The sequence below is a fragment of the Euprymna scolopes genome, chromosome 45, assembly GCF_053919585.1.
Source record: "Euprymna scolopes isolate OS-2025 chromosome 45, ASM5391958v1, whole genome shotgun sequence".
Lineage (NCBI taxonomy): Eukaryota > Metazoa > Mollusca > Cephalopoda > Sepiida > Sepiolidae > Euprymna > Euprymna scolopes.
The window spans coordinates 33,416,625-33,480,234 of record NC_136526.1 but is presented as its reverse complement, the minus strand read 5'-3'; the positions used below and the strand labels follow the sequence as shown (position 1 = coordinate 33,480,234).

General features: G+C 36.7%; 2 protein-coding genes and 1 long non-coding RNA gene across 3 annotated transcripts; 2 read left to right on the top strand and 1 right to left on the bottom strand.

Annotated features, from left to right (window-relative positions):
* Positions 1–5,395: 5,395 nt before the first annotated feature.
* LOC145269394 (uncharacterized) lies at positions 5,396–18,431 on the top strand. Its single transcript, XR_013865026.1, has 3 exons — positions 5,396–5,481; positions 9,985–10,085; positions 15,516–18,431. It is a non-coding gene; the product is annotated as an uncharacterized LOC145269394 (long non-coding RNA).
* Positions 18,432–36,262: 17,831 nt separating this feature from the next.
* On the bottom strand, positions 36,263–37,354 carry LOC145269393 (uncharacterized). Its single transcript, XM_080125079.1, has one exon. The coding sequence runs from the start codon at positions 37,352–37,354 to the stop codon at positions 36,263–36,265; it is 1,092 nt and encodes a 363-aa protein (XP_079981205.1).
* An 11,916-nt stretch (positions 37,355–49,270) lies between these two features.
* Positions 49,271–49,894, top strand: LOC145269159 (uncharacterized). Its single transcript, XM_080124766.1, has one exon. It carries the CDS (start codon positions 49,271–49,273, stop codon positions 49,892–49,894), a length of 624 nt encoding a protein of 207 aa, XP_079980892.1.
* Positions 49,895–63,610: the final 13,716 nt, after the last annotated feature.

Here is a 63,610-nt window from a genome sequence, read left to right as displayed (position 1 = left end):
CATATCTTACCGTTGTTGGGTCCATTCTGAGTAACCGTTCGCGTCTGTCTAGGTACCTTGCTAGTTGGATTCCGCGCAGAACCGGTGTTTACTGGTTATTGAATTGCTTTACGTTGCTGCAACATTATACATCTACAGAGGGCGCAGTACTTTTAAAGGATTTTCCTTATACATATACAGAGGGCGCAGTAATTTTAAAGGACTTTCCTTACACATTTTCTACAAGCTATCTCGGCTATTTGGCCTCTAGGACTATGACCGAGTCGAAATTCGACTTAAAGCTCATACCCGAGTTTGATGGGTCCACGTCCATTGTCGACTGGGTTGAAAGGGTCGAGCTGACGTGCGACCTTTGTGAGGTAAAAAGGGTACACACTGTGATTCCCCTGAGATTGGCTGGGGGTGCCTTGAGTGTATATCAGCAACTTAGTGCTGCCGAAAAGGGAGATGTCTCCTCAATTAAAGCTGCGCTGTACAAGGCATTCGCCATGGATCCTTGTACGGCCTATGAAAAATTTGCTTCCTGAAAACTTCTACCGGAGGAAAGCGTGGACGTTTTCTTTGCCGAGTTAAAGAAACTTGCAGTCCTATTCGGTGGAGGGGTGTCGGAGCAGACGCTCGCGTACACGTTTGTGGCGGGCCTTCCCACTCGGGTGAAGCAGCTACTGAGAGCCTCAACCAGTGTTTCAACAACGCCAATGGAACACTTGATGGAACGTGCTCGAGCCATCATCAAAGATGAGGAGGACCTGGGGGAACCAGTTGTGATGGCGACACAGACAGGCCAGATTGGCGCTTGGGAGATTCCGAATCAGAACCCTGCAAGCAATTGGAAATGTTTTCGCTGCGGCCGACGCGGACATTTTGCAAGAAATTGCACCAACAGGGGGCGTGTGTGCTGTTTTAATTGTGGCGGTTTGGGGCATCTAGCCCAAAACTGTACGGGAAACGTATCAGAGGAGAGGACGTCAGCGCCGCCCTGCTCCCCGAGGAAAATTTGAACAAGGCGCAACCAGTGATGACCGTCTACGTAAACAGGATACCCTGCTCAGCACTTCTCGACTCAGGCTGTTCGCATACTATAGTGAGCGCCAGGCTGTGTCCAAGTTGGACTAAGAGAAAGATCAAAGTCACCACGATAGGAGGCGAGACCCAGACATGCTGTGGAGCTGGAACTGTCGAGATCTACACAGACACCGGTGCAGCCACTAAGATCAATGTGCTCGTGACCCAAGGAAATCTCCTGGGGTTTGACCTGTTGCTCGGATACAATGCCATCAAGGCGCTGGGGGAGTCGCAATTCATCGGGATGGAAAAGTGCGATTCTTGGAGGCCCCAGTGTGTGCAGCGCTCCACATTGATCGGCCGGATTTTACAGTGGACTACGCCTCTCGCAAGAGGGCCTGGATTGCATCTTGGAAGTGGACCGAGGGAAGGGCACCAACTAAACTCAAGAATGGGGTTGCAGAGTACCCTATACCCAGTGAGGCCCGAGCAGAATATGAAAGGGAACTAAAGGCGTGGATCCAAGATGGCTGGTTAATCCCCTACCCTGAGGACAAGCTTGGGCCTCCCAAGGGTCTAATACCCTTGATGGCAGTAGTCCAGCATAACGAGTCGAAAGTACGGCCGGTGCTGGACTATAGGGAGCTTAACAAGCATATTGAAGCCTACACAGCTGATGCTAACGTATGCGCCAGCAAGTTGACGGAATGGCGTCAGAAAGGCACTAATGTCTCGATATTGGATTTGCGAAAAGCCTATTTACAGGTGCGAGTTGATGAGACGTTGTGGCCGTTCCAGACAGTTTGGTTCCAGGGGCAGAGGTACTGCCTTACACGCCTCGGCTTTGGCCTAAATGTGGCACCACAGATTATGAAGACTATTGTCAACACAGTATTGTCCCAAGAAAAGCCCATGAGGGACTCAACGTCAGCTTACATTGATGACGTATACATCAATGAAGATGTACAGTCTGCATCGTGTGTCAAAGAAAAATTGGCTCAGTTTGGTCTGGAATGCAAGAATCCCAAATGTTTGAGGGAAGGAGCACGTGTATTGGGATTGGATGTTTATGAAGCAGATGGCACCCTACAATGGAGGTGTTGCAGTGAAATTCCAAGCATCCCCAACATCGTTACAAGGCGGAACGTTTATTCTTGGTGTGGAAAACTTGTTGGTCACTTACCGGTCTGTGGCTGGCCCCGCGCAGCTGTTGGTGTAATTAAACGCAGAGCAAATTTAACAACCACGGGTTGGGATGACATATCCGATGGTGTCCTACTAACTGATGATTTAAGAGACACTGGAGAGAGTGAACAAGAAGGACCCTGCCTGTGGGCGGTGGTGTGTTAACGGAGAGAGCTGGTTGATGCCAGTTCTTTGGCGTTGGGAGTATCGTTGGAGCAAGGAGGAAATGTGTTCGAAGATGCATGTTGGTTGCGGCCCGTAACAGATTCTCAGCATATCAACCTGGCAGAGCTGGACGCCGTTGTAAAGGGGATAAATCTGGCCCTGCACTGGCAGTCTAAAAAGTTGACCTTGTACACAGATTCTCTCTGTGTCTACCACTGGGTGTCTGACACACTTTCAGGATGGACACGAATCCGTACCAAGGCAGCAAGCGAAATGTTAATACGGAGAAGGCTAGACACGCTAAAAAACCTGGTATCTGAGTATGGGCTATCACTGAGCGTCACTCTGGTACCATCACATTGTAATCGTGCTGACCAACTGACACGAGTACCTCACAAATGGTATGAAACTGCGAAGATGGGAATGGAGATTACTGCTCGATCTTGTGCAGTTGCAATCGACCCATGTCAAATACAAAAAATTCATGCACAGGGCGGACATCCGGGTATCAAGAGCACCCTTTATTTTGTGAGGCGTGTATACCCAGCAGTGACCAAGATGGAGGTCAGACAGATCATCAGAAATTGTGAGGCTTGCCAGTCTATTGATCCTGCACCAGAACGATGGCAGAAGGGTCGATTGGAAGTTGAGAGTGTGTGGCAGCGGCTGGCCATGGATATTACCCATTACAGTAGCAAGCCCTTTCTAACCCTCATTGATTGCGGGCCTACGAGATTTGCAGTGTGGCGGCAGATGACCAGACAGGATTCAGCAAATGTTGTTCGCCACCTATCATCCATTTTTTCTGAGCGAGGTGCGCCGGAAGAGCTCCTGACTGCAGTGTTTTGTAGCCAGAAAGTCTGACAGTTGTTAGATGAGTGGGGCGTGCGACTACGGTTGCGATGTGCACATGTGCCATCCGGAAATGGCATTGCTGAAAGAAGCCAGCGCAGCATCAAGAGAATTGCTGCCAGGAAGCGATGTACTATTACGGAAGCCACATATTGGTACAACATTACGCCAAAGGACAGGACGTTTTCTTTAACCGCACATGCGAATGCTATTTACACGTACCGAGTCAGAGTGAAGGGAATCAACACTACGCAGCCAGCCGACAAGGGAACATGTAACAGATATGAAGTGGGAGATCTAGTGTCGGTGCGGCCCCCAGGAAATCGGTGCACCGACAAGTTTAAGCAAGGACAAATATCTGGAGTGATTAGCCAGCAGTCTGTTTTGGTTGATGGAATCCCACAACATGTGCGAGATCTTCGCCCAGCTACTGAGGTGCGTCACGCAACTACAGAAGAAAGCAGTGAAGCATCCAGTGATGAGCTGCCGATACACGGATTCAGTGAGTCCCCTCCAGAGACTGATAGCAATACTTCATCTGATGAGGCGGAACCAGATCCAGAGCCCGAATCTGAAACAGTGAATGTACCTCTTCACAGAAGCACACGCACTAAAAGGCCACCCCCCACAGTGCTCTCTATGTGATTATCAGATCAGGGGGGAGTGTAATATGCATCCAGGAGACAAGCACCCGCGTGTTTGTGTGTTGTGTGGGTGCGTAAGAGAGACGGACGAACAGGAAAGACTTACCTCGGGACTGGCTCGCCGTCGCCAACCGAAAATAGATAAAGAAAGATCAAGATGGCAGCCGCCGTCTTTTGTAAAGGATGATATCTCGCAAAGTCACATGAATTCTCGCAATATGCAAATTTAGCCTGCCTGCAACGGCCATAAAAGCGGGTGATTGAAAGACGTTGGGAGAGTGATGATTGACTTGGTCGGGAATCATGTTGCTGTTGCTTCTCATGCCATGTGAGCATATCTTACCGTCATTGGGTCCGTTCTGAGTAAGCATTCACATCCGTCTAGGTACCTTGCTAGTTGGATTCCATGCAGAACCGGTCTTTACTGGTTATTGAATTGCTTTACGTTGCTGCAACATTATACATCTACAGAGGGTGCAGTACTTTTAAAGGATTTTCCTTATACATATACAGAGGGTGCAGTAATTTTAAAGGACTTTCTTACACATTTTCTACAGTTGTTGTACATTTTATTTATTCCTAAAGTTCTGCATAAATGATCTTCCATAAAAATTGAACCAAACTATAGCAAACACACGAAAGGATTACGTCACTACTTATTGTGTATAATGATTACGTTCTACACAACGGGTTGGGGTACTTAATTAAATGCAATATTTTTTATAAAAAAATTGTACGTAATAAAATAAATTGTAATAATTAACATTCGTAGACTTTGTTTCAAATACATTTTGTTTATTTAGCTTTGTTTTACTTTGGCGCCCCCGTTGTTTCTGCGAGACTGTGAATATGGCGGTGTATGCGAAAAAATCGTCCCCAGCAATTTTTTTTAAGTTAAACGGCAATATAAAATGTTAAAATAAAATAATTTTTAAGGCGAAATAACTCCTCATGTCATAATATTTGACAAAAACACATTTTTACTGCCGACACAGAATTATTTTTTACAATAGATAATCAGTACGCTTATTTTGGACATTACCAAAAATGCATGAGTAAAAAAAAAAAAAAAATTTAAGTACTTTTTAAAAATATTTTATTATATAACGAAATAAACATGTATTTTAACAAAAAAGATCTTTTTTTTTATTATATATATATATATATATATATATATATATATATATATATATATATATATATATATATGTATGAAAAATTCACTAAATAAACATTTATTTGAAAATGTTATTATTTCTATGAAATACATTCACTGTTTTACATTTAACATTCTTTATTTCTGTTAAAATGTGTCTGTAAATAAACATTTAAATAATATGTAATTGACTATCGTCGTCTATTTCTGATTATGTTAACATGCTTGATCGCCAATATTTTTTAACAATTAAACAATATTTTGTCATTTAACACAATACGAAAAAAAAAAAATGAAATCGGTATAAATGAAAATAATTATTTTAATTTTCTGCGAAGTTGCTTTTCTGGTCGCCATCTTAAAATATTGACTTCCACTCGTCGAACTTGTTTCGTTTAAATTAACTCATCTTATAATCGTTTGTGTTGTTGTTGTTGTTGTTGTTGTTGTTAAGAACAGATTGCAAAATAAAAAGTAAGTATTTATTAATTTAATTGATTTCGAAGCTCTTTTTTTTATTTTTTATTACATTATGATTCCCTTTTACAATAGGGGCGCGTTCAAATCATTGTGATTCCCATTGTTTTAATAAATTCCATGATTGCATAATCGACGAAAGGTAATATATGAATCTTTGGTATTTTTTAGATTAGGTCCACCTCCGCAATTTTCTTTTACATGACGACTGTTTCTTTTAAATGACAAATAGTTTCCAAGTATGCTGAATACGGAAATCGCATTGAAATTTTGCAGAAATAGGTAGTTATCGAGATTTAAAAAGTTGTATTATGCATTGTATTCTTTGGCGGCCATCATTTTTACGCGCATGCGCGCTCCATAAACAAATCTACGCGCGTAACAAAGATGGCCGGCAAAGAATACAATGCATAATACAACTTTTTATATCTCGATAACTAATTATTTCTGTAAAATTTCAAGGCGATTTTCATATTCAGCATGGCCGAAAACCTTAAAAGTCGTCATCTGAAAATTTACCGAATCTTTTTAATCAGACTTTTTATTGTTTAATTGAGGTTTCTTTTCTTTTTGTTTCGGGTGCCTTGAAAGTTATTTTTCTATTGCAAACGTCGCAATTACCTAACATATTATTACGTACTCTAAGTTTATGTCTAATGGCTGAAAATACACGAGGGGAAAAAAAAGGAAAGGCTTTTGATACGATTCAGTTGAAACGCCGCTACTAAAAACATTGTAAGAAAATATTTAATTTTTGAATGAAAATATGGGAAAAGGTCAGAAGTTTGGGGGAATTTTTGACACCCCTAACACGAAACTGCGAATAAACTATGAAAAACTCGTAATTTCTCTTTTTAAAAATGGGTTGCTTATTTTCTTTATGGAATATACTTCCAAAATAAGCTATTAAAGTTGTTTGAAAAATAATAGAAATATTATTTTTTATTTAAAAAAAACAAAAACAAACAAACAGTGTTTACAAAATACCGGCGCGTCTTCCTGCAGCCATTTTTTTTTTTTTTACGTAATGAAATCAATTGAATTTTACGAGTTAAATATTTTTCAATTTTTAAACTTTAAAAATCTATCCAAATTTTTCTTTTGGTTAAATTTTTACGATATTTTCAGTGAGAATGTGAAATTTTATGCTGTTTCCAATAAACCAAATATAATAGTAGATAAACATTTTTTTTTAATTCATCTCCCCATTTTGAAATGTCTATTTTAATAATTAATTTACTTACTAAGGTTTTATATATCACAAATTGAAGATAAAAGATCAATAAATAAAATATTCTAATTTAAAACAAAAATAAATGAAGTTTTTTTTTTAAATTACCTGTAAAGTCCAAAGTGTAAAATCTTAATAAAAAAAAACACGTTGATTTTTTTTTTAAAGTGGAAGCATATGTTATGCCTAGATTGTCAAGTGCATATTGGACGCTGACGACAATTTTTTCTATTTCATGCAATGTTTTCTTTTTTTTAGATATAAAAAAATTCACTGGATAAAGTAGAAATAAAATATATTAAATGAAAAATTCATGTATTTCTTTAAGAGAATTTTAAAAAAATCGGTCGAGTGGGTTTTTTTTTATAAAGGCAAAAACTTATAAGTGCATGGGTTCATGTTTTATCTGTGGAGACCTCAAAATACTCAAAAGTGGTTTACAGCACGCAATAGAAAGAGACATTAATTGTGACCCTTGTAAGCCACCGGAAGATAAAGGCAAAGAAAATCAGAAATTTGTCTCCTTTTATTTGAACAGTGAAGCATCTGAGTTTGCGTTTTTTTAATCTTTGTTTAAAAAGTATTTTATTTAAAAAGGACATTGAATATAAGTATAAATATGGATAAATTTTTAACAATGAACAATGGAAGTATCCATTGAATAATATTTTTTATAGGTAAGTGATTTTTTCGAATTTATATATATTTTGTATAATCGAAGTAAGTAAAATATTGTTGATTTTCTTTAAATTTTTTTTAAAGAAAACCGATTTAAAAAAAAACAAATATTGCATAATTTGCTATTAAACTGTTATTTTTTTTACTTTGGTATTTTCTCCTTTAATTGAAAAAAAAGCATTAGGGGTTGAATTACATTGTTCAAGTTGTTATAAGCTTTGAAAGATAGTAAGTTAAATTATTCAAGTTCTAATCACACATTTTTAATGGTGGCTTCTGATACACGTAGCCAATTGACTGATCATGCTGAGAGGATCTTATTTTGTCTTGGAATATGTGGTTTAAAATGTTACCAAATACAAGATGTAAAAAATTAGTACAAACCTGTTCTTGGACAGCCGGAAAGAATGAAAAATAATGACCACTGTTCTCTCTAAAAGTTTATCAAGTTTGTCACCTGATATGCAGTTGAGATGCTTTCACTAGGAATAAAAAAGCCTGAGTTTTGAGGGACTGGGAAGTTTAAATTTTGACGTTGAAGAAGCAAGTGTTGTGAGCAGTGTTGAAGTTGAGAGTTTAGACAGCAGAATGTCGAACGTTGGTTTTGAATTTTTGACCGGAGATTAATGAGTGGTCGGATTTAATTTATTGACATCAGAAGCAAAAGTAGGACAAGTAACACTTAAAAAACGACCTTGTCTCTAATTCTGCCCTCGTGGGAGGTAAGTAAATAGAAACAATCACAGAATATAATAAACATATTTTTATCTTAGTAGAAATATATTATTTTATGTAAACAAAATAACCATTTTCTAAAGTTCTATTTTAAATACTAAAAATGCATTAATTTATTTTATTTTTATGAAGATGAAAGATTGTAGATGTTATCAATGTTAGAAATGTATTTTTAAAAATATTTCTCATTTTACAAAAGACACTAAAGTCCTGTTAATATGGAAGACGTTATTCTACAATTCATTGTAAAGATCCACTCAAAAAAATGCCCCTTTTCATATCTTCTCATATAGGCTTGAGGGAAAGATAACTTCCCTGTATAATTGGTTTGTAACTTCTACAACTATTCCAACACATTAGTGGATAACACTTTTCCCACTACATACTCTATACTCTGACCACAGGATTAATTATTATGGTAATTTTAATTTTGTGTGCATCAGAGAACTTGTGCATTTTTTCTTTATGCATTTGTGGTGACAAGTTTCTTGGCGCTCTTTTTCTGTGATATGAAAGTTGTATTAATGATGAAGGACTGTCTGTGTGTGTATATCGTCCAAAATCTCTACTTCCTCTATGGTATCATCAATTTCCATTTCTTCTTCATCAGGCTCACCAGTCAACCTCACATACCTTTTATGGTTAAATGTAAATATGTCTCTTGAATAATAAAGCAACGACAAAAGAACAGCTTTACCTAATTATATTTAATCGATTATAGCATTTTCACATCTTGGATTGCTAATTAAATGTAAATTTATTGCTTTAAAAATACAACAAATATACGGAAAGTAAATACAAAAGTTCTCGGCACTCTAAAATCAAGCCTTAACAGCCAGCCTGCCACTGGGTTTGGCCCATGAGCACCTTGGTGTTATGAACTGCCGTCTTCAAGGCTAGATAAAAAAAGAGACTTTCAACCTTGCAGTGCAAGTGTGTAATGCATGGGTGCTGGGTGGGCCAAACTCTCATGATCTGCAATGCTATCTTACTCTGTCTATCTTTGTTGAAAGAAACATGTACTGGCAAGCGTTTCCAGAAGAAAGCATGTAGCAGAGGGAGAGATGTCTAGCACTGTAGTACTTACCAACAAAACAAACGCCCACATGTTTGTGCCTTGTGTAGGCATGCGCGACAAGAAAACTTGGGTTTTTATAAGCAGAAGTCTCAAGGTTGTCAGGAATATCCAGGCGCATGTGCAAGAGGAGGGATTGAGAGAGTGGTATAAAAGGCAGGTCGAGTGAGAAGGTGGTTGTTGTTGTCATTGGACGTTACAGTGACGCGTGCGTTAGCAGTTGATTAAGAAGTTGTTGTTTTTTGTGTCAAGTCGCGCACTTCGGTGAAAGTCATATAAGTCGTGCACCTCGATGAAGGTGAAGGTCATAAGCACCACTTGCAAAACAAGCGCTTAAACTGTTTCTGATATTGTGTCTTTATTCCATTGCCATCATATTATGTTCTAAATAAATCATTTATTTACATTTTTTTCAATTGAGCAGTAATTGATCCCATTGTATTTTAATTTCTGTATGTAACAGTCAAGAAATCAGTATAATCGTCATCAAATACTTTCCATTATCTGCTCGTTTTTTACTTTTGTTTAAAGACATTCAGTATTTTATTCTTCAATTTAAAAGAAGAAATCTAACCCTTATTTCAAATTATTAGATTTTTTATATTATTCTAACTTCAGATTTAAAGTTACATTTTTGTAAAAACTTGAGATTTACTTTTTTGGTATTAAAAATATAAAAAAAATTAAAATTTTTTGAATACATTTTGTTACAATGAGAAATCAGAAGGTCTCACGTCTTTTTATTATATTCAATCAAAATAATTTTATTTATTTTTTACAGATTTGTTTTAATTGAACTGGCAATATCTAATTCTCAAGTATTGTTTTGAGACTTTTAAAGAAAAAAGATGGCTTAATGTTACAATATTTTTTGAATAACAGGTAAAAATATTTCATTCTTATTTCTTTACTGATTATTTTAACTGTGTGAATTTGTTTTATTTTTTGAATTGTAGATTTTTCTAAGGTCATTTTATTTAAACGCAATGAAGTTTTATGAATAGTATGATCAGAAATAAATAATATTTTTGAAAATAAAAGGATAAAATTCTAATGTTTTAATAAAGTAAAAATAAAGAATAATCTTAAATAAAATATATTTGTACTACAAATATATTTTATTGTTTTGAGTTGTCACATTGCACTGGATTTTACAAAATACGTTATTTGTTATGCCATGATATATCCTTTTAAAATAGTTTAAAATAAACAATAATTAAGAATTTGTAATAGAAAATATTTTTAAACGTTTATGGACTTTAAAACCCTTGAAAAACAAGCGAAGTAAAAAGGCTGCAACATTTGAAAATTGTCTAAAAAATGACAGAGTATTACTCCACATGTTAATTCAAAATCTGAGTTTACTTTATTCTTGAAGTTAAAATACAAAAGTAAACTACTATAGATACAATGATTTTATTGTCATTTTTAGATGAGGCAGAAACTTTTATTTACTTAATGTGTTTTTAATGTATGCTTTAAAATATAAAGACTAATTTATTCATGAGGAGAGTAACTACGTTTAGAAGGACAAATTGAGGAGGAGATAATATTGAGTTTTTGGCAGCCAAGGAAAAACATCGAATATAAGAGTTGTACAAATTACAGCATCAAAAAGAGTGTGGTCAATGTTTTGTTTAGTTTACAAACTATCTCGGTAATAAAACGTGTGTTCAGCAATTCAAATATAGACTTTTTTGCAAATTAGAGTTGCCATGTCAGTTATTAATTATGATTTCCTCAAGTATTCAGAAAGAGAAAAGTAGAGAAATTTGCACCATTGTCAATGAAGATAAGCAGAGACGTAAAACATTTATAAGATTTAAAAAAACATCAACGATGAAAACTTGAAAGACAAGTAAAAAAAGAGGAAATATTTTAGAATTACCTTCTTAAAAACGACAAAAGCAATGTGCGACAATATTCCATTTGTTAATTAAACAAAAATAACCTTTCCTTTCCTTTTAAAGAAAAAATACAAAACTAAACTACCATAGATATAATGATTTTATGTATTGTAAGAAAATGATCACATGGTTCATAGGGACGTGTTGAGATGATGCAACAAAGTTTCTGATTTATAAAAATATTTTAACATAAGTACAATTTTCCATAGTTAATGTCTATTTTATATATTCGTTTAAATTTAAAGTCGCTATTTTGCATATGAGAAAAGTAGCTCCATTAAGAAGGACAAATAAGAGGACAGCGAGTCGAGAGTTACAGCATCAATGAAAAGGAGTGCTGCCAATTATTTATTCAGGTAGATCGCTATTAGCAATGGTAGCAGTGATAAAGGTTTCTTAGAATTTTTAATTGAAAGTAATTTCCTCTTAGCAATAAATCTTATGTATTTTTAGTCTAATTCCACTAAAAGCTGGGGATAATCTTCTAAGGATTTGGCCATTATCTTTGATATGTGTGCATTTTGTTTCCCCACATGTCGAGAATACAGCGTAGTGTAACAAGTAAATATGCAGACACACAAGCTTTCTTAATATTTTTGAAGCTTCTCTTGTTTAATGTGTAATGTTGTTATAATTCTTCAGATTTGTAATTGTCGTTTGTGTAGTATGCCATTAGATACTTGGAGAGAAGGGGATGATATACATTGTTTTGAGAGAAAATAAAGCTTCCTTCTGAGAATAATGTTAGGAATGTCTTATTTAAAAAGTAGAAAACTATCCAACCTCAAAACCCCTGATTAGAGCAGTGAATTGAAAGCCTAATAAGTGTTCAGAAATATTAGTTTCATATGTGACACTTTTATATATGTTGTAGAAATATTACAATATTTATATCTTGATTTGTCTTGTTATAATCTCTGCTTATAATAGTTCTCATAATTTGCAGAATCTCGTTCCAAATTGATGTTTGATGAGCACTTTAAGGTAAGGAGATCAAAGATATTTGATCAACCTCAGCTGCTTTTTTTATTTTTTGGTGTTAAAATCAGTATTAAAACTGTATGCATTAACAGTAATGATGAGCTCCTATTAGTCTATAACTCAGCAGTCATCAGTGTGACTAGCCATTTTGGAAGTTCAGGGTTTGGTTTAAATTAAAAAAACAATTCAACAATTCTGTATCGTATTATTGAATTAGTTTTGGAATTATTTTGGAAATGAGTAAATTGTATAATTTTTTATTCAATTATTTGAACTATTATCCTCATCTTCTAGTTGCTTTCTAGGACGTTTCGGCCAATTATTCCTCTGGCCTTCATCAGGTTAACCATGATGAGATAGGAATGTCGAATTCTCCAACTACATATATGCCTCAATTGCTGCCTTCAATAGCTGTTGTCAACTCACCACGGTTTGGTCAACTAATCCTCTACAAACCGGTAATTATTCCAGGTCAGCATTGTTCTACAGGTAGCGGTTTCGATCCCACCCAAAATCGGTCAGAGGATTCAACATTTCTATCCCATCGTGGGTAACCTAACAAAGGCCACAGGGAAAAAAAATCTGTATCGCTTTAATTGAATTGTTCTTGGCCATTATAGATAATTGTCCAGCTTACTTGTGCCACTAGATACTTAGAGAGGAGGGGATGATATATATTGAGTGTTTTGAGAGAAAATACAGCTTCTTTCTGGGAATAATATTAGGGACATACTTTTTTAAACATAGAAAACTATCCAGTCTGAAAACCCCTGATTAGAGCAGCTAATTGAAAGCCTAATAAGTGTTCAGAAATATTTGTTTCATATGTGACACTTTTATATATTTTATAGACATATTACTATATTGATATCTTGATTTGTCTCTTTATAATCTATGCTTATAATAGTTCTTATAATTTGCAGAATCTCGTTCACAACGAATCCCACCGTTGATAAGTAATACCTATTGCCATGCTAAACTATTATATGATAGGTGCAAATTGATGTTTGATGAGCATTTTAAGGTAAGGGGATCAAAGATATTTTATCAATATCAGCTGCTTTTTTATTTTTTTGTGTTAAAATCATATTTGAACTGTATGCATTAACAGTAAGGATGAACTTTTATTAGTCTATTACAGAACAAACTTTTCATTTGTTTTGTTGACAACAGCCATGATATGCTTATAATAGTCCCATCCTTGCTAAACTATGGTAAGGGTCCAAATTGATCTTCGATGAGCACTTTTATTTTATTTTTTAGTATTAAAATCAGTATTAAAACTGATGAGCTCCTATTAGTCTATAACATAGCAATTTTTTTTCTTTCTTCTGCTGATGACAGCTATCAGTGTGACTAGCCATTTTCGAAGTTCAGAGTTTGGTCTATAGTAAAAAAACAAAACAAAGAAACAATTCAACAATTATGTATCGCTTTAATTAACTGTTCTCGTTGGTTATATCTAATTGTTCAGCTGATGCTTTGGATCTTGAAATTGTTTTTTCACTAAATTGTTTCTAACTGTTACGGACTTTCACCTAACAATTTAATGGAGAAAAGACATTTTCTAACCACTCCATACTTTCACCTAACGATTTAATAATAATAAAAAGAAAAGACACTTTTCTAACTGTTACGGACTTTCACCTAACAATTTAATGAAGAAAAGACACTTTTCCAACTGTTACGGACTTTCACCTAACAGTTGATTGAAAAGGATAAGATATCCAAGAATCTGTTAATTTGGAAGCCTGTCCAAAACATAATTATTTTCATGTATTATTTCCTTTTGTTTAATTATGTTTTCTCCTTTTAACTATTTGTTTTGTTTTTGTTTCAGATTTTTTACCTAATTAATAAAACGTTTTCAACGTACCAGTTGTTTTCGTTATGTTGATTTGAGTTTATCTGTCTGATCAACGCACGCTTTCTAAAGTTGACTGCTATACGGTATTGTAGGTACCTGAAAGCAAGATTCTGAGGAATAACTGCCGCGAGTTCCAGAACAGTAAAAAATCTTGAATTTCACTGCTTCTAATGCATCTAAGTAAGCCTTTCAGAATAGTTGATGTAGAGGCAAAACATCCTATATTTATTACAGATACAATAACCATTATACATGACAGAAATGTGCTTATGCCAATAGGCTTTGTCTGTTAAAATTAGTTGCAATAAGCACAATATATCTATCATCAAAAACTTGTAGCATTTAATTTGTACGTTAATGATAGAAAAACTAAGTCACCAGTATTGAGAAAATCTATTTTTACTGGCATTAAGTTAACATTAAAGCATTTACTTCATCAATTACTTAAATGATATAAAAGCAATAAATTACAAATAATTAAATCTGAATATTGCATTACACAAAAACTCATTTTCATAAAAAAATTTTATTTCCTCAACCAAAGTAATATTTAATCTAATATATAAATGACTATATGTCTGTCTGTCCATCTATCTCAAACTAAAAGGAACAGAATGGCACTATGGGCTTCAAATCATCAGATTTTTTATGGACCGTTCTTTTATTGAGCTTTAGCCAGTTACAATTGTTTTCAAGAGGTTAAAAATTGGTCAAAATTGAAAAAAATTGTTAAACAGTTTGTACATTAATCCTTGTTTATTTTTTATTTTTAATCAGTTTGTATGCATGTCATGTTTGTATAGTGGTAACGTTACCAGTTTTGAAAGCTACAGTTTCGGTTTTGATTCTAGCTGACAGCACCTAAATACATTTTTTTACTTTTACAATCACGACTCTCTAATAATATAAAAAAAATGTGGGCAAATTAAATTATCATATTTAAACGTATTTTACACCCAAGCAAACCCCCCCAGTAAATGATAATCAACTTTATACATGTATAAATTTTAATAAAATTAATAAGGTCATAAAAATACATATATTATAACATATGCTTCATTAATATTTTATTAAAGAACCCAAAAACATTTCTTATTTAGTCATAAAATATTATTTTTGGATTTTATTTCTATATTCTTCTATTTCTTAAAATATATAAACATTTTTACATGACATTGTTAAACCAAACGCCTTCGAAAAATCGCTGAAACATTGTTTTATAAAGATCATCAATATAATATTGATGCTTCTAAAAAAACATTTCTAAACTATAAAATTCTCTTATAAAACAAAACCAATTTATTAAATTTTGAAAATCATTAATAAAAGTTTTGTGATATTTAATTTAATATTTTCTATAAAAAGCAATCAATTTTAGTAAATATGGCAACAAATATATTATTTTGAATTTAATGAAAAATAGATTTGCGAACTTCTTAAAATTTGTGCTCACTTTATAATTTAACATACAGACAGCAAGATGTCTATCTTTAATTTATCTTTTAAACCATGTACAAAATTAAATTATTTTGTGAAATGTGTCTTTTTATTTTGCAGAATATCCAGCAGTCAATACAATGAAAATTGAACAAAGTTTAAAGCCGAAAAACAAGAGAAATCGTATACTTCTGAACTATATAAGGTTTTTATAAAATCAAATTTTATGAAAATCTATTGAAAAAAAAATCCTGACATCTGGATATGTATTTCTTCTGTTCTTAGAGTTTTTAAATATGGTACTAGTTGAAATAATTATCACAAGTGCATATGACTAATGGACTCATTGACACTTTCATAAATGCAGTGAATGGTAGAATAATAAATATCATGTTGCAATTAAATAATAAGCTGAGTCGATTTGTTAGAACTAACCGTTAAAATGCACAGGAAATGATTTGTATTAAACCGAATTATAATAATCTTTATACATTGCTAATATATAAGCTTTAAGTTCATCTTATAAAATGCATAAACATTCATTGGATTTATCATATATGTTCAGTATTCATTAGTCTGTATTGATTTGATGTGTATTCTTGGTTTTATATTGAGCTGGGCAAAGAGGAGCATATATTTCACACACACACACACATATACATATATATATATATATATATATATATATATATATATATATAATATATATATACAGGGTGACCCCCCCCCCAAAAAAAAAAAAAAAAAAGCTAGGTGGGGGCCATCTAGAACATATGCTGTAGAACGGAGAAAAAAAGGCCAAAGACCCTAGTGTTTAGATGTGATGTTTTGAATATAATAAACTAGTTATGACCAAAATTTCATTTTATTCGGACAAAACACTAAGAAACGGGGCCTAATTAAAGTTGGGGCCCGTTTTTTGTTTGGGTCATCCTGTGTTCTTCCTAATTGAAAAACATGTTTTCATTGAAATATTATTAAAGGTATAAACATTTACTGTATTTATCATATATTCAAAATTCATTAATCTGTATTGATTTGTGAAATGTATTTATGAATATATAAAAGCAAACATTTTACTGACAACTGTTTATTTCTTCTACTCTTAGGCTTAATAAATAAAACACTCATTAAAATAATTATCACAAATGCATACAACTAATCTACTTTTGGGTGCATATGATTAATAATATACTCACGAGCCTTTTAATAAATGCTGCATTTCAGTCATTCAAATTATTGAACTGAAACATACTGCTAATAGGAGAAATTTTTTATTAGATCCTCATTATGGGCTGTAAAAATGATCAGTTTTGTAATATTATCAATTAAAATATACAGAAAATTATATATATTAAACTACAGTTTTAGATACCTACATACATTCCACTATTTATGGAAAGTGTAAATATCTTATAAGATGGATAAACAGTCACTGATTTATCATTTATTTTCTGGTTTGATCGACCTGTAAATGTGAAGTTCATAGACCTAATAATTTGTGCACACAATTTTACATATAAATTATATTTAAAATATATTTTTTTTTATTTAAACAAGAAAAAATATAAATTCGTTCTAATCGATTCTTTTTATTCTAAAATAGAAACATTTAAAAATATAAGGACGCAAATTCTACTAAAAAAATCATAAATATTTAAACTTTAAAAATGAACACTAAATCAGATACTGAAGGGAAACCTTATTCTTGTGAAGTATGTGGTTCTTCTTTTAAACGTAAACAATATTTGGCTATTCATATGCGAACACATACTGGAGGAAAAACATATTCTTGTGATGAATGTGGCTCTTCTTTTACAAGTAAACACTATTTGGCCATCCATATGCGAACACATACTGGAGAGAAACCATATGCTTGTGAAGTATGTGGCTCCTCTTTTACAAGTAAACAATATTTGACAATTCATATGCGAACACATACCGGAGAGAAACCATATTCTTGTGATATATGTGGCTTCTCATTTTCAATGAAAAACAGCTTGGTCTTTCATATGCGAACACATACTGGAGAGAAACCATATTCTTGTGAAGAATGTGGCTCTTCTTTCACAATAAAACACAATTTGGTCATTCACAAGCGAAAACATACTGGAGAGAAACCATATTCTTGCGAAATATGTGGCTCTTCTTATACGCAAAGGCAACATATGTTCCGACATATGCGAACACATACCGGAGAGAAACCATATTCTTGTAAAATATGTGGCTCTTCTTATACACAGAAACAGTATTTGTTGCAACATATGCGAACACATACTGTGAAGAAACCATATTCTTGTGAAATATGTGGCTATTCTTTTGCAAAGAAACAACATATGTCGCAACATATCCTAAGACATACTGGAGAGAAACCATATTCTTGTGAAATATGTGACTCTTCTTTTACAACAAAAAAAAATATATTGAAACATATGACAACACACTGGAAAAAAGACATACTTTTGCAAAGTATGTAGCGTTTTTACAAGGAAAAAGCTTATGTCATGACTACGGCTGTGACAACAGAATATTTTGTTCATTGTTTTGACTCCAGTATATGTCCGACATAGACACAGTTAATTAATCGAAAACCTCATCACTCTATATAAAAGCATATAAGATATTCATGGGTACATACTCGAGAGTCAAAACAATGAAAAGAATATGCTGTTGTCCTAGCCCTAGTGATGACATTGTTGTTAACTTTGCCGTGTTTTTATAAGAAAGCCAATATGCTGCATGCAAATATTTATTGTAAACAAAATCATTTTTTTAAAATAAACATTTTACCTCTTACAGGCAGGCATTCTGTATATACTCTATTATACGTTATAAAAGCATATAAGATATTCATGGGTACATACTCGAGAGCCAAAACAATGAAAAGAATATGCTGTTTTCCTAGCCCTAGTTCTGACATTCTTGTTAATTATCTTTGTCGTGTGTTTATAAGAAATCCAATATGCTGCATACAAATACTTATTGTAAACAAAATCATATTTTTTTAATAAACATATTTATTACAAAGCTTTTATCTCTTTCAGACATGCATTCTGTGGTTCTTTTTATCAAATGAATCTGATATTCTGAAGCTACAAAGCAATCATATATTATTTTAGTAACTTTTTTTTTTTTACATTTTCACCCCAAACTAGGCACATTGCCACTTTGGTGTAGGACGCTACTATCAGGGGTAACATCTATTGGGGTACTATGGGGAGGTTTGGGCAGCAAGATCTCTGTTCATGATGAAGTTTTACGTAATATACGATTTTTCAGATTTGAGATAAAGTTATTCCATGTATCTTTTATTTCACACGCTATTTTTTCTTTGAGAAATTAACTATAAGCTGTAATCTTTTAAACATGTGAACTCGATCCGTTCAACTATACAGTTCACGGTAGAAAAAGAACATAACAATAAATTATCATTCGTAGATGTGCTGATTACTCGCACAGGTCAGGGGTTCATGTCTAAAGGTTACAATCAGGATTTGGTTTTGGGGTTCGGGAAGGATTGAGTCACTCTCCCAACAGCACATTTCTGCCCTCTTCTTTTTCAATCGACCACACCTCGCCTCTCGCCACTAATGTCACACTGGACAATCTGAACGTCAGCAACACGAAATACTTTTCAAGAGAAGATGTTCACGACTCTTTTCTTTTTGTCCCTTCCAGGGAATTTTTCCCAGCTTTTATATCCTCCTATCTAGAAAAAAAAGGAAGAGACAGGGGGAAAAATAGCTTCTCCCATCATGCCTTGCTTTCCCAAGATGCCCTTCGTGTATATAAATGAGCTAACCATCCTTTCCTTCTTCTTTCCCAAAGAGCGATGCAGATACGCCCGGTACGTCTTTTTTCTCTTTTTTTTTTCCTTTCGCATATACCCCCCCCCTGATCTTCGAGATCAATGATACTTCATAATCCTTCATCCAAGCAGGCCTCCTCCTCTCACGTTGAGGCCTCTGGGGGACAACTTCTTGGGGGTTGACGTTTTCAGGTTCACTACAGACATTCTCATCCAGTTGTAAAGAACCACAATGTGGAGCTAAGTCGAACCGGGGTGCATCGTTAGTTTTTTGGTGGATCTCGACCTCCTCCTCTTCACTGTCATCACTGCACACTGGCAGGGTTACACGACGCAGGTCTAGGATATGCCGAGGAGCGCCATTCACCGTCATATTATTCTTCAACTGCGTTCCCGTTATGATCCCCTTCCCACAGCAAGTAGTACATTTTGCATTGGGGGGGGCTTCACCCACACCTCCTCACCCACTTTAATGGTAGCTTCTTCACCCTCAATTCCTACCGTTTTGTTGCACGGATACCCCACTTATATGCAAAGATGACTCTGTGAGGCACAATTGTCTCATCTTGTCTGGTTTTCGGTGAGATGTTGTATCAAAACACCGCCTCCATGGGTGAAATGTTGCTTTTTTTCGCAGCAGCCTTGATGGTGCGATGATTCCTCTCGACTATCTCATTGGCACTCGGTCGATACGCTGCCCTAAAAAATTGCCTTACTCCCCACCTATCACACACCTCTTTAAAGGCTTCTGATCGGAAAGCAGAGCCATTGTCCATTAACAGTTCTTCAACCGACCCTCTCTCCAAAAATATTTCTTCGATGACCCCTCCAATCGCCCATGCACTTCTGCCTTGACCTCTCTCCATATAGTAAACTTCCTTGGTCCACAGTCGACCATCGATAGATACACTTTATGGCGATAAATGTCCTGTCCGCAATGTGTAACTCTCCTGCCTCTCCTGCTTCGTGTCTGGATGGTCCAGGGTCTGTTGATTGGCACTCCTGACAGTGCTCCACTACCTCCCTAACCTCCTCCTAGGTGGTTTCCGGGTAAACCTCTCTTGCCAGGAATAATGTCCGTTCTTGACCAACGTGGTCCATTTAATGTAACTTTTTAACTTCCTCCCCTGCACAGCACACACGAGGAAACTTCCTTTCCCTCTTGCATTCAGGCTTTCTTTACCTGTGTCATCGAATCCACCTTGTTCTTTTCTGATGGGACCAGCACTACAGATACCCTCAACTTGAATTCCGCTATCAAATCTACAAGAGCTCCGAGCCTGCGCTTGATCAGCATTTCTGCAGCATCTCTGGTTCTAACTCTCTTATCGCCAGTCACTGCCGACCTGATCCATGAAACTACCGTTGCTGAATCGAATTTGATTTCAAGTGTTTCCAATCCCCACTTCAGTGTGGCAGGCTACGTGTCTGTTTAATTCTCTGAAATCCAGTACCGGTCTAACTTTGTTCTTGGTGGGTTGAACAGCCGCCAGTAATGGTACCACTCCCTCCTTTTTCTTCCCCTGTCCACGGTTTTAGAATTCCCTCTTCTATCCACCTCTCCACTTCTTCTTCGAATCCTTTTCTGATTTCTCCTCGCAGTATTTTCTCATAGCAGCTTACTTTGTTTCATAGTTCCTGAGGCCCGGAGATCCATTTTCATTCCACCGTCCACCTCTCACCGTCAAACCTCGTCAGGAAATCCTGGTCCTCAATGCAACCAGCCTCTGGTTTTTGCGTTCTGATGTTTCTATCACCTTCAACTCCTGCCATTCCTACTGCGCCGAGGCGTCCGAAATTTCCTTGTCCCCGCCTCAACGTAGCGCCCCCAGTTTGTTGATCACACTTACACCTAAAACCACATCAACATCACCACCGACCAAATGATTCAACACCAAGGCTCGCAGTACAATAAGCACACCTTGCAACAGTACTTCCGCTGTTGTCTCTCTTAGGCATTTCACCTCTCTGCCATCCACGGTCTTAATACTACTGGCTCTGCTCCATGATCTAGCGACATTCTTCGCTACCAATGTCGTGGCGCAGCATGTGTCAACAAGGGCCATGGCTCTCTTACCATTGACTACTACCGGTAACTAAAGCAGCGTTTCATTGTGTGCCATTTCCACATAGAAGGGGGAACCATTGGCTTCATTCATTTCCCTGGTCCCGTGAAGTGACGCAATAGTGGCTAATGTGCCCCACTCATCCACATCGGTAGCAGGTGACCCCCGGTGTCGAGTCTTTGCAGTCCTTGAGCAGGTGAGGACCCTTCACCGGAAGCACTTGATGGCAGGTCTCCCCTCCTGTCGCATCGCTGCCTGTTTCTTGTCATTCAAGTGGGGCTACATGCACTTATTTCCATTTACAGCTGCAGTCACGATTGGGCCTTTGACATTCTTGACTAGGAATTTGGCATGGACCAAGAGATCGTCCACTTCCATTGTATTGATCTCAGTCTCTACCACCAATAGCAATGGCCAAGAACACATTGCTTGAAAGTACTTCTTTTAAACTCCTCGGCCTAACGTTTACAGGGAATATGAACTGGAATAGATACATTGAGAGCATTGCCAGGGCTGCTGCAAGGAAGGTTAGCTCCCTCTACCGTGCTAGAAAACTACTTACGCCTGACAGTATCCTATACCTCTATAAGGCAACCATTCGCCCATGTATGGAGTACTGTTGTCACATCTGGGCTGGTGCATCTGCTGCTTGTCTCTCGCTCCTGGACAGGGTTCAAACGAGAGTCGCCAACCTGATAGGTCCTGAACTGTCATCTAGGCTTCAGCCTCTGTCCCATCGACGAGATTTTGCATCCCTCTGCCTGTTCTACAAATACTTTAATGGTGAATGCTTTGACGAACTGCAAACACTTGTACCTCCCCGACGTAACTACCCCCGACAAACCCGACAAGCTACTAAGTCTCATCCCTTTACAGTAGAGATCCCTAGGTGCAAGAAAGCCTTTTGCGCCAAGAGTTTCTTCCCCAGAACTGCGGGTCTTTGGAACTCCCTTCCGGGATTCTGCTTTCCCAACTGCAATGATATGCAGAAGCTCAAGTGTAATGTTAACAAACATCTTTCTACTCATCTCCCTTCATAATGACCCCGCTAATTAAGTCCCTAATAGTAGCCCCCTGCTTCAAAGTGGCACTGTGCCTTGTTTGGGGTGAAAATTGAATAATAAAAAAAAGATTGGCTGAGAAAATGAGGTTAAACCCCCAGCATCTACATACATGCAATGCTCGTTCAGGGTTTAGTAACGGCCAGAGATTGGAATATATGATAGAGCAAATAAGCAACGGATTAGTTAGTAATCTTAATGGAATTTCAATGGCTAATGCAGTAACAACTTTAATAGATTTCTTTTGCTTATAATGAATAACACAGATAGAACAGTCGCATTAAAAAGGGGTTGTCCAATAGCTAAGTGTAGTCTAGCTAGTAGCATTACTGATATTACCATGCCAGATAAACAAAATAATAAGATCTCTGATGAGAACTTGAAAGGAATAACTGTACCTGAAAAATTCAAGTTAGAGATCGATAGGTTGCTAAAGCAGAATAGGAATTTGTTCGGTACAGAGGATAAGGACTTGGACAGAACTGATACAGTAGAGACATGCATTGATACTAGAATGCATGAGCCCATACATCAGCAAAGTAAAATGGTAGAGTCAGCAATAAATTAGCATTAAATGCATGAGCCCATACATCAGCAAAGTAAAATGGTAGAGTCAGCAATAAATTAAATGAGGCAGGCAGGAATAATTGAAAGGTCGAACAGCCCGTGGAGATTCCCAATAGTATCAGTAGAAAAGAAAGTTTGTAGCAAGAGATTTTGTGTAGACTTTAGAGCATTGAATAAGGTCAGTAAGATGTATGCGCGAGCCTTACCAGTTGACGGTATATTAGCCTCGCTTGCGTCAGCAAAATACTTCTCGAAATTAGCTTTAAAATCAGGTTTCTGGCAGGTTAAATTGAATAAGAACGATAAAGAGAAAGCAGCGTTCAGCTGTTACTGGCTTTTATTTCATTTTAATGTGATGCCGTTCGGACTTCCAGGAATTAATGTCTATAGTTTTACAGGAACGAGAAGAGTTTGCATTTCCGTATTTGGATAACATACTAATATTCTTCAATAAAAAGGAAGACGATTTAAAACACATAGATTAGGTGTTAGGGAGTTTTCCCAAATACAACCTCAGATTAAAAGCCACTGTGGGGTATATGGTTAAAAAGAAAAAAAACGTACCGGGTGTATTTGCATCGCTCTTTGAGAAAGAAGAACGAAAGGATGGCTAGCTCATTTATATACACGAAGGGCATCTTGTGAAGGCAGGGCATGATGGGAGAAGCTATTTTTCCCCTGTCTCTTCCTTTTTTTTCTAGATAGGATATAAAAACTGGGAAAATTGTTCACTCGAGGTCGTTCAGACATACTGTTAATTCGCTTGTCAGTGGGAAGAAAGAAAGACGGATTTTCTACAAACGTCGAAACTGGAAGAGAAAAAAGGATTGTCGGTTTTTTTGTGTGTGCCGAGAGCGTTGCAAGCTAAAGAAGAAAAACCTCTTTTTTTGCATGAACATTTAACGGTATTCGGCAGTTAAAAGAAAACTTTAATTTCAATACTAGAAGCTATTTTGGCTTATAAAACAGGTTAATATGGCTGACTGGAGACTCTCAACTCAGATGTTAAGACCCTTCACAAGGGAGGGTGACCTAATTAAATGGCTGGAAAAATTAAAAATGGTGGCAAGGTTGCAAAAAATCGAAGACGTGGTCAGCCTGCTGCCGCTATACTTAGAGGGGGAAACCCTCACTATTTACCATTAGATGCGTGATGACGATAAGGGAGACCTTGCCTCAGTGGAGCAAAGACTGAAAATGGCTTTCACTGAGAGGCCATTTGAAACACTCGGCAAGCTTGCAAGTTTGAGGTGGACTGGCGAGTCTGTTGACGTCTTTGCTGAGGAGATCAGGAGACTGGCAGGATTAGCTGGTTACATGGGGAGGAGCCTGGAGATGAGGGTAAAGCTATACCTAGTGAACGGTTTCCCAGAAGCAATCTCCGCGAACATGCAGAGAATCATTGAGATTTATACGATGGAAGTGGACGATATCTTGGTCCACGCCAGAGTCCTAGTCAAGAATGCCAAGGGCCCAATCGTGGCTGCAGCTGTGAGTAGAAATAAGTGCATGAGGCCCCACTTGAATGACGAGAGACAGGCAGCGAGGCGACAGAAGGAGAGTTACACATTGCGGAGGACTGGAAGCGATTGGCTATTGATGTGACCCATTATCGCCATAAGGTGTATCTATCTATGGTCTCTAAGTGAAAGCCAATTTCAGTCTTTGCTCCACTGAGGCAAGGTCTCACTTATCGTCATCACGCATCTAATGGTAAATAGTGAGGGCTTCCCCCTCTAAGTAGAGCGGCATCAGGGTGACCTGCAATCAAGTGCTTCCGGTGCCAGGGTCCTTATCTGTTCAAGGACTGCAAAGAGCCGAGACCGAGGGTCACCTGCTACCAATGTGGACGAGTGGACACATTAGCCGCTATTACGTTTCTACACGGGACCAGGGAAACGAGTAAAGGGGAGCCATTGCGCCAGTGGTTCCCCCTTCTATGTGGAAATTGCGCACAACAAAACGTTGCCTCAGTTACCGGTAGTAATCAATGGGAAGAGAAACATGGCCCTTGTTGACTCAGGCTGAACCACGGCATTGGTAATGAAGAATGTCACTAAATCATGGAGCGGAGCCAGGAGTATTAAGACCGTGGATGGCAGTGAGGTGAAATGCCTAGGAGAGACAACAGCGGAAATACTGGTGCAAGGTGTGCCTATTGGACTACGAGCCCTGGTGTTGGATCATCTGGTTGGTGATGTTGATGTGGTTTTAGGTGTAAGTGCGATCAACCAACTGGGGGAGGGGCGCTACATTGAGAGGGGCCAAGTAACTTTTGGACGCCTCAGCGCAGTAGGAATGGCAGAAGTGGATGGTGATAAAAAATATCAGAACGCAAAAACTGGAGGCTTGCTGCATTGAGGACGAGGATTTCCTGGCGAGGTTGGATGGCGAGAGATGGACGGTGGAATGGAAATGGATCTCCGGGCCCCAGAACTACGAAACAAAGTAAGCTGCTACGAGAAAACACTACCAGGAGACAGAAGAAAAGGATTCGAGGAAGAAGTGGAGAGGTGGATAGAAGAGGGAATTCTGAAACCGTGGACAGGGGAAGAAAAAAGAGTGATACCATTACTGGCGGTTGTTCAACCTACAAAGAACAAAGTTAGATCGGTACTAGATTTCAGGGAATTAAACAGATACGTAACCTGCCACATTGGAAAAGGGATTGATGTATGCGAAGAGGTGATGAAGAAATGGAGGAGGATGGAGCGGGCCACTAAGATTGTCGACCTGAAGTTGGCTTATCTCCAGATCCATGTAGATGAAAATTGGTCTGGTACAAGGGAAAGATGTATTGCAGCTTTATTAAACGACAAACAGTCACCGATGGCTGGGAGGGTCGTGTGACGAAGGAAGTCACGAACATGCTACAAGAAACTATCGCGAGAGTGACGAAAGATGACCCAGTAAATGGGGAATGGTACGTCAGCGGCGGAGACGCGGGGTGATTTGGTGTGATGCCAGCAGTCTGGAATTGGGCGTCGTATTAGAGATGGGTGGTGTAACTGTGGAAGATGCGGCGTGGCTAAGAAAGAAAAACGACTATTCCTATTTCAACGTAGCTGAACTGGAGGCCGCTATGAAAGGAATCAATCTGGCCCTGGAGTGGGGATTGAAAATGATTGAAATCAAATCCGATTCGGCAACGATAGTTTCATGGATCAAGTCGGCAGTGACTGGCGATAAGAGAGTTAGGACCAGAGGTGCTGCAGAAATCCTGATCAAGCGCAAGCTTAGAGCACTTGCAGATTTGATAACAGAATTCCAGTTGAAAGTATCTGTAGTGCTGGTCCCATCAGAAAAGAACCAGGCGGATTCGATGACACGAGTAAAGAAGGCCTGGCTGCAAGAGAAAAAGGAGGTTTCCTCAGTATGCTGTGCAGGGGAGGAAGTTAAAAAGTTACATAAAATGCACCACTTTGGTCGAGAACGGACGTTATTCCTAACAAGAGAGGTTTACCTGGAAACAACCGAGAAGGAGGTCAGGGAGGTAGTGGAGCACTGTCAGGAGTGTCAATCCATAGACCCTGGACCATCCAGACACGAAGCAGGAGAGTTACACATTGCGGAGAACTGGAAGCAATTGGCCATTGATGTGACCCATTATCGCCATAAGGTGTATCTATCGATGGTCGACTGTGGACCGGGGAAATTTGCTATATGGAGATATCAGGGCAGAAGTTGCATGGGCGATCCGAGCGGTCATCGAAGAAATATTTTTGGAGAGGGTCGGTTGAGGAACTGTTAATGGACAATGGCCCCGCTTTCCGATCAGAAGCATTTAAAGAGGTGTGTGATAAGTGGAGAGTAACGCAATTTTTTAGGGGAGCGTATCGGCCGAGTGGCAATGGGATAGTGGAAAGGAATCATCGTACCATCAAGGCCGCTGTGGAAAAAAGCAACTTTTCACCCATGGAGGCGGTGTTTTGGTACAACATCTCACCAAGAACCAGGCAAGATGAGACAACTATGCCTCATAGAGACATTTTCGCATATAAGTGGCGGTATCCGTGCAACAAAACGGTAGGAATTGAGGGTGAAGAAGCTACATTTAAGTGGATGAGGAGGTGTGGGTGAAGCCCCCCCCCATTCAAAATGTACCACTCGTTGGGGAAGGGGATTGTAACGGGAACGTAGTTGAAGAACAACGTGATGGTGAATGGCATTGTCCGGCATATCCTAGACCTGCATCGTGTAACCCTGCCTGTGCACACTGATGGCAGTGAAGAGGAGGAAGTTGCGATCTGCCATGAAGCTAACGATGCACCCCAGTTCGACTTAGCCCCACATTGTTGTTCTTTACAACTGGACGAGAATGTCTGTAGTGAACCTGAAAACGTCAACCCCCAAAAAGTTGTCCCCCAGAGGCCTGCTTTGATGAAGGATTATGAAGTATCTTATTGATCTCGAAGATCACGGGGCGTGTGGGGTATATGGTTAGAAAGAAAAGAAAAACGTACCGGCCGTATCTGCATCACTCGTTGGGAAAGAAGAAGGAAAGGATGGCTAGTTCATTTGTATACACGAAGGGCATCTTTAGAAGGCAGGGAATGATGGGAGAAGCTATTTTTCCTGTCTCTTCCTTTTTTTCTAGATAGGATATAAAAGCTGTGAAAATTGTTCACTCGAGGTCGTTCGAACGTACGGTTAATTCATGTCTCAGTGAGAAGAAAGAAAGACGGATTTTCTTCGAATGTCGAAACTGGAAGAGAAAAAGGATTGCCGTTTTCTGTGTGTACCGAGAGCGTTGCAAGCTGAAGACGAAAAACCTCTTTTTTGCATGAACATTTAACGGTATTCTGCAGTTAAAAAGAAAACTTTAATTTCAATACTAGAGCCACAAAGTGTGAGATTTTTACAGTATCTGGGTAAAGTCAAATTATAAAAATCGATTACGACTCAAACCACTGTGAGATAAGCAAGAGCTTTTATCAGTATGACTTAATATTATCGGCAATTTATTAAAAAGAAAACAATATTGCAAACTGTTATTCCGGTTGCCAAGGAAGCGTGCACCTTTTCAATGTGATGATGCATGCCAGTCTGCTTTTGTCAGCCTAAGATCCAAGCTCACAGGCAGCATATCCCGATAATGACTACATACTACATACAGATGCCTCCGATCATCCAATTGGTGTATATTTTTCATAAATGGTTTATAATCAGAAGGGCGATGACAAGAGAATATTCTTATCAATGTTTTGACTCTCGAGTATATATCCGACACAATTAGACACAGTTAATCAATCGAGAATTACATCATTCTCTCTAAAAACATAAAATATTAACTGATATATACTCGAGAGTCAAAATAATGAAAATAATATTCTCTTGTCATGGCCCTAATACTCAAACAGAGGGTAAAGGGGTAGAAACTCCGATCTATTTTTGTCTTCTAAACTGAGTAACACCTAGACAAAGGAATCGTATGCAATACACAATTTAAATAACTACTTGCATAGTGCAACGACATTCACCATCTTTACAGATCATAGATTCTTATAATATTTGTTGAATTCATCAATACAAAATAGGAAGATGCAGACGTGGGCTTTAAGTATGGCTGGTTATAATTGTACTATATTGTACCTGAAGGAGAAAGACAATGTTTGTGCGGATCTTTTTTCACACTGTTGATTCGAGTCGAAACAATGATGATTCCCTGGTAGAGCTATGTAGTAGAAACTATCTAGTGAGTGCGATAAACAATAAGAATGCCAAGGAGTAAGGACTTATCAGTAAAGCACGAACAACCTATATTACCGGGTATAGATTCAATTAGGGAACATGAAGATAATAAGGAAATTTATGATTTAAAGATGCGAATAAAAACGATAAAGCGTTCAAAATAAACAAAAGCAGTACATAGTAATGAACGGGGTAGTTTACTATTTGTTGCAACCGATAACGAACCATTGATTAGATTATATGTACCATAGCATCTTAGAAAATAATAATGGTCAAACGGCTTTGTTTGTTTAAGGATCTAAATGAATACATGGATATTTAGAGCTAAAGATGAAATTTGAGGAAGCAACAACATCAAATGCAGGATTTGCCTCCATTTTCTTTTGCAAAATTAGCATTAAATGTTTCTGGGCCGTACCATTAAACACTTTTGAGTAACCAGTACATAGTAATATTCATAAATATGTATAGTGGTTAGCTGGGGGCTTTTGCGGTCCCTAATAAGAAAATGGAAACTATGGTGCATCTGTTGATTGATGAGATCTTTCCAAAGTTCGGGGCACCACTTCAGCTTTTAACAAATAACAGGCACGAAAATATTAATAAAGTGATGAAAAAGACATTAGAGGTCCTCAATATACATTATGCGTCGCGACCACATCATTCTATCACCATATAGTAATGACAAAATAGAAAGATTCCATAGAACGACGCATGATATTTTAGCATAGAAGATAGAAAACAACGAACAATCATGGGATATTTATATAAATCAAATGTTAACGGCTGTCAGGTTCCATGTGAGTGAAACAACAAAGTTCTCATTATATTACTCGCTACATAACAGAGATGTTATTCTGCTATTTGACAATATATTAAGATCTCATAGACTATATTATGGTGAGGAACATCACGAGATTACTTTACAAGAAATGCATTGAAGTTTCGCTCGAGTTTGAAACAATATTAGAAAACCTAGGAAGATGATAGAAATTTTTTAGAGTAAGACAAAGGCTATACAATTTGATTTAGTTTTTTATGAAAACTACTAAAAGAATTGGAGGCCGTATTATGTAGCAATAGAGAAAACAGGTCTCGTATAGAATTAGGGATCAATTAACGGGCTTTGTAATGAAGGTTTATGCTGAGCATCATAGAACAGCGTCTATTAAGGAGTGAGAAATCTCCACTACAGAGAGGTCGTTAAGGAAAATTGCACTGGCCGCTCTCGAAGTACCAAGTGATTCAGAGCCATTTGGCATTAGAAGATACTGGTTTTCCAATGCAGAAGTGTCGAGATAAACGGGAGAATTCTGGTAAGGCGTCTAACGTTCCGTTGATGAAGTGCTGTATCTTGACACGTACGAAGCATAAATAACATGACGGCAATATTTGGAAATGTCGTTACAAAGATAATAAATTTTCATATCTGGCAAAAGAAGGAAGCATCGGTAAATACAAATAGCGCAAAAGCGCGTTGGGATACAACAGAAGAAAGGGTAATATTTAAGATGGGTTAAAAATATATTTTGTTTTTAGTTACAAAACTCCATCCCGAAATAAAAAGAAAAAAAATTCTTTCTCTGTTGGTTCATTCATGAATGACATTTGAAAAGATAGAAGCATGCTCCCATTTCAATATAGTATGTGGAATGAGCTTACTGAATGTCATTTGACGATGCCAATTTAATAATTGTGGCACGGTTACTGTTGATGTTCAATGAACATGCATTGAAGTTGTCTTTATTAAAAAGAAAAAAAGAAACATTTCACGCACAAAAAATATTTTCCAAAAGAAAAAGGACAATATGCTGTAGTTGTAACTAGTTAGAAGAAGAAATAAAATATTATTAGCACACACACACACACACACACAATATGTGAAAAAGTATATATATATATATATATATATATATATATATATATATATATATATATATATATATATAATCCCGTAATTTTTTCCACTTACCTTAAAGTTGCAAACAAAATTAGACATACAATCAATATTATTAAGTTAAAAAAATAAAATAAACAATTTCTTTGATTTTCTTTTCTCGGCAATATAATTATTTTAATTACACAAACAAAAAATAGAATTCTAAGAAATAATTATTTTTAAAAAGCTTTAAATGATATCAAATTCAAATATTACACGAATGAAGTTTAAACAGTTTTTTTATATAACAGGTTTCCAATAATAAAAAAATATATATTCATATCATAGAATATATGACTCTTGAGATAAAAATTGCAAAAGCAAAATCGACTAAAAAGAATTCGTTTGGATTTAATTATGTAAGAAGTTTCTTTCCTACACACTCAATTTCCTCCCTGCGGAAGCAAATGAATTCCACAAACAGAAGCCATATCTTTAAACTCAAAATTTATTCAAAAATAACAGCAATGAAAGTTCTTTGGTTCTGGTATAGTCCTTTTGCAAAATGGTGGCCCGATTTGCTAGCATACACATGGAGCCTTTAGTTCAAATTCCTATTGTTGGAATTGTAGGGAAACGTGCGACTTACCTAATTAGCACGTGTGCATAATTCAACGGATCGGTCGTGGAATGAAATGAATGAAGAAGAAAGAAACAAAAATGGCTGCCTTATCTCTTTATATGCCTGCAATGTGACCACCCGATATGCAAATGAGATGCTCCTGGTTGAAGATAAGAGGGTTGATTTTTTAGAGGGACGTTCATTTTGAAGGTGGATTTCGAAGAAATAAGTTGAATTAACAGAAGTTCGTTGGGAGTTGAGAGAAGGAGCGTTACGTATACAGAAGTTTGGAAGTTGGAAGTTTGGACAAAAGTGTTAACCTTACCCAGGAAATTATTGGTGTGACGGGTGGAAGAAATAACACTCTAGTTATTGAATTATACACACACACACACACACAATGTGAAAAAACAGAGAAAAGGGACTTCTAAAGTTGCACAACGAAAATGTATCAGAATAATCGGTATGTGTTGTCAATTTTTTAATGTTTTATTTCTATTGTAAAAAGCAAAACTCGAATGCTCGTTTGCTTAACAGAAACAAAACTAAGATTTTCCAAATTTTGTTATGAATTGTATTGTCCTTTGATGAAGTTTTCAGCTGTTGGGGACAGGATGGTCTGCGGTGTGATAGACGACCTCGTCCCCATGTGTGTAATGTGGATGGATGTATTTAATGGTAGAGGAATTGAAAAGACAAAAGGTCGCATAATGAGGATGAAAACATACCGTTATATATCAGCGAAAGAAATGCAATTTATTTACATAAATGTACATGAAGGAGCGATAAAAAGAATGAGAGTTTGTTGAAAAATGAGTAACGTTACTTGCGAGAGGCTGACGGTAGACAGGAGCATTGTGGTGGCCTATAGCCACCGCACTAGTGTTTGTTATGTTTTTACTGCTCGAAGGTCCGGCGCGAAAGAGAAAAAAATATGAGGAACAGAAAGTGACGTAGCTAGGTCGCTCTTCTGAGTAAAAGGGCGATTATCGAGTTAGGCTGGGAGTTTTTAACTCCCACACAGCTTTTGTGGTTGATGTTTTTTTTATAAGAAAAGGACAATTGAATTGAATTTGTTCTTTGTTGAAATTTATAGCTTTTCGTTTGTTGGTGCTTTAAATAATTTTTTGCCAACAGAAAAAGTAAAGAAAAATGATTCATGAACATGCAATTGTGCACGAGGACTAAGAGACATTATATTATTGTAAACGATGTGTAACAAAGCCATGCATTTTTTCTCTTTCTCTTTTGTAAATATAATTGTATTGTTTTGTGTTCCATGATATAGTAGGTGCGTGTAAGTCACGAAAAATTATCAGATATTTTTTTAATAAGAAACGATGTGTTACATAAGAGATCCCCAATAGGAGGGAAAATCCTCATTCTTGGCATTCTCTGATGGAGTAAGTGCGTGTAAAACGCATGTGAAATGAAAAAATATAAACTATTTTTAATAAGAGGATGAGTGTTGCATTCCCAGTAGGAAAAAAATTGTCATTCTTGGTCACAAAAAAAAGACATATAGTGAGAAGAGTAGACACGAGAAATAACAAATGAATGACAAGAAACAAAGTCTTCTATCCACACACCACACTCCATCATGCAAAGTCAGATTTGTGAATCTGTTATTAAATACTTAAGTGTAAAGAATAAAAAACAAATATTTTGATAATCCACTGCTTTAAGTATTTTTAAATTTAATAGAATTGTACGAATTTGACAATGCGGACATCTACATTATCATTAGAGTGAAATGTAATACTTCAAAAAAAAAATTATTTATTTTTTTATATTTTTCTTCGTTTGAAGAGTGTAATGCTAGGTATGGGGCAGCCAAACCAGCTGCCAAAATTGCCCCACTTTTTATTGAAACCAACCGAGAGCTCTTTTTAATATCCTCGCTGTTCCCGTAAGTGCAATTGTGTGGATCTCTTTTGCACTTGGTTCTCCAGCAATATTAGTTAGGTAAGACTTCAGGTTCTTCTTCATAAATCCTGTGGCACCTTTGATATCTGATTGATATCTCCTTAAGATTTTTTTTTTTTTCATTTTTCTTAAACTTTTTCTTCTAGGGGATGGGACATCCAACCAGATGTCTGACATTTACCCCTATTTTAGTGAGTCCAACCAAGAGATCTTTTCAAGATTCTAGCCGTCCCTTTCAGTGCAATCGTTTAAGTATGGGTTCGCATATGTTGTCATACATTTTGTTTTCGAGCCATACACTTCACAAGAATATGGTTTCTCTCTTTTTTATTTTTCTTCCTTTGAAAATTGTAATGCTGGATATGGGACAGCCTAACCAGCTGCCAACATTGATTTTTAGTGAAACCAACCGAGAGCTCATTTTAGTATCCCCGCTGTTCCCTCTAAAATATGTATTTGAACATGACGTGACAAATGTGGCTTTTCTGCAAATGAGGAGCAATATACCTCAGAGGAATAGGGTTTTCTCCAGTATGTGTTCACATATGTTCATATCTGTTACGTTTTTCTGCAAAACAGGATCCACATTCTTCACAAGAATATGGGTTTTCTCCAGAATGTGTTCACATATGCATCATCATATTATGTTTCAGTGTAAAAGATAAACTGCATATTCACAAGAATATGGCTTCTCTGCAGTATGGGTTCGCATATGTAGCAACATGTTTTAATGAAAGAGATATACCACATATTCTTTCTCACCAGTATGTGTTTGCATGTTTCAATCTACTTTGTTTTCGTGCAAAATGAAAAAAAAATACTTTCAACAAAAAAGCTTAATCGTAAAATATGATTGAATATGATATTTGGATTTATGCAGATTACATATTCTTTATCGATTGTTGTATTAAACTTAATATAAAGTACTGAGATCCAAATATATATATATATATATATATATATATATATATATACTTTGATGTCATAAACCAGGATCATACCCAAAATAAACAACTCTCCACCCTCATTCGTTAGTCACTAAGCTATGCTCATATATATATATATATATATATATATATATATATATATATATTTTGGAGTCGTATGTATTAAGTAAAATCCATGTGAAAAACATTCACACATTTGAGCACATTCTGACGTCACAAAGATAGAATCAATATATTCAGTTAAGTAAGTGTTCGAAATCAGAGTTAGTTCAGGAGTTGCAGCTTGGAGAGTCGGCAGAGAGTAGAGTTAGGTAAGCCCCTTTCAGAAGTGAGGCAGAAAGAAAGACAAGACAATGTAGAAATTTTAAAAGCATCGAATTCTCACCATTATCATCACCAGCTAGATTAAATGTTATCATGTGGTTGTAAGCCTTTGTCATTATTTTCACCACAAGGTAATATGTGTTTTGTCTCCGTCTTGTAAAGAAACTTATAAGACCCCTTTCAAAGTAACTGTATCCCCACATCAATAATAATCTCCAGGTTTAAAAGGTCTATTACACGCCTCTCTCACAACTATATCAGCCTCTTATTTATAATACTCACTAATTGGCTCATCACTGTTGTCTCTCTGCTCAGCCTGTATATTATAAATGTGAGTTACGAAGTAATAGCATAATTGTCAATTATATAAACGACACATTCTCCCCATTATATTGTTGTTACAAATCTCACATCATGTATATTATAAATGTGAGTTACCAAGTAACAGCATAATTGTCAATTATATAAACGACGCATTCTCTCCATTATATTGTTGTTACAAATCCCACATCCTGTATATTATAAATGTGAGTTACCAAGTAACAGCATAATTGTCAATTATATAAACGACGCATTCTCTCCATTATATTGTTGTTACAAATCACACATCATGTATATTACAAATGTGAGTTACTAAGTAATAGCATAATTGTCAATTATATAAATGACGTATCCTCACCATTATATTATCGTTATGAATCCCACGTCATGTATATTATAAATGTGAGTTACTAATAGCATAATTGTTAATTATATAAACGACGTATCATCCCCATTATATTGTCGTTATGAATCCCACGTCATGTATATTATAAATGTGAGTTACTAAGTAACAGCATAATTGTCAATTATATAAACGATGTATCATCCCCATTAGATTGTTGTTATGAATCCAACGTCATGTATATGCTCTTTTACCTCTCAATTTGTAAAGCAGTTCAGAACATAACATTCCTCTCCTCAATGTACACTTTTAATGTTATAGTATATCTTCTTTTAAGGTTTCTTGGATTCCATTACATCATGTCTGATTAGGTATTAACATTTTGTTTCTGCTTGTAACATAATTAGGAGGTATACCATTCTTTGTAAAAGTTAGTGCGGGTTAGTTGTGCAATATTGTTATGGTGTTAGTGCTGCAAGTACAATGTGATTTTGACTATCTGGTCAGGATTTACTTGTATGAAATTATTCTCTTAATAGGTTATGTACAGAGATAAAAAAAATTCAAAAATAACATATGGTATGCACTCAAGTTATCTCTAGTGTCTTATAGGTATTCAAGTTGTCTCCATTATTTATTGGCCAATTCTCTTTGCAGGGCATTCAAGTTCTCTCTCACAAGCATTTAGGTTACTTCTCTATTTTTTCATTTTTCTTATCATTTTGTTTAAGCCAGGGATGGGGCATCCTACCAGATGCCAAACATACACCTGCTATTTTAGACACTCGAACCGAGAGATCTTTTTAAGATTCTAACCGTCCCTTTAAGTGCAATTGTTTGAATCTCCTTTGCACTTGGTTTACCTGGTATATTTGTAAGATAGTTTGTAAAATTCTTTTTCATAAGTCCGGTTGCTCCTATAATTACTGGAATGATAAAGATCTTCTTAAGGTTCCAGTTTCTTTTCATGTCATACATAAGACCCTGGTATTTGGTAATCTTTTCCCTCTCAGCTCTGTTTAACCCAGCATCATTCGGGACACTAACTTCCACCAAGGTTGCTTCCTTCTCCTTCTTGTCCCATATTACAATGTCGGGTTTTATAGCTCCGTTTTCTATGTACGTGGCTGTAGGGATTGCATAGTCATAGTGGATGGTATATGACTTGTTTCCGACTGTTCTTTCGGGTATATGTTCCCATGACTTGTTGCTGCATTCGATATTTAACTTATTGCAGATCGTCCAGTGGAGATATTTGCATACTTCATTGTGTCGCATTGTATAGTAGCCATCCCCTAGCAGAACCTTACAGCTAGAAATCAGGTGGCTCACACTCTCTACTTCTGTGTGGCAGAACCTGCATTTGTTGTCTTTGCTGATGTTTTCGCATATGCAGTAACATATTTTGTTTCTGTGTAAAAGAAGAACCACATATTTCACAAGAAAATGGTTTCTCTCCAGTATGTATTCGCATATGTTGAACCATATGTTGTTTCCTTGAAAAAGCAGAACCGCATATATCACAAGAATATGGTTTCTCTCCAGTATGTATTCGCATATGTTGCAACATATTTTGTTTCTGTCTAAAGGAACAACCACAAATTTCACAAGAATATGGTTTCTCTCCAGTATGTATTCGCATATGTTTCAGCATACTGTGATTATTTGTAAAAGAAGAGCTGCATATTTCACAGGAATATGGTTTTTCTCCAGTATGCGTTCGCATATGTGTTAACATATTTTGTTTTTGGGTAAAAGAAGAACCACATACTTCACAAGAATATGGTTTTTCTCCAGTATGTATTCGCATGTGTTGCAACATGCTATAATTCTTGGTAAAACAAGAACCACAGATTTCACAGGAATATGGTTTCTCTCCAGTATGTGTTCGCATATGTTGTAGCATACTGTGTTTCTGTGTAAAAGTAGAACCACATATTTCACAAGAATATGGTTTATCTCTATTATGCTTTTGCATATGTTGCAACATATGTTGTTTTCTAGCAAAAGAAGAGCCACATACTTCACAAGAATGTGGTTTCTCTCCAGTATGTGTTTGCATATGTTCCAACATATGTTGTTTTCGTGCAAAAGAAAATCCACATACTTCACAAGAATATGGTTTCTCTCCAGTATGTGTTCGCATATGCAGCAGCAAATCATGTTTTCTTGCAAAAGAAAATCCACATACTTCACAAGAATATGGTTTCTCACCAGTATGTGTTCGCATATGTATCAACATATGTTGTTTTCTTGCAAAAGCATATCCACATACTTTACAAGAATAGGGTTTTTCTCCAGTGTGCATTCGACTATGTTGCAACATATATTTCTTTCTTGCAAAAGAAGAGCCACATATTCTGCAAGAATATGATTTCGCTCCAGTATCAGATTTAGAGCTCATTTTCTAAGTGAAAATGTATGAGAATTTTTGTACACTTTGATATACTATATATTTCTCAATATTATTTCATGCAAAATAAGAAATGAATTAAGGAACATTCACATTTCCTTCAATTTTTATGGTGTTCATGAGTAATATTTTTTTCATTTTTTTCACGAGATTTTTTTACTGCTATATACAATTGACATGAGAAAATTGTGTGCTGCTGGTGTTCATATTCCTGATAGGACTTTATGTCTATATAGATTTTGGAAATTGAATATAAAATCATATATTTACTGAATGTTCATAATCTTATTTAACCAATTCATTAAGCAACTAGGATTTGATGAAATAAATTTGCAGTTTATAGGGAAATGCGTGGTGATGAATAGCCGACTTGTACAGTTAACAGTTTCTGTTGTTTTCGGCTTTTATTCAATTTTATTATATCCTTTTATTGATTGATGGATAATCTGCAAAGTTAAAAACAAAAGAAACATTTAAATTGTTTTGTATTTTATACAAGTTTTTTGCAAAATAAAATTTTTTTTCAAATATTAAGATGGTGTAGATTCGTTTTATAATTGATACATTGGAAATTACCTAAAACATTGTGATCTAAGGAAAAACTTTTAAGAATTTCTAAAATTGATTATTTATTAAATTCAAAATATAATGAAGATATATCTTGCAATACTTATTTATTGATAAAATGATCATTTTAAGACAACGTTGAACAAAATTTGCGGAAAAATACTTCCTGAGATACAAAATGCGAAAATTTCCCTTTTTTATAATTTACACAAACTTTATCTTTTACAAAAGACATACGGGAATTCTCTATCATAGATTTCAGTTGAAAAACATCAATATGTAAATATGTGGGATACTAAGAAATTATAGAAAACCAAATTACATTCAAAACATAACCAAAGTACAACCACTACATTTTTTTGCATTTGTCATAAAATATTTGATTTTTATATTTGTAATTTTATTGAAATAAAAAATAAAATATTATATGAAGAAACAATAAGCACATCCAAACTTTATAGGTCCTGGATATGACAATAAACTATATCCGATGATGAAGCCCCAACTTGCAGGCTTTGGGGAGTGTAGTACCATCCTTTAATTACCATTGCTCCCAGGTCCACTTATGAAAAAAGAATATATTCTATTAAAAAAAATTATTTGGAAATCACTGGATTTGGCATTAAATAACCTGAAAAGGGTTGATATGCCATAAAACAAAAACAACCAAATTTTATAGAGATAATGTAACAGTTATATCATTATAGATAATGTAACAGTTATATCATTATAGATAATGTAACAGTTATATCCTTCAGAAGACAACCTTCAGAAATACAGTTTATAAATGTAAGAATTGCTGAGAAGTAATGGATTTAAATAAATTTGCACATAAAGGAGTGAAAATAAGATCGCTTATAATGCAAGTTTATCCAAAGATGTGCGAAATAAACCAAAAATAACAGTCTGTGCCAGGACATACTTTTTTACCTTTTTAAAAAATGAAATCAATATAATATTTGTTTTGTAATAAATTGCTATTTTTGTTTCTATTGAAGTAATTCTCTAATATTTCCCCTTTTATTTCGGTACTAAACATTCAAGATTTTATACTTAAGATTTATGTTTCATATAGCAAATGGATTTTTTATGTTTACTTGAAAACGTTTTAAAAAGACCTGTGATATAATAGATAAAGTACTTAGTGATACACGTCTGAGATTGAAGCTTAATCTGCAATGTAGACAACTGTAAGGAAACAGTTACAAAATATTTAAGATTTACACGATCATGGTTGATACAACCAGAGCATGCTACTCCTATGAATTAAATCTTTCTATTAAAAAATCTGTATAAATGAGTTCTACAGAACTATTTACTATTATTAACTATTATTAACTATTAGTAACTATTAACTATTAATACACCCAAGTATGCTTGAAGGATAAATTGGACAAAACATTGTGAGTTTAACAATCAACACTAGTCTGAATAAGACTAATAATATAAACTATCAATCCTCATCTAATTTTTTTTTAGCCAACTTTTATTTTATCCCATTTTACCTAGTATTATCTCAAAGATCTTTAAACCATCTTTTTTTCTTATTCAAACATTCATAGTTTCATGTTATTATTTTGAAAAAATACCCGAACACTACAGATTTCTCAGCAGAATGTTTATAAAGATTGTAGTGGTTAAATTAATTTACCATGCAGAATATGCAACTAATACATGAAATAAACTCATGCAATTACAATAATCATTAAACGAATAATAAACACAAACGTTTTACAAAATTGAATAAAAAATAGTTAAACATTACGGCTTTCTGTTTTTTGAAAGGTCACAAAGCTATGTTTTATATTTTATGCTATAGATATATGCAATTGTGATTTTCTGGAATAAGTCTGTACAAATAATACGTCATTTTACTAGAATTTAAATATGAATCTTAAAGGAAATTAATGCAATAAAAACTCAAATAAAAAGAAATTGTAATCTTTGGAAGAGAGGAAATCGATATTTGCTAAATATCTATTATTACCATGGTATGTTGAGATGAATCTGGATCCAAAGAGAGAAAACAAACACATGTTTGAGTTTTAGTAAAATCCAGAGTAATTCAAAACCTGGATGCCCCAGGGGCCGTAACTCCTTTGCCTTTCAGTTATCTCCCTTCAATTAATATATTTGCACTTTTTGGTTCTTAATTTATTTTGTAAACATTCAAAGAATGAGGTGGCTGGATTATCTGCAAAGATGGGTCAGACTTACTGCAAAGAGAGGCGTCTGTTAATCAGAGTGAAGAGAATGACAATTATGAATTATTATTGTACAGATGTTTTATTTTTATTTTTGGGAAAGAGATTAGTAATCTTTTGGATGGTCATACTGTCTGACTTGAACTTCTGAGGTTTCAGGTGTGTTGTGGCTAGTTGTCTTTGAGACTAGGTGGCTTTGTCGCATGAGTATAGCTTTCATCTTTGGATGAGGAGTAATCGAGTGGGTTATGTGTGGGATTTGTTAGTGGCTTAGGGTAAGTATGTTGAGATGAATATGGATTCAGAGAAAGAGGGAACACAAACACATGCTCGCGTTATGGTAAAATCCAGAGTGATGCAAAACCTGGATGTCCCAAGGGCTGTAATTCCTGTACCTTTTAGTTATTTCCCTTTTATTAATATAATGTATATAGGAAGGACATTACCTTGCACTTTTTGGTTCTTCATTTATTTCTTAAACATAAGAAGAGTTCATTCAAAGAGTGAGGTGGCTGGATTATCTGCAAGGATGGGTCAAACTTACTGCAAAACGAGACGTCTGTTAATCAGAGTGAAGAGAATGACAATTATGAATAATTATTGTACAGATGTTTTATTTTTATCTTTTTGGTGGGGGAGGGTAGTAACCTTTTAGGTGGTTATCAGTGTCTGGCCTGAATGTCTGAGGTTTAAGGAATGTTATGGCTGGTTGACTTTATTGTTCCCTTGGCTTGGGTATCATGTTCCCTAATGCTGGGTTCTGCAGCTATATGTGTAACCAGGTGTGGCAGGTGGCTTTTTATGGTCTGAGTAAATAAGATTGAAGCTGAGCGTACTCCAGTGGTGCAGTGTGGTATTCTTTGGTAGTCCAGAAGAAACTTAAATAATTGCTGCTTTCAGCTTCAGCCTTTGATAAGGGTAGCTTCAATAGATTTTTTACAGTGCGCATAAAGCGTTCTGGTGCAGCATTGGCCTGGGGCCATAGGATTATTATCTTCTTGTGTCTGAAACTAGTTATGGAGGCATAGATGTTGAAATTAAAGTTGTTAAATCATGGGCCATTGTTCATCTTGAAGGAAACCAGTACCTGAATTTAGTGAATATCTTGTCCAGGCAGGGTATGACTGATGTTGATGACATGGAGTCTAGAATGTCAACCACAACATAGCGTGAGTATTCATCCGAGACAACAAGCAGATATTTCCCATTTTGGTTATGTATCAAGCCTACATTGGCTTCAACCTATGGGGCCATTAGTAGGGGGCCATTTGTAGTGGTTCTCTTGTGGATTTGTGAGTGCTTATCTGGTAGTTCCTGATGTTTTCTTCTGCTAAGAATTGCCTGTCTTTTAACTGTAGTTTTCCTATTGGAGAGCTATGAACTTCATTGGCTAAATATCGATTATTACCATGATGGGTATGTTGAGATGAATACGGATTCGGAAAGAGAGAAAACAAACACATGCTCGAGATATGGTAAAACCCAGTGATTCAGAACCCAGATATCCCAGGGACAGTGACTCCTACGACCTTCAATTATTTCCCTTTTAATAATATAATGTTTACAGGAAGGACATTAGAGAAATCAATCATCAATCATGCTTGTTTCTATTGTTAAAGATGTATTTATAAAATTTAAAGCTTTTATATTAAAGTAAATGTAGAGTTGAATGTAATAAGCAAAGAAGAAAGCGACCATGTGTGTGTGCATTATGTGGTTATACGACTTACTTTAGATGGGATCTGAGAGAGAGAGAGAGAGAGAGATTAAAGATGGGTGTAGTCTCGTGGAATCGCACAAGATCTCATCGTCCACTGCACACATATGGAAATGGAATGGAATCAGTTTTCTAATAAAATGCCTGTTAGCAGAAGTGGTGGGGAGAACACATGATGGAATTTAAGAGAAAAAGTTGACAGTGACGAATTCTAGCTGAGCTTTTGTTTATTGTATTTATTTATTCTTTTTTTTGCTGTTTACCAGCCCATTTAACTGCAGCAAGAAAGTGCTAATGCTATTGCAAACGTTATAGAGTAAAATGCTTTCCAGTTGAATTCGCCAGTTTTGCTAGAATATTGTTCCTTGTAGCAATCGTTAGCTTTTTCTCTGATTTTATTTTTTTTACAAAACAAAAATAAGAAAAATAAAATTGTTCTGTATCATTATGTATTACAGAAAAATATGTTTACTAATGCAATTCAAAATATTTTTCGATTATTAGAAAGGGAAATGAGCGAATAAAGGCAAAGTTGTGATAGTTAATCAATATAAGTTCTTTTGTGAAATACTTTAAATATTAGACTGATAAAACTAAGAGTCAATAGATTTTGGAGTTAAATGAAAAAGAACAGTGACAGTGGTTTTAATATTAATGAATAATCCTTGAGGGTACCCATCTCCTGCTGAGGAATAAAATTGCAATAATAGACACAGGTTAACAGTTGTTTCCAAACGAATGACTAACATTTATGTTATTGGCAAGGGAATAAAGTCACCACAGCAAGAACAAGTTAACACGAATTTTAAAATAACAAATAATCCTTAAATAAATAGCTAAGTACTTGGCATGAAAATTAGTTAACAAAAATTAGTTAACAAAAATTAGTTAACAAAAATTAGTTAACAATAGAAGAAACTTGGAAAGAATGGTATTCTTTTGAAGTTTCTCTTACTACACAGATGCCAATTTCTCATGCTGCTGACTTGCTAAAATGCTGCACGTATATGATGAAGCAAGTTATTGAATTACAGAAAGAAAAATTAAACTCACAGTCATTCTAATATGTTGCAAGTTTAAAAAACAGAACAGTCATCAAATAGACATTTTTTTGTCAGCAGAAATACCCGAAGCAAGATATATGTAAATCAGAAAACCCAGCTAAAATCTACAAAAATAAAAATAAAAAAAAATAAACAAAAAACAGGTTACTCTTCGAACTGGTAGGGCAAGAGTGGCTCAATTTTATCAATGAGAAATACCTTCTATGTAAGATGCAACTAGTGGTAGTGAAAAGGGTGCTAATGCACTTATTGATCCGCGCTACTTTTTAAATCGTATTTCCAAGTTTAATTAAAGTTTTATGATTGTTTTTTTATTCAATTGTAAGGTTAAAGTACAGAATAAGTAAAAAACACCCTCCCCATGTTAAGAATGGCTTTTTAAATAATAACGTTATTATTTCAGCACTGATCAATAAGTGCGTGAGTACCGTGAAAAGATTACAGGAAGAAGTCTACTAACAAAAAATCCACTTTTACATGAATTGGAACAAATTGCTTTCCCGTTTCCAGCAATATTTTTATTTTATTTTAGAAATATTTCCTACAGGCATTTTTATAACTTTTAGTAACATTTTTCACTAACATATAACACATAAACTATCTTTTCTGATGATTTATGTAAGCGCAGTTTACGGAATCATACCGTCTGCAAACCGTTTTTATTTTATTTTATTTTTTTTTTTTGCATTCATGAATTTTGGGCCGTAAGTGATGTTAGATTACGTAATAACCAAAAATGAAAATAGTTTTCAATGTACTCGCAAAAAAAAGAAGAAAAAAAAGAAAATTAAAAAAAAAAAAAAACAAGACAGCTGAGTAGAGTGTATTCTATATTACTATTCTTTATGTATATGCAATCAGGGAATGTCGACTTTTTTTTTTTATAGCAAAACAAAGGGAATAAAACTAGTTTAGGCTCGCCCAGTAGTAAAAAAATATAATCTGAATGCAATTAAGTTCAAGTAATACTTACTCTTTGTTTGGCGATTTGCTTTTAACAAAGAAACGATTATAAGACGAGTTCATTCAAACGAGACGAGTTTGCTGAACGGAAGTAAACATTTTAAGATGGCGACCGGAAAAGCAAGTTCGCAGAAAAGTAAAATACTTGTTTTCCTTTTTTTAAAGTATTTTTTATTTTTGCATTGTGTTAAATTTTAATATATATATATATATATATATATATATATATATATATATATATATATATATATATATATATATATATATATATATATATATTGTGAAAAAAAGGATTAATGATTGCTGGAGAAGAGAAGGATCGGCGTGCACTTACCTTGAATACTAACTAAGAAGAATTGTTGTTATTCACCCTTTTAAAGTTTTATTTTGTGCTCCGGATCACGTGATAGTTAATCTGATCCTTCCTTTATATAAGAGGGGAGATTCCCTTGTCTTGTCTCTCTTTTTTTTCTTCACCACAACCTGATTCAGTTGCCGGCGATTGAAAGTAAATCTTTTCCACTTTCGTCTGGCGACGATACTACGAGATGGTTACGTCGCGGAAGGGGGGCAATTCTTTCGCAACCTAAGGTAAGTGCATTTGCTCCCTTCTTAATCCGAGCGGTCATTTTATTCGTTGCTGGAAATTAATTTTTTCACATACTTGTGAAAGACCCCCCCCCCTACTAACATGGATGTGAGTCAACCAGATTTAAGGAAGAGAATTTCTCTTCTTTGGACTAAAATCCGAACGATTCTGGAGATGGCCCATCTGGAGGATGAACTCTCTGTTAAATCCTTCTCTGCACTGCAGAAATAGGTGGAGGAATATTTAACTGAGGTAGATATATGTGTTAGTAAAATCCAACTTTAATCTTCTGAGGAAGAGGATTGGATTCAAATTGAGAGGGAGTCTCTTGCACACACCCTGAGATTCCGAAGAGAATTAGAACATCTTGAGTTAAAGCTCCTCCCAGCGGCCATGGACTCTCTGAGTCTTCCATGTTCCCCAGAGGTTAGAAGAGTTGAGGCCTCATTTACTGTAAAACCACCTCAAATTCAGATCACGGGACCCACCTTCGATGGATTGGTCATGCAATCTAACCCTATGAGCTTCAAGGAATTCTTGTCGCGGTTTGAGAATTGTGTAGCTGGCATGGCCAATGACGCCGAAAGCCTGAATTTTTTTAAGTGTTCACTGTCTGGCCAACCCCTGTTGTTGATTAATCATCTTTCCATCAGCAACAGAAATTATAAGGTGGCTCTTTCGGTCCTGAAGAGCGAGTACTTCGATGAAGATGAAATAATAGATAACATCTTCCAAGACATATTAGACTTTCCCTGTAAACAGGACAGATCCGTTACTGCCCTGGCTAACTACATATCCAAAGTAGCCTCCCTGTTGGCTGAGTTGGAGGGCTCCTTCGACTGTTCGTTTTCAAACGACCTTTCTTCTGGGGCCCGGCTTATGGCCAAGATTCTCTTTGCAAAATTCCCCAAGGAGGTCAAGGGGGAGTTGATATTAATTTCAGGTAGAAAAATCCCCACCTTGTCCTCAATTCTGAGAGACACTAAGGAAGCGGTTAAACGTCTCCTTATTAAGGGGGATAAGGTCCCTGGCTCGGCTTGTAACACTATGCGGGGGGCCTTAGGGAATGTACCTTCAGGACCTAGATCCGGTACTTCACGGAGGGATTCCTCTATTCAGTCCAACTCCGCCTATAGTTTTTTTTATTTTTTATTTTTTTTTTTATTACATTTTCACCCCAAACAAGGCACATTGCCACTTTGGTGTAGGGGGCTACTATCAGGGGAAACATCTACTGGGGTACTAAGTAGGGATTAGGGCAGCGAGATGTTGGTTCACGTTGCACTTGAACTTATGCATGTCAGTACAGTTGGGGAAGCAGTGACCCGGAATGGAATTCCAAAGTCTAGCAGTTCTGGGGAAAAAACTACTGGAGTAGAAAGATCTTTTACATCTAGGGATCTCTACAGTGTGGGGGTTGGATTTTGCAGCTTGTCGGGTCTGTCGAGGGTGTTCACGTCATGGGGGCACAAGTGCTTGCAGTTCTTCAGAGCATTCACCGTTGTAATACTTGTAGAACAGGCAGAGGGATGCAACGTTTCGACGATGGGACAGAGGCTGAAGTTTTGATGCCAGTTTAGGGCCTATCAGATTTGCGACTCTCTTTTGAACCCTGTCAAGGAGCGAGAGACTAGTAGCCGATGCACCGGCCCAAATATGACAGCAATACTCCATACATGGGCGAATAGTGGCCTTATAGAGGTACAGGATACTTTCGGGTGTTAAAAGTTTTCTAGCACGGTAGAGAGAGCCCACCTTCCTTGCAGCAGCCCTGGCAATGCCCTCGATGTAACTGTTCCAACTCATGTTTCCAGTGAACGTTAGGCCAAGGAGCTTGAGAGACGTACTCTCAGATAAAGAGTCGTTGGCCATTGCTATAGGTGGTAGAGAAGGTTTCTTGTAATTATTGAATGAAACCAGTTTTGTCCTGGTGGCATTGAACGTTACCATCCATTTTTGTCCCCATTCCACTACTGATTGGAGGTCATCCTCTAGTGTTTCTGCCATTACTTTAGATATATGTTTGTTTGTTTTCCTGTCGTGCCTGCTATAGAGTGTGGTGTCATCAGCATATATCCCCATCTCAGAGGCAATCTTGTCGGGGAGGTCATTTATGAATATCAGGAACAGCAGAGGTCCCAGGATAGATCCTTGGGGCACTCCCGCATTTATATCATATTGTTTAGATGTACGACCATCGAGGACAACCTGCCATGGTGGAAAATTCTCGAGCCTTCCCCCTGTTTTGTGTGTTACCTTTGGTAGGGGTGATAAAAGTGTTTCCGTCAACTTTCTATTGGACACAGGCAGTGGACGGACTTATTTGTCTTGGACCCCCTCGGTCATTTGGAATCCATTGGACATGATTGTGAAATTAGGCTGACTACCATCCTTGGCGATTGCGACAGGCATTTTAAAGAGCTAGTATTGGAGGCTAGCATTGGATCCGGTTGTCCTTTTTCCTTGACGGTGTTGGTACACGAAAATATTGATATTTCGGTACACATCGAGGATCTGGACTTTATTTTAAATGAATTTGAACGCCTCAAATGTTCCTTAGCCGCCAGATTTGACAGAGGCACCAATTTTATTCCAATTCATGGAATAATTGGGCTGGATGTTATTCAACATTTAGGGAGCCTTCAATTGGTTCCTTGTTTGCGTGGACAGGCCTTTTTGACACCAATAGGACTCGTCCCCTTCAGTGAAGTAAAGCAGTTTTTACATACTGACTATTCTGTGGACAAGAACTCAGAATGCCTTACCTTCGATGCTGTACTTGCATCGACTGCGGAGGTCAACCCATCTCACCTATGTTTTGTGCTGGAATCTCAGGGCACCTATGAAGACCCTCTAAAGGATTTCTTCCCTGAATGTGATGTACAAAGGGGTTTGGAGAAAATGTTCAGTGTGGAGTCACCGGGTATTGAGGAACAGGAACTGTCTAATTATGATGAACAGAAGATTGCTCTCTTTCGACAGTCTATTTCATTTAAGGATAACAAATATTATGTTCAGTTGCCATGGGAGGACGATAAGATCTCGTGTTCCTTCCAACCATGCAGTGGCTCTGTGAATATTGGAACGTGTCGTGCAGGGATTGGAGAAGAGGCAACTTTATGATGAATATTTGAAGGTTTTCCATCAGCAGGAACGGGATGAAATTATAGAGGAGATCTTCGTGCCTCCTCAACGGTTCGGAGAGTTTGTCTGGATTCCGCACAGGCCTGTCCTGAAATCGGACCCTACCTCCACCACTAAGATTCGGCCAGTGTTCAACTGCAGCCTCAAAGTTGGTGACTCTCCTTCCCTTAATGAGGCTACCTACCAGGGAATAAATCTTACTGGTGACCTACTAGATTTGTTACTTACCTTTCATGCTAATAATGTCGTGTTGGCAGATATTAAGAAGGCCTTCTTAATGATCCGTCTGAAGCTTGAATCGGACAGGAATAAGTTCTGTTTTTTCCTAAAAGAAGGAGGTCGCCTTCGCTGCTTCAGATACAACACAATTATTTTTGGATATGCTGCTAGTCCATTTATATTAAATTATGTCCTTAAATACCATGCAGCGCAGTTTCCCATGGATAATTGTAGATCCATGATGGAGAATCGGTTTTATGTGGATAATTTGGTTATGTCGCACGATGAACTGTGCCGATTATATACACTCACCCGGGAACGATTGCGTCAGGGAGGATTCGAACTGCAGTCCTGTAATTCTAACCATGTGGCGATTCGAAACAAAATGCAGGAGCATGGTTCCCTGAGTGACCATGGCAACAAATGGGAGAAGGTGCTCGGATATAGATACTGTCCTCTCTCAGACACTTTTTGTGTGGCAGCTGTTAAGTGCGACTCTAGTGCCGTTACAAAGAGACGGATCCTCAGCGAGACAGCTAGAGTCTATGACCCGTTATCATTGTGCCTACCGGTTTCGTATTTTGTTGAGTGAACTTTGGAAGAAGGGATTGGGATGGGATGTAACGGTCCCACCAGAATACTTGTCCTTATGGAGGAAGCTTTCCCTTGATGTCTCTGAGCTGGAAACCGTCTCCTTCCCCAGAAGAGCACTCAGCGAGAATGAGGCTGGCAAACTTTTTCTTTTCTGCGATGCATCTCCAGAGGCATATGGCTTCGCAGCATATGTAGAGCAAAATTGCCAATCTGGTCTGGTGTTTGCAAAGGCTAGGGTGGCTCCCTTGAACAAGAAAACTCTACCCACCTTAGAACTTATGGCCGTGTTTCTGGCTCTGCGGTGCCTGCCTACTTTGTTGAGGAATTTTGGAGGGGTTTCTCCCTCTGAGATTCATGTAGCCACAGATTCACAGGTGATATCCGGAACAATTGTAAGCAGAAACCTCTTTGCCCGGAATAGACTGAAGGACATCCAACAGATGAGTGCTGAGTTGGAAGCCACACTAGGTTTCTCCCCCTCATTTCGTTATGTCTCAACAACTGAGAATCCTGCCGATTTGATCACTAGGGGGGTTAACTTTGAAAAGGTTCAAAGCCTGCCTTCAATTCTGGTGTACTGGTCCGGATTGGTTAAGTAGCGGGATCAGTCCATGGGCTGCACAGCAGTTGCCATGCCTCAGCCAGCACAGCCAAGTGGTGGCCCGTTCTTCTTGGAATGCTGTCATCCTACAGGGAGAGGAACCACCTACAGTTCTTCCTCTCGAAAGATTTTCTTCCTTTACCAAACTATTAAGAGTGACTTCCTTGGTCCTCAGGTTCATCCATCGGCTGCGTCGGTTAGAAGTTGACACGGAAAGGCTTGCAGCCATTCTGCTGATGAAAACAATGCAGCGCCAGAGATATGCTGAGGAACTAGCATTCCTGCGGGATTCCTCAGGTAGGACAGTTCCGGGTTTGGTGCGTGATCTCGACCTGTTCATTGATGGTGAGGGTCTTATCAGGTCAGGTGGCAGAATTGCAAGGTCTCTCCATTTCGACCCGGAAGTTAAGCACCCTGTTCTGTTAGCAAAGGATCACCCAGTAACTCGGCTTATAATAATGGATGCGCATACAAGGTGTCAACACTTGGGGGTTGCATCCACTCTGGCAGAGTTAAGACGGTGTGGTTACTGGGTGCCCAAGGGGAGACAAGCAGTGAAAACAGTCCTGGCTTCATGTGCACTGTGCCGCAAGTACAATGCCAGACAAGTATTGCCCCCCAATGTGGCCAGCTTGCCTGCTTCACGTGTTGAACTGGAGGTTCCCTTCAAGCACACGGGAGTAGATTTTACGGGCCACCTTTGGGTTAAGGAGGGGGCTAAGGTGGTGAAGATGTATCTACTCATCTTCACCTGTCTCAGTATCAGGGCTGTACATGTTGAGGTGGTACCAGACATGAGTGTTGTCCTTTTTGCAGGCTTTGGTACGTTTTACCAACCTCCATGGTGTTCCAACAGCCATTTACTGTGACAATGCTAAGACCTTCATAGGAGGTGGGCAGTTATTTAAGAGGTTGATGTTGAGCCACGATTATCAACAGAAGTTTGGCTCGTGTCTGATTAAATTCTGTCCTATCCCTCTATTTTCGCCTTGGGTAGGAGGGGTCTGGGAGAGGAGTATTCAGACAATTAAAAATTGTCTGCATAAGGTGGTTGGTAGAGGTGAGATAGATTATTTCACGTTACTAACCATAGTATCGGATATACAAAGGGCAATTAACAACCGCCCTCTAACTTATCGAGAATCCGCGGAGACAGAGCTGGAGGCAGTGACTCCAAACATGTTTCTGAGGCCCTATAAGTGTCCTGGACTACTTTTGAGTTTAAATTAGGAAGATTTTTCTTCCCACCTCCCTCCGAGTTGAGAGAGGCTTCTCAGGACCATGCAGGTACGAAACCAGTGTCTGGAGAAGTTCAGAGCACTATGGTATGATGAATACCTCTTAAGTCTCAGAGAAGAGCCCCTAGGCCGTTCAAGGGTGCCTTTCCGAAACAGGCTTAAGGTCGGAGATGTCGTTTTAGTTAAAAGTCCTCTTAAACCAAGACCCTTTTGGGTTCTCGGTGTTATATTGGAAATATTTTATGGTGAGGATGGTGTAGTAAGGTCTGCAAAGGTAAGGCAGGGGGGGGCAATGCAGCACACATTCACTCATTGAAGAACCTCTTTCCACTTGAGCTCTCTGTAAACAGCGAGAGTCAGGATCAGTCCATCCCTGCATCGGTCGATGGTGCAGTTTCCCTTCAATCGACTCCTTCACAGGAAGAAGAGGTGATTTGGCTTTGTCGGGTGTGCAGTTCCCCGCAAGGTGATCAGGATATGATCTGTTGTGACGGCTGTGATGACTGGTGTCACTTCAGGTGTGTGGGAATTGTTTCTCCACCTCCAGAAAGGCAGAAGTGGTATTGTACGGATTGTGCACCTAAGAGACGACGACGAGGTAGGCCTAGCCTCCTCCCAGAATAGTTAGGGACTCAAAAAAAAAAAAAAAAAAAATACTAATACGTCAACTATATTAAGTAATTGCATAGTTTATATCTTTTGTTTTTCCACGCATTTTCTTTTTTTTCTTTTCTTGTGGATCGTGTGAAAAAAAGGATTAATGATTGCTCGAGAAGAGAAGGATCGGCGTGCACTTACCTTGAATACTAACCAAGAAGAATTGTTGTTATTCACCCTTTTAAAGTTTTATTTTGTGCTCCGGATCACGTGATAGTTAATCTGATCCTTCCTTTATATAAGAGGGGAGATTCCCTTGTCTTGTCTCTCTTTTTTTTTCTTCACCACAACCTGATTCAGTTGCCGGCGATTGAAAGTAAATCTTTTCCACTTTCGTCTGGTGAAGATACTACGAGACGGTTACGTCGCGGAAGGGGGCAATTCTTTCGCAACCTAAGATAAGTGCATTGCTCCCTTCTTAATCTGAACGGTCATTTGATTCTTTGCTGGAAATTAATTTATATATATATATATATATATATATATATATATATATATATATATATATATATATATATGTATTTTTTGTTAAAAATCATAGGCGATCACGCATATTTGTAAATATTTATTTACAGACATTTTTCTGCAGAATATTTTTCACAGAAATAATAAACATTAAATGTTAGATATTTTGGTGCTTATACAGTTTAATCAAGACATTAAAAAAATGAAAATAAGTTATATTGGGCGTACTCGTTATAGTCTGAAGTTCTCTGTAAGAAAATTCACTTAATTTCATCAAGTAGTTTTTTTTTGTTTATTTTACAGCGAAAAACAATTGGCGGACGTTGAGAATCTGAGCCTCAAGCCTTACCTTATAAATTCCACAATTTTCAATATTTTCTTGTTAATATCATCCAATAGAGACTTATGTATCAGATAATTTAAAAAAAGCAAACTTTTAAAAATCATTTTTTTATGACTTTTCATGGCTTTTTCAGTTTTCTATTATAACGTTGTAGTAAATTAAACACGAACTTAAGGTCCACACGCACGCCACCGGATGTTGACCATTTTTTTTTTTTTAACTACGTCCGGTTATTTTAGAGTAAAAAAAGGTCAACTTCCGGTGGCGTGCGCGTGGACCTTTTCGTGTTTTATTTACTACAACGTTATAATAGAAAACTGAAAAAGCCATGAAAAGTCATAAAAATGATTTTTAAAAGTTCTTTTTTAATTATTTGATACATAAGTCTCTATTGGATGATATTAACAAGAAAAAAGTGAAAATTGTGGAATTTAGAAGCTTGAGGCTCAGATTCCCAACGTCCGCCAAACAATTTGTTATGATACCGAGCAAAAGGTTTGATTTTTAGGAAGAAAAGCTAATCATAAAGATGGGGAGGGAGTATCGACGCTTTAACTGGAGTTATCTCCCTTTGGCGTGTTCAACAAATTTCGTAATGGCTGACTTCAACGCGCTCTCATAAAAACGTGTTTTTCTGCTGTAAAATAAAAACTACTCGATCAAATTAAATGAAATTTTTTTTCGGAGATCTTCAATCCAAAACAGATACGTACAATATAACGTTTTTCTTTTTTTTTTTTCGATATTTTCATTTTTTAATGTCTTGACCAGTGGAGGCTAGTGCCTGGAGCTGATGAACTGCAGCAGCACTGCAGCAGTGCAGCAGCAGTCAGCACCCCCAATCATTTCTACTCAATATTATCGATACACGGTAAAAATAATACGTTTATTTTTTCCTTTCTATGTGATAATATATCATATTAATAATAATAATAATAATAATAATAATAATAATATATATATATATATATATATATATATATATATATATATATATATATATATATATATATATATATATATATATATATATAATCCTGAAGCTTAATGTCGATAACTGTCCCCATATTCATATAAGTATAAAAGTAAAACTTTGCTTGGAGCTGCCAAATTCACAGTGACACATTCTTAGCGAAGTTCGCTTATACGCATGCCCGCTTCAGACGGCGAATGAAAGCTAAGTTGGAACTGTCGTTTTAGCAGTTCCAAACGCTCGTGAAAACCGGTGTTTGCGTGTTTTCGCTTATATTATTATTTTTTTTAAAAGGCTTGTTTACAAATGTTTTGTTTTTATTAAAAAGTGTAAAGTTTTCTTGTAAATAAATATCCACCTTAAAAAAATTCTCACACTTTTAAATGCGATTTAAGCAGACAAAAATATACAATATGCGAAACTTTTTTTTTTTTTTTTTAATTAAAAGTGTTCGGGCTTTTTACCCGTAAAGCTACCAACGTAACTAATGTTATTTTTTCACGTACGGCTTATTTTGTTTGTGTTTTTATGTAGTTTGAAATCTATTCATTTTGTGGTAGTTAAACTTTACAGAATAAAAATATTTACATTTTTTTCTATAGAAAAGCAAAGAAAATTTTATTTTTAAAATACATTTTAGTTAAAAAATGTTTTTAAATGTTGCTCATAGTACAAACATGTAAACTTTTTAATTCTGTATTTTATTTACAAAGTAAGTTTAGTTATAAACACATTTTTAAATTTTAAATAAAACTGTTATCCAATAAAACCATTTTTAAATGGTAAACTCCTAACTTTACCATCGTGTGCAAGCAAGTAAATTTCAAAGATTTTGTTTTTATGAAAAAACAAATTATTAAAAAATTGTAAATAAAATGTATTTAAAAAAATGTTTTTCGTTTGTTTGCCTGCGGAAAAGCCCACGAAATTTATTTAATCTGTAAAGTTTAAAAGAAATATATTTGTATATTTTTTTATTACTCTGTAAAGTGTACACAATTTAAAATAGTATTTTTTATATTAAAATGTTTTTGCGTATTATCCCTTTTTCGACGGCTTATAATGGCAAAGTTAAAAAATATTTGTATTAAAAAAAGACAATTTTAATGGCAAGCTTATTTTGTTATACGCCTATTTTTAATTAACAACAAGCTTTTTACAAATAAAAACGTTTTTAAATAGTAAAACTATTTTCGTTAATAAAAATCTGTTATCTAAAAGTTATAAAAGTATGATTCAACTCATTTAGAACTTCCGGTTCAGTTGAATCGCAAAAAGAGGATCACGTAAACATTGTATTCCTTCTACCCTAATTGATATTCTACTAATAGACTGCCTAGTACTTACCTTTCCCAATACAATTGATATAAAAGAATTTAACCATGGCCTCCTTGCATCCCCAAGAAATAACTTCTGTGACTGTAAGTGAACTTTGTGCCAGTTGGCACAGTTTAATATTCAAATTTAAAATCGTTAAATACAATTTAGGCGCGCAGTGCAATTGATTGTTTCGGCGCGTTAAAAAAATGAAAAATGACACCCACGCAAATTCCGGCGTGACCTTTATATACCAAAGGTGCGGACCTAGATGAAAGCACCCCATTTGATCTCTTCCGTCCAATGGAATTCCTCCTAGGACATATTTTAAAACTGATTTTCTAGAGTTCGTTTGGAGCCGATCAAATCATATATAAACATGCACAAACACAACATCTATCTCTTTAGTCTCTTAGCCTTTCGAGCATTCTTTCGTCTCTTTAAACTCTTCCGACTCATTCAACGCTTTCTTATTAGGACTTGCCACGCGTGCAAACATCAATTATTTCATTTCCACTGCTCCGCGCATTAATACTCTCTTTTAACAGACGAACATTAATATTGTCTCTGTTACATATTTGAACATTCAAAGAACACACAAAAAAAGAGACTCTCCATCTTTCATATGAACTCAAAAAAAAAAGAACTCTGAAATATTGAGAACTATGTTTTGTTTGTTATTGTTTGTTATTTCTATTCCGGAAATAAACCTCCGTTTGTGTTGCACATAAGATTTCTTATTTTTATTTTTATTATTTGTGGAGGAAGTCAGTTCCCCCCAAAAAAGGCCAGGCGACCCCCACAAGTTGGTGACCCGACGCAGAAATCATATGCACAACGGAATCTTATAAGCTATTAAACAACCATGACTCAGCGGCAAAAGCGACAATTTTTTTTTCGACCACAGTTTCAAGCTCCGCGTCCTCGGAAAAAGTCAGTTGACAGTTTAAAGGCTTTGAAATCACTTTCGAGTGAAGAAAACAAACATGGAACCTTCCTGTGTTGAAAAACCTCTGGCAACGTTAACGGTAAATATACCAGCATTTAATCCTACCAACATAAAGACCTGGTTTATCCAAATCCAGGCCCTTTTCGACGCAAAGCGGATAACGTCTCAACGAACCAACTACTGTTACTTGGTGGAAAAACTCCCGGCAGACGTCGTCGAAGAGGTGGCGGATTTATTGGAGAATGTGCCAGAAGACAACCCATATGACGAACTTAAGGAGGCCATCTTACGACGGACAGGCTTTTCAAACTAAACAAGGTTACGCAATCTTTTCACCCAAGTAGAATTGGGAGATCGCACTCCGTCACAACTTTTGCGATACATGCGTACATTGCTAGGGGACAACAAAATGTCCGAAAATATAATGAGAAGTCTGTGGCTGGATAAACTTCCAGACACAACAGTACAAATTCTAGCACCCACAACGGAAGAGACAAATATTGAAAAACTGTCCGATATGGCAGATCGAATCCATGAAAATCTGAGGCACCACAAAGTAAACTCAGCACAAGCACAGGAGAAACAGACGTGCGACGACGATATATCGAGACTAAAAATGACGGTCGAAAATCTCACTCGACAAGTGCAGGAATTAATGCAAATAAACCATCGTTACTCATTTAATAAATGATCGAACTACTGAAAACGAAGTCTTAGTAGAGGTCGAAGCAACACACGGGAACGAGCAAACGAAATCAGTTTTTACCACAAAAAATTCGGCACACAAGCTCGGCGTTGCACTTATCCTTGTTCTTTTAAAAACAAGAATCAGGGAAACGATTATTCCGGCCAGTAGAGACGACAACTGTCGCTGGATTTTCCACTAAAGGTCGTCTATTTTATATTCGTGATAATAACCACGGATATAACTTCTTAATAGACACTGGAGCTGAAATCAGCGTGATACCACCTCTACGTAAACAAATAGCTATTCCACAGCCTTACCACCTCCAAGCAGCTAATGGCACACAAATACCGACATACGGTGAAAAATATTTAGATGTCAATCTCGGCCTGCGACGCACATTTCCGTGGATCTTTACCATAGCCAACGTGACGACACCAATATTAGGAGCAGATTTCCTAGCATGGTTTAATCTATCGGTAGACATTACTAGTCGCACACTGACTGATAACCAAACAAAAATCGTAATTAAAGGTATCACCACAAGATACCAGTCTACTGGGATTAGTTCTGCCTTACCTGGAGAGACGTACATTCGTCGGCTGTTTCAAAAATACCCACAACTTACTCAGCCATTCAAAGTCACGGATAATATTAAACATAATGCAAAGCATTATATTAAAATGAATAGACAACCCGTCTACGCCACCCCCAGACGTCTGAAGCCGGATAGGTACAAGATCGCAAAAGACGAATTTCAACGCATGTTGCAACAAGGAATTATCCGACCTTCCAAAAGTGTGTGGTCATCTCCTCGACACATGGTACAGAAAGCAGACGCGACAACATGGCGTCCATGCGGCGATTTCAGGAGATTAAATGCACAAACTGTACTGGATAGATACCCTATCCCACACATTCACGATTTTGCAATCGGACTGCAAAATGCCACGGTATTTTCCAAACTGGATTTAGTAAAAGCGTATTACCAAATACCGGTGGCGGATGAAGATATCCACAAAACAGCACTGACCACACCATTTGGACTTTACGAATTCGTCAGAATGCCATTCGGACTTAGGAACGCTTGTCAAACCTTCCAAAGGTTAATAGACGAGGTTTTTAGGGACCTTCCATTCGTATTCGCTTACGTGGACGATGTCCTAATTGCTAGTAGAAACCTCGACGAACATAAACAACACTTGGAACAAGTTTTTCAAAAACTGTCCCATTACGGTTTAAAAATAAACTTGGACAAATGTATTTTCAGCCAGCAAGAAGTAAACTTCCTTGGACATTCAATTGATAAGGATGGTATATCACCATCACCCGAAAAAGTAAGCGCCATTATGGATTTTCCACAACCTACGTCTGTTAGACAAGTTCATCGCTTCATAGGTATAATTAATTATTACAGACGATTTTTACCCAACTGTTCCACAATCCTTGCACCGTTAACGTCATTATTGAAGAACAAAACGAAAAACCAACAATTACAACTGGAAGGATCAGCTTTAAAAGCTTTCCATCAAGCTAAAACTGCCTTAGTCAATTTCACAAAATTGAATTATATTAAGGACAGCGAAGAATCGAAGCTTACACTTACAACAGACGCGTCAGACATAGCTGTAGGAGCAGTTATACATCAACTGACAGGGGATACAATGACCCCTATATCGTTTTTCTCAGCCAAACTGAGCAAGACACAGACAAAGTACAGTACCTTTTCAAGGGAGCTATTAGCAATTTATTTGTCAATTAAACATTTTAGACATCTGTTAGAAGGAAGAAACTTCTGTATTTACACTGACCATAAACCGTTAACATATGCACTGCATACGCATGTAGATAAATATGGTCCAAGAGAAATCAGACACCTTGATTATATTGCCCAATATTCCACAGACATCAGATACGTCAAGGGGCAAGAAAACATCGTGGCGGACGCATTATCCCGAGCTGCAATAACTTCACTAAATTCCAGTTCGTTAACTATGGAATTAATTGCACAAGAACAAAAGACGGACAAGACACTCGCGGACGTACAACAGAAAACGTCTTTGCAACTGAAGGAAATGCCCGTACCTTTTAGTGTAACAACACTTTATTGTGATACAGCAAAAGAACAACCGTGTCCATACATACCGCCAAGCATCAGACGACATGTTTTTCTACATTTTCACAATATGTCGCATCCAGGCAAACGAGCCACCGTAAAAATAATAACAGACCGCTGTTTGGCCGAATATGAATGCAGATATTCGAAATTGGACCAAGACGTGTGTATCCTGTCAGAAAAATAAAATACACAGGCACACGAAGTCAACGCTGGGCACTTTCAGTGCGCCTGATGCCAGGTTCATCAATATCCATGTTGACTTGGTGGGGCCATTACCGCCCTCAAAAGGACACACCCACATTCTCACCATAGTCGATAGGTTCAGCAGATGGCCAACAGCCATAGCCGTGAAAGACACATCGGCGGCGAAAGTAGCTGGAACAATACTAAAAGACTGGATGTCAATTTTTGGAGTACCGTCAATACTCACAACGGACAGAGGTTCGCAATTTCAATCGAAACTCTTCGCAGAGTTCAGCCAATTGTTGGGAACAACCCACATAAAGACTACTGCTTATCACCCTTGCTCAAACGGCCTCGTCGAACGCTTTCACAGACAGCTAAAAACTTCTTTGGCTACGAGTCTTAACAACGCGGACTGGTCAGATAATTTACCATTAATCCTATTAATGATCCGAAACACAATAAAAGAAGACTTACAAAGCACACCAGCGGAGCTAGTTTTTGGATCCGTAGTCACACTACCTGGACAGTATTTTAATGCATACACAGATATTTCACCCACGGCTACATTTGTGACGGAATTAAAGAACAAAATGTCTTCTCTCAAATTTACCCCCACCAGGAGGGCTGACAAACAAACATATATACCGAACGACCTTCACACATGCAAATTTGTGTTTATCAGGAATGATACGGTCAAAAAGCCATTTTGTCCAAATTACACTGGACCATACCAAGTTTTGGACAGAAGTGAAAAATATTTTACTGTCCAACGGAAAGACAGGAAAGACAACATCGCGATCGACCGAATTAAACCAGCATACATTGAGGAATACCTTCAGACAATTTCCCCACCAGAACAAATTCCCTTAGAACATGGGAGTCCAGCAGAAAATGACGAGGACACCAAACCCACGACAAAAACGGGTAGGAAAGTCCACTGGCCGAAACATTTCAAGGAATAGATTACATATTGAAAAAAAACCCAACTTTTTTTTCCAATCTGGGGGGAGTATTTGTGCCAGTTGGCACAGTTTAATATTCAAATTTAAAATCGTTAAATACAATTTAGGCGCGCAGTGCAATTGATTGTTTCGGCGCGTTAAAAAAATGAAAAATGACACCCACGCAAATTCCGGCGTGACCTTTATATACCAAAGGTGCGGACCTAGTTGAAAGCACCCCATTTGATCTCTTCCGTCCAATGGAATTCCTCCTAGGACATATTTTAAAACTGATTTTCTAGAGTTCGTTTGGAGCCGATCAAATCATATATAAACATGCACAAACACAACATCTATCTCTTTAGTCTCTTAGCCTTTCGAGCATTCTTTCGTCTCTTTAAACTCTTCCGACTCATTCAACGCTTTCTCATTAGGACTTGCCACGCGTGCAAACATCAATTATTTCATTTCCACTGCTCCGCGCATTAATACTCTCTTTTAACAGACGAACATTAATATTGTCTCTGTTACATATTTGAACATTTAAAGAACACAAAAAAAAAGAGACTCTCCATCTTTCATATGAACTAAAAAAAAAAGAACTCTGAAATATTGAGAACTATGTTTTGCTTGCTATTGTTTGTTATTTCTATTCCGGAAATAAACCCCCGTTTGTGTTGCACATAAGATTTCTTATTTTTATTTTTATTATTTGTGGAGGAAGTCAGTTCCCCCCCAAAAAAGGCCAGGCGACCCCCACAACTTCAACAGATTGAGTTTTCACAGCTGCCTCTCCATGATAAAGTTAAAATTAAGAAAAGAGGCCGTTCAATGCCTGATATTCAAATATCTCAGCCAGGCATTAGCAACAACAAAGTGTATATTCGTAGCCTTTATTCTGACTGGTACCAACGGAAAAGTTGGCTTTGCGGCTGTGAACTAAAAAAGGCATTGTTCTGCTTTCCTTGTTTGTTGTTTGGGGGTGATGTAACGTGGACAAAAGATGGTTTCAGAACTATTAGCAAAATGAAAGATAGAACTGAAAAGCATGAGAAGTCAAAGAAGCACGTTGACAATGTAGTTTCCCTATCAATTTTGGGGACCGTAAATATTAAAGAAAACCTTAGTGAGGCCTACAGACTTTCCATCAATCATCATAACATGAATGTTAAGAAGAACCGTGAAATTTTATTTAAAATAATAGATTGTATTTTCTTTTGTGGGGACTTTGAAACTCCCTTACGAGGACATGATGAAAAAGATGATTCAGTAAATCCAGGTGTATTTAGAGGATTTTTAAATTTTGCATATAAATTAGATCCAGATTTAAAGAATCACTTAGAAACCAGTAGTGTCTTCAAAGGTGTTTCCAAGACCATTCAGAATGACATACTTTACTGTCTTTTACAAATATACCGTGATAAAATAAGGGCAGTAATTAGCAAAGCTTCCTTTGTAGCTGTCATGGCTGGCGATACAACAGATGTGTCTGAAGATACACAAATGATCATTGTTTTACGGTACGTCTTGGATGAAAAAATACTTGAAAGTTTTTTGGGATTCTTCATTCCAGAAAACCAAACCGCTGATGGAATATCAAAATGTATTTTACAACAATTGGATATAATCCTTCAAGGGAATCGCCAAAAACTGATAGCTCAGACATTTGATGGTGCAAATGTCATGAAAGGCAAAAAAGCTGGTGTTCAGTCGAAAATAAAAGCAGTTTATAGTAATGCACATTTCACTCACTGTTATGCGCATCAACGTAATTTAATAATGAGGAATGCAGCAAGCATTACACGAAATGCTAGAATATTTATCTCTAACATTTTTGCTATTCCGACTTTCTTTTCTAGATTACCACAGCGTCTATCCATTCTCAAGAAGCATCTGGATGTAAGCATTCCACGTCCATCCGCCACAAGGTGGAACTTTAACATACGGACCATAAATAGAGTTCATGAAAATGTTCAAGCATTAAAAATATGTCTCACTGAAATTCAGTCAACATCATATGTAGATGAAACCGTTGCAGAAGCGACAGGAATTCTGAAATATTTGAACGATGAAAATTTCATATTTTGGTTAGAGCTATTTCATCAAATTTTGTCTCATGCTGAAATTATTTATAATCAAATGCAATCTCGGGAAATTAGCTTATATAAAGTCAATGAATACATAGCAAATTTCAAAACTGCTATTTTAGAGATAAGAAACTCCAAATACTGTGAAAATCTTTCACAAACACTCAATGCCGAAGCTAAAGAACTGTGATAATATATCTGTTGATATAACGGACAGATATTCTTCAACTAAACATTTAATACTTGCTAAATTGTTTAACAAGAAAAGCTTTGCTAGTTTTAAGAAAGAACTACCTACAGACGAGATATCCTTGACAACTGAAGCATATCCCATGATTGATAAACAAAAGCTTGAAACTGAGTTAGAAATATGTTATAGTAGGTCAGATATCCATGAGTATTGCAAAGTAATTGATCTCCTGAAATTTATTTTGGAAAACAATGTAAACGATGTTTTTAGTGAAATCACAAAACTAATAAAAATTATCTTGACAATTCCCATGACTACATCAGAGGCAGAACGTTATTTTTCAACTCTGAAAAGAATAAAAACTTTTCTAAGGAGCACCATGGGTTGCGAAAGACTAAATGCACTTGCAGTGCTTTCAATTGAAAAAAAGTTCTTCAGCAGTCATTCAGAAGTTAAGGAGAAAATTATCAATCTTTTCTCACAAATTAAAACAAGAAGAATGGAATTTACTTTCAAATAAATATAATAAGTAAGGTATTCGAAATATTTACATCTATTTAGAATTCCTTTAAGTTATTGTATTGTTATACGTGTGCATACGTATAAATTATGTATATTTTTTATGTTTGTTTTATTTTTACACAATATTAAAACAATACGCATTTTTTTAAACAGCACCCCCACTAATCTTAGGCACGAGCCGCCACTGCTCAGTGATTCTCTGCATGTTTGCGGAGATTTCTTCTGGGAAGCTGTTGTTCACTAGGTATAGCTTTACCGTCATCTCCAGGCTCCTCCCCATGTAACCAGCCAATCCTGCCAGTCCCCTGATCTCCACAGCAAAGACGTCAACAGACTCGCCAGTCCACCTCAACTTGCAAGCTTGCCGAGTGCTTCAAATGGACTCTCAGCGAAAGCCAATTTCAGTCTTTGCTCCACTGAGGCAAGGTCTCCCTTATCTTCATCACGCATCTGCTGGTAAATAGTGAGGGCTTACCCTGCTAAGTATAGCGGTCTTCGATTTTTTACAACCTTGCCACCATCTAATTTTCCAGCCATTTAATTAGGTCACCCTCCCCAGTGAAGGGTCTCAACATCTGAGTGTTCAGTCTCCAGTCAGCCATGACTGAGCAATCATTTAACGGTTTTGACGCCAATCTCAGCCCTGCAATTGTTGTGTGGGAAAGCAACAGATGATACAACACAGTTTTGTAGTAACTGTCGGGTGGCTGATGAAGTGAACTTGGGTGCTCCGTCAGAAAACAGCTTGCCTGGTATACCAATGTGACGAATGTTCACTGGAGAGAGTCTATTAGACCAGACGCCCACTGGAGGTTCTTTCAACTATGGGCCAATTTGAGTATCTGTTAACAAGCGCATTCCATAAAAATGGCATTCTGGTTTCAGTAGCTGGCAAAATGGTTGCACTGTCCGTCATGCTGAGTACATGAGATAGCTGGTTCACCAGCCCAAACTATGAGCATATATCTGTGATATTCCTCGGTGCTGGGAAGTCCGAAATCGCTTGCAGGTATTTCTTGCATGGGTGAATGCTGTTGACTGTGATCTTGAATCCATCAAAGTTCATTATGTCCTGAGCGAAGACAAACTTTTCAAGGTTGAGGATAATGCCATTTCTACCGCAAATGTTCAGCCATTGGCATGCTTGGAAGTTGTCTTCAGTGTTGTCTGACCATAGGAATGTCATCAATGCACTTCATCTTGTGTGGCACATTAGCAACAATCTCGTCGAAACGCCATGTGTAGCCATCCTAATGTCAGTGATTTATGGTTATTTCATTTCTTATGTCTAACACTGGGTATTTCTTTCATTATGGGCTCACATAATCCTATCCGACTATTCACAATAATTAAAAGAATGACAACCAGACAGCTGGAGAGAAGAAGCAGCCATTCTGTACACACACAACCGCCACCCTTGGACTTCTCTTTGCTGTCAGTATTATCACTGAAGAATAAACAATTTTTCTAATTTTTCCTGTTCTTTTTTATTAAAAGTAAAAGAAACCTTTTTGTTTACATCTGATTATGGAGACACGAATAATTGTATGGATTCAAACAAACCACCACTAGTGATCCAGCCAGTCTTAAGAATAACACAACAGAAATACTGATATCAAAAATTAAAAAAAGCAGAAACAATACAAAAATGTTATTATAGAAGAGAACAATTAAAGATATAACAAAATGATCCAACATTTTTAAAAGTAACATTTTGTGAACTATGTTCATAAATCATATTCCTAAGTATATTATTTTTTTACAGAAAAACAAATTTATTAAATTTTACTTTAATGCATACTGAAAAAAAATCATAGTCTGAAGAATATTGTTCTTTTTACAAGGAAGCATGTTGTAATTGTATGTCAACGAGAAACTACCTAGCAAATATATCCGATGAAGTAAGTGCAATA

Excerpts from the sequence above, each read along its gene's own strand:
- LOC145269393 (XM_080125079.1), bottom strand. The coding sequence starts at position 37,354 with ATGAGCTCTAAATCTGATACTGGAGCGAAATCATATTCTTGCAGAATA.
- LOC145269159 (XM_080124766.1), top strand. The coding sequence starts at position 49,271 with ATGCAGCGCCAGAGATATGCTGAGGAACTAGCATTCCTGCGGGATTCC.